At 38.5% G+C, this 72,089-nt stretch overlaps 1 pseudogene across 1 annotated transcript; it reads right to left on the bottom strand.

Annotated features, from left to right (window-relative positions):
* Positions 1-41,585: 41,585 nt before the first annotated feature.
* On the bottom strand, positions 41,586-63,022 carry LOC125395595 (mas-related G protein-coupled receptor member B2-like; annotated as a pseudogene). The gene is made up of 4 exons (XR_015736356.1): positions 62,917-63,022; positions 49,204-49,247; positions 48,149-48,250; positions 41,586-45,442 (listed from the first exon to the last, which is right to left on the bottom strand). The product of XR_015736356.1 is annotated as a mas-related G protein-coupled receptor member B2-like (transcript).
* Positions 63,023-72,089: the final 9,067 nt, after the last annotated feature.

Genomic DNA, 72,089 nt, shown 5'->3' with positions numbered 1-72,089 from the left:
GGACACATACAAACTCTATTAAACAAATAAACAAAAAATAATAATAACCGGAGTCAACAACCACTGGTCATTAATATCACTTAATATTAATGGACTCAATTCACCTGTAAAAAAGCACAGACTAAGAGATTGGATACGAAAACAGGATCCAACATTCTGCTGTTTACAAGAAACACACCTCAACCACAAAGATAGACATCTACTCAGAGTAAAGGGTTGGGAAAAGGTTTTTCAAACAAACGGAACTAAAAAACAAGCAGGTGTGGCCATTCTAATTTCCAACAAAATTGACTTCAAACTAAAATCAATCAGCAGAGATGGAGACAGACATTTTATGCTCATAACAGGAACAATTCACCAGGAGGAAGTCTCAATCCTGAATATCTATGCCCCTAATATAAAGCCTCCTACTTACGTAAAAGAAACACTTCTAGAATTCAAGGCAGTCATCAAACCACACACACTAATAGTAGGAGACTTCAACACTCCTCTCTCACCAATGGACAGGTCAATCAGACAAAAACCTAGCAGAGAGTTAAGAGAATTTTTGGAAGTATTGAATCAAATGGACTTAACAGACATCTATAGAACATTCCACCCAAATAGGAAAGAATATACCTTCTTCTCTGCAGCTCATGGAACCTTCTCGAAAATTGACCACATACTTGGTAACAAAGCAAACTTCCACAGATACAAAAAAATATTAGTAACCACCTGTGTCTTATCAGACCACCATGGATTAAAGTTAGAATTCAACAACAGTGCTACCCCCTGGAAGCCAACAAACTCATGGAAGTTGAACAGTGAACTACTGAATCACCCCTGGGTCAAGGAAGAAATAAAGAAAGAAATGAAAGTCTTCCTTGAATTTAATGAAAATAAAGACGCAACATACTCAAATCTATGGGACACTATGAAAGCAGTGCTAAGAGGAAAGTTCATAGCACTATGTGTCCAATTAAAGAAAACAGAGAAAGCACACATTGGAGACTTAACAGCACACTTGAAAGCTCTAGAAAAAAAAGAAGCTGATACACCCAGGAGGTCTAGAAGACTGGAAATAATCAAACTGAGGGCTGAAATCAACAAAATAGAAACACAGAAACCAATCCAAAGAATCAATGAATCAAAAAGCTGGTTCTTGGAGAAAATCAACAAGATTGACAAACCACTATCCAAATTAATCAAACGGCAGAGAGAGAACATGCAAATTAATAAGATCAGAAATGAAAAGGGGGACATAACCACAGACATAGACGAAATTCAGAGAATCATTAGATCTTTCTATGAAAATTTATATGCCACAAAGTTGGAAAATGTAAAAGAAATGGACAATTTTTAGATAAGTACCATATACTAAAGTTGAACCAAGACCAGCTGAACAATCTAAATAGACCTGTCAGTCGTGAAGAATTAGAAGCTGTTATCAAAAATCTCCCTACCAAAAAAAGTCCTGGACCAGATGGTTTCAATGCAGAATTCTGCCAGAACTTCCAGGAAGAGCTAATGCCTATACTCCTTAATGTATTTCACAATATAGAAACAGAAGAATCATTGCCAAACTCTTTTTATGAAGCTACAGTTACTCTGATACCAAAACCACACAAAGACACCACCAAGAAAGAGAATTACAGACCAATCTCACTCATGAACATTGACGCAAAAATACTCAATAAAATACTGGCAAACTGAATCCAAGAATACATTAGAAAAATCATCCATTATGATCAAATGGACTTCATCCCAGAGATGCAGGGTTGGTTCAACATACACAAATCCATCAATGTAATCCATCATATAAATAAACTGAAAGAAAAAAAACCATATGATCATTTCATTGGATGCTGAAAAAGCATTTGACAAAATTCAACACCCCTTTATGATAAGGGTGTTGGAGAGATTGGGTTTACGAGGATCATACCTGTATATAATAAAAGCAATATATAGCAAGCTGACAGCTAACATCAAATTAAACGGAGAGAAAGTCAAAGCCATTCCACTAAAATCAGGAACACGACAAGGCTGTCCACTCTCTCCATACCTCTTCAATATAGTGCTTGAAGTTCTAGCAATAGCAATAAGACAACATAAGGGAATCAAGGGGATTCGAATTGGAAAGGATGAAGTTAAACTTTCGTTATTTGCAGACGATATGATAGTGTACATAAGCGACCCCATAAACCCTACCAAAGAACTCCTACAGTTGATAAACACCTTCAGTAATGTGGCATGATACAAGATCAACTCCAAAAAATCGGTTGACCTCCTATACACAAAGGACAAAGAAGCAGAGAGGGAAATCAGAAAAACATCACCTTTCATGACAGCCACAAATAGCATAAAATATCTTGGGGTAACTCTAACCAAGGAAGTGAAAGACCTCTTTGACAAGAACTTTAAGTCCTTGAAGAAAGAAATTGAGGAGGATACCAGAAAATGGAAAGACCTCCCCTGCTCTTGGATTGGGAGAATCAACATAGTAAATATGGCAATTCTACCAAAAGCAATCTATAGATTCAATGCAATTCCCATCAAAATCCCACCAAACTTCTTCACAGACCTTGAGAGAACAATAATCAAGTTTATATGTAAAAACAAAAAACCCAGGATAGCCAAAACAATCTTATACAATAAAGGAACTTCTGGAGGCTTTACCATACCTGACTTCAAACTCTATTACAGAGCAACAGTGTTGAAAACAGCTTGGTATTGGCATAAGAACAGAGAAGTCGACCTATGGAATCGAATAGAAGACCCGGATATTAACCCACAAACTTATGAACACCTGATTTTTGACAAGGGATCTAAAGGTATACAATGGAAGAAGGAAAGCACCTTTAACAAATGGTGCTGGCATAACTGGATGTCAACCTGTAGAAGAATGAAAATAGATCCATATCTATCACTATGCACAAAACTCAGGTCCAAATGGATTAAAGACATCATCATTATTCTGACCACTTTGAACCTGACCGAAAGAAAGTGGGAAGTAGTCTACAAGATATAGGCACAGGAGACCACTTCCTAAGCAGAACCCCAGGAGTGAAGACAATAAGAGAAACAATGAATAAATGGGTCCTACTGAAACTGAAAAGCTTCTGTAAAGGAAAGGACACTGTCAGTAAGACAAAAAGGCTACCTTCCGACTGGGAGAAGATCTTCACAAACCCCTCATCAGACAAAGGTCTGATATCCAAAATATACAAAGAACTCAAGAAACTAGACACTAAACCCTAATTAACCCAATTAAAAAATGGGGTACTGATCTGAACAGAGAATTCACAACAAGTGAACTTCGAATGGCCAAAAGGCACTTAAGGTCATGCTCAACCTCCTTAGCGATCAGGGAAATGCAAATCAAAACAACTTTGAGATATTATCTTACACCTTTCAGAATAGCCAAACTCAAAAACACCACTGATAGCCTATGCTGGAGAGGATGTGGAATGAGGGGAACACTCATCCATTGTTGGTGGGAATGCAAACTTGTGCAACCACTGTGGAAATCAGTGTGGCGGTTTCTCAGGAAACTGGGAGTCAACCTCCCTCAGTTCCCAGCAATTCCACTCTTGGGAATATACCCTAGAGATTCCCTAACATACTGCAAAAGCATTTCTTCAACTATGTTCATAGCAGCACTATTTGTAATAGCCAGAACCTGGAAGCAGCCTAGGTGCCCCTCAATAGAAGAATGGTTAAAAAAGGTGTGGAACATATACACATTAGAGTTTTACTCAGCGGTAAAAAACAATGACATCTTGAATTTTGCATGCAAATAGAAAACGCTTTACTGAGTGAGGTGAGCCAGACCCAAATAGAGGAAAATGGTATGTATTCACTCATAAGTGGATTCTAACCATAATTAAAGGTCTTTGAGCCTGTTATTCATGATCCTAGAAAAGCTAAATAAGAAGATGAACCTGATGAAGATTATTTTGCTATCCGCCAGGATGTAGGAAATAGACAAGAGTCCCAGGTAACCTCGGGTGTATGGGGGTGGGGTGGAGGGTTGTTGGAAGGGGTGAGGGTTAGAGAGAAGGGAGTAGGGGAGGAATGGGGAAAGCTTGGTGGACCGGGATGGGGGGGAGGGAGGAAGGATGAATATGGGATCAGGGAAGAATATATTTCAACTAAGGGAGTCATTTTTTGGATTACAGGAGACTTGATTATATATGGGATCCCAGGTCTAAGGAGAGATCCCCAGATTGTTCTCTGGACAGAGGAGAGGGTGCCTGAACCGGCCTTGGCCCATAACCATACTGATGAATATTTTGCTTATCACCATAGTTCCTTCATCTGGAGATGGATGGCGATACAGACGGAGACCCACATTGGAGCACCGGACTGAGCCCCTCAAGGTCCAAATGAGGAGCAGAAGGACGAAGAAAATGAAAAAGGAAATAAGGACTGCAAGGGATGCTATCACCCACTGATACAAGCGGAAGGATCTAATGAGAGCTTACCAAGGCCAGTTGGACTGGGACTGAACGAGCACGTGATCCAACCAGATTCTCGGAATGTGGCAGGATTCTCTGAATGTGGCTAGCCCGGATCTGAAAAGCCAGTGACAATGACACTGGGACTTGTTTCCTCTGCATATACTGGATTTTGGGGATCCAGTCTGTTTGGATTCTCACCTTCCTGGACCTGGAGGGAGGGGGAGGAGCTTGAACTTCCCACAGGGCAGGAAACCCTGACTGCCCTTAGGGACAGGGATGAAGAGGGAGGAGGAGAGGGAGTGGGGGGAGTGGGGGGAATGGGAGGGTGTTGGGAGGTGGGGCAGAAATGGAAACTTTTATAATTTAATAAAATTACTTTCAAAAAAAAAAGAACCCACATGAAGAGATTTAGCTCCACAACTACTTGTTTTCCTCATGCAAGGACAGCTCTGCTCCTGTCAGCTACTAAAAATCCCTGCAGTCTCAGTTAAACTTGAAAATGGAATGGCAGGTCGGCTCTAAGGCAACCCACAAGCATTGTGTTCTAGCAGTTTTGCCCACTCTCTCAGTCCTTTCCATATGCACAAAAGCAGGAGTGAGAGGTAAGGAGAGGTTGGAATTGAAAGCCTGTACTTTTGCCTCCTCACAGAACTTGGAGTTCTGGGGTCTAGCTCAACTTCTTGTATTAATTTTCCAGGATTCAGACCATACAGAGCCTCTTTGTCCTCTCAGTTGTAGGCAACAGGAAAAAGGGTCTCATCAGAAAAATTACAAGTTTCGGCTGCTGAAGAAGACATTACATAATTCTTAAATTTTCCAGGTTTATATTTTGAAACATTTAGTTAGGAAGAATTCAGCTTCACACTCAGAGGACTACATCTAGACACAAGTTCATTATCTGTGGAGTCCTTCCAAACTTGCAGGCAATAGCTCAACGCTGTGGAGTACTCTATGGGAAATGCAGGTTGGGCCCATTTACAGTAAGTTGGTGCTGGGTCTGATGTGGGCTGTTCCTGTGTGTGCTGGAGTGAGGCAATGTACTATGCCTCAGTCTGTGTTTATTCCGAAACAGCATGCTTCTCTCAAACATTTGGAGTCCTTTAAAATTCCCTCCAGTTTCACCTTTAAGTAAATAAGCTTGCAGAATGCACTCATCTCTCTGTATTTATTCACCACCTGCTAAAGGAACCAAGAGAGGTGTCTGGATGATAGCAATGGAGACACATTATAAATGAACAGAGGGCAACTTTGTGTGATAATAAAATGAACACCAAATTAAAACATTTCTGGACATACCTATCATACCATATCACCCAAGGTTCAAGCATTTTCTTGAAATAGAAACCAAAAGAAAGGGAGAAGTGAAGGTGGTGAATGACTTGCACAACAGAGAGGTTTCCACATGACAGGGCAGTTGCACAGGAGAACTCATGGTCATTGTGACAGCGTGAACAAGACCTGTGCAAGCTCAAAGCAGACAAAATCCCAGCACGGAGGGGACTAGGTGGGCACAAAATCCCATCCCTAGCTCAGAAGCTATTGTCACTCTATTGTTGCTAGGAGAGGAAGGGTCAATTTTTTTTAATGCTGTGACCCCTTGTTGACCAACTTCTAGGGAGACCCCATCCCCAAGAGTAGTTGTTTCATAAGAACCTGATTTGATGAAGAGGAAAAAGAAGAGATCTTTAAGTCAGTTGGGTAGGGAGGTGAGAGTGGAGTTGTGGATGAGGAGTGAATATGATAAGAATACACTGGATGAAATCCTCAAGGAATTAGTTAAACTATTTTTAATAAAGAACAAGTTCATGTGAAGAGCTCTTCTTAATGTCTGAGAAAGAACTCACTTGTCTTCTAATATTTCTATCAAAGAAGAGGCTGGGGACTAGAGAGATGGTTCAACAGTTAAGAGCAATGGCTGCTCGTCCAAAGGACCTGGGTTCAGTTACCAGCTCCCACATGTTGGCTCTCAACCATCCATAACTGCAGTTCCAGGCAACTGACACTCTTCTGACCTCCATGGGCACAAGACAAGCATGTGCGACATAAACATACATCCAGGCAAAGAACATATAAAATAAAACCAAATTAGAAGAGAAGGAGGAGGGTGGATTGGAAGAGTGGACATGTGGGTAGTGAAGTTCGAGTCTAGAATGGCTGAGGAGGTCAGCACATAATCACTGGCAACAAATGTCTACCCAAAAGGAAGCAGAACAGAAAAGGGGTTGGTTTTCCATGAAGTCCTCCGTGATGTACTTCTCCAAGCAGGGCCACCACCAGGGATTGTAAGTGCTGGTTACTGTCTACTGTTAGAGCAATGTGACTCAAGCCAGACTCACCCCAGGCCACCAAAGAATCCCTTTCCCAAGGGACATAAGTCATGTAAGGAGTAGCCAAATGTGACTTGGCAGTCACATTTTGATTTTGGCTAAAGACCAAGAGGTGAAATCATTTGACAGCTTTCCCCCTTATAGCTCTCATGTCATGGTGTCCAAAATAAGTAAAACAAAGGCCAAACCTTTGGGAGGCATCACTCCCAAAGGCTCTAATCTAGGACAATGATTCTCAAACATGCCCAGCGTTGACTGACCTGCTTCATCCTGCACTGCTTTACCAAAGTCCTCCTCACCCACCATACTGCCCTGTGGTTTGCAGTCCAACAAAAAACTCTTCACTTCCATTCTCCTCGCCTATTATTCCTTCTTCCTGGCAAGGATTCATCATCTTCTAGCTTACATGGTTTGTCTACAACTTCTTGTCTCTCCAATGAAATTTTGAAATTCATCTTCTTCTAACAAACAATTTTGGATAGAAAATCTCCCAACCCTGAACTATTTCTTTCTGGGTGAACCCTTTTTGGCTCTATTTCTGTCCACAGGCTTCCAGTCCAGGGTCCCTGAGAACAGAGAAACAAATGTGACTCTCTCATCATACCGACTGTGTTGTAGCTATACCCCTTCCTTCTCTAGGGAAGTGAACACATTTAACTTCTTCTTTTGAATAGAGAGGGCATGGATACAAAATGAACTGTAGACCTTGATGACCTAAATGAAGTTTTCTCAAGAGATAAATCCACATAGCAATGCCTGTAGGAGTCCACTGCCACAAAGTCAGCTAGGGTCCTGGATTGGGGGGATGTTAAGGCTAAGGAAATACCAGATGAAAGGAACTGAGACAGAAAACACAGGATAGAATCAGGAGGTCTGTTTGGTCATGCCGAAATAACCAAACAACCCAGAGTTTATTTCAGAACTAGTTTATAAGCAAAGGCAGAAAATTGCGCAGCACAGATGGTCAGTCAGTATCTAAGCACAAGACAGTTCTGGTTCTTGAGTGAGCAGCCTGCTCTCTAACATGTGCTTCCTTCTTGGAATCAGCCTTACTTTCTATCTTGATGTTCCCGAGTTTTGACATCAGCAGTATTCTTTCTATTAGATGGAGTATACTTTTCTCATGGTCAATATGCTCTTCCTCATGGGTTAAGTCAGATGTCTCTCACAGCCCTCTAGCTTATTGGAAGAAGCAGATCAGGCAAGCTTGAACTCGAATGACTTATAAGTCAGAATTGACTCCAGATGGAAACTGAGTCATATGTAGGCTACCAGAAAAATCTAGAGTTGCTTTTCTGTCTCCAATAGCTGTTTCCTGATGTTATCTCCCAGCATTCCTGTTTTGTATTTTTCTACTTTCTGCTTGAACCCACTGTAGCATAAATTAGCAACCAGTGGGCCTTCCTCATGCCTGCTTATAGTGTGTGTTATTCATGACTTTGAAGCAAATTCCTGTACTATCCTGTTCCTGGCATATCACAGTATTCAAAGTTAATCTGCTTTCTTGTCTTCCTCAGCAACTGCTCATGAATAAGCATACTTGAATCTGAAGAAGTCCTTTTCCAGTGTTGAGTTCACCTATGTGGATGTCAAAAGTCAATTTCTGCTGTCATTTCTTCTATTTCCTAGGCCCAGCTTAATTCTGAACTATGCTTTGAAAAGACATTAGCTCAGCCTTTGGTTTTGCCATGCACCCCCATAATTATACATATACATCTTTCTTTTTCCAATATTAATGTTTCTTCCTTAGATATTGGCACTGCATGATTAGAGGGAAACTACTTACCTCGATTATTCCTAATCAGGTTGTGGAAAACTGAAAGCTCAACATGCCACTTTCCTGAAAATAGCTGGATTGCACAATCCGGGGAAAGCAGAACTGTGTCAAGAGAAATCTTTATGTTTTGAAAGACAAATTATGGCCAAGTGCGCATATGCAAGCCCAAACAGGGTATTACTACACTAGCCAAGGGACAGTATATATAGATAGCCCCAGCCACATCTCCTCAATGAGTAACATGAGCCACTCACCTGAGGTATCAGCAGGAACTGCCAGCCCAAGGTGCCAGAACTTTCTAACATTTGCTCTTTGCAGACTCTTTACCCCACCAGTATTTACTTGTGTTTTCATGCTCTGTCTCTCTCCTGAATCTACTAGATGCATCAGCATTCACAGGCGGCAGTACTGTTGGCATGGGGATGTCTTGTCTGCTTCTGTGTGAATTCAGCAAAGGGTGGAATCAGCCTTCTACAGATAGACTGCAGAGACCTATGATGGCTATCAAGCCCCCACATACCACTCCGGAAGCTTCCTATAGAGTTAGGTTTTGGCTGGCAAGATTGGAATGCAAAGTGCTTTATACTAGTGATCCATTTGCACACTCTCAGACACTGGGAGTCTAATGAAACTCACGGAAATGGAGAGTTAGAAACTCCCTGGAAATTTCTCTAGAGCCAGGTTTCTTGCTAACCCTATAATAGCTCCCTCAACTAAGATATCTCTTTTCTTACTCTCATCTCTGTCCTTTTTCCTTCTTAATTATCCCATTTCCTCAAGTTCTCCTCACCCCCACTTCTCCCCTTCTCTATCCACAAGGATGACTCCAGCTAAGACCCTAGGCAACAGAGGAGAGGGGGCCTAATCTTAACTTACCCTAAAGTCAGACTGATGAATATCTTAAATATCAACACAGAATATTCATTCAGCAACTGATGGAAAGAGAGTTAGAGACCCACATCGGAGCACTGGACTGAGCTCCCAAAGTCCAGTTTGCTATTTCCTTTGTGTCTTTGCAAAGTTTCTGTCTGACAGACCTGTCCATTTGTGAGTGTGGGGTGTTGATGATTCCCACTCTTAGTGCATGTGGTTTGACATTTGATTTAAGCTTTAGTAATGTTTCTTTTATAAATGTGGGTGCCTGTAACAGGAGGAGTGGGCTGCTTGACATCTTGGCCACCCAGCTAGCTTACATCCAAAATAATCACACAGAAACTGTATTCATTAAAAACACTGCTTGACCATTAGCTCTAACTTCTTATTGGCTAGCTCTTACATCTTAATTTAACCCATTTCTATTAATTAGTGTATAGCCACATGACTATGGCTTACCGGCAAGATTCTAACCAGTGTCCATCTCAGGCAGGAGATCCATGGCATCTGCTGCTCTGCCTTTCTTCCCGGCATTCAGTTCTGAATACTCCACCTACCTTAGTTCTGCCCTATGAGGCCAAGCAGTTTCTTTATTGATTAACCAATGAAAACAGCACCTTCTACACAATTCCCCTTTTCTGTTTAAAAAGGAAAGGAAGGCTTTAACTTTAACATAGTTAAATTACATATAACAAAACAGGTATCAAGCAAAAACTACAGTTATGATATTTATATCTATTTTATCCTTTATTATAACTAAGGAAAACTATAACTATCTATCTATTCTCCAACTCCATCAAAGACTCCAGAAGGATATAATATTACCTAAATATTCAGGAAGTACATTGTAAGCAACTTCCAAAACTCTAGAATTGACAGAGACATCTTGCTGCCTGGACAGTCAGCCAAAGTTCTTTTGTACTGTTAGGGCATCTATCTTCAGCCTACAGGCCTATAGTCTTCAGCAGACTTTTCCATGAAGCTGGAAATTTCAAGGACAGTTCAGTCACTTTTTTTCTGTGTCCCGAAGAATGTCTTGTGGACTCATGATCCCGAAGGATCAACTCATCTTTAGGCAAGTTCAGCAGTCATTTCTCTGAAGGTCATTCATGTCCAGTGAAGCAGTCCAGGCAAGAGCAGTTTTTTGCTCAAAAGACTAAATGACTCCATAAGGAGCCTCTTTGATGTCCATCTTCCTCAGGAAGTAGCTTGGTGCTGCCAGGAGCAGACATGTCTCATTGTCATGAAAAGCCCTAAGTTATTAAAACATTTTAAATGCCATATTCTGTCATCTTAGAAAGATATGAAGAATACCTTTCTGAAATATACCTATGCACATGTAGAAAATCTAACATGATTACAAACTTGACTATTATAGATGATTATCTATTAACCTATATTTTTAATTATGCATTACATTTTTAAATGAACTACACAATCACAATACCTTAATCAAGATCAGAAATACATATAACAACATTGACCTTAAATTTATATCGATAAATCAAGATTTATACCAAAATAAATCATTCATATCTATATCATATACCACTTTAAATGTAAACAAACATTTATAAACCATATTTTGGAATATGGGTGCAGTTGTTTCTCTCCAAATTGCTTCTTTCTGTATGGGGCACTGTTAATCAGGTCAGTCATGGTGTGGTGTATCCTGTGTGCTAGGTTCATCTCAGTCAGCAGTTGAGCAAAGTAGTTTTTTGAGGATGTTCACAGCAACCTTTCAAGGGGGCATGGTCTATCATATCATATTGGTCTAGAAGCAATTCACAGGTTCTCATCTTCTGTGAAAACAAAATAAGAACCTCTTTTCCAAAACACCATATCCTTAGATCCAAAGTTTGAAGTCAAGATATCTTTATAATATACATGCTGGTTTAGCTTAGCAGCCCATAAAATGAAATCTCTCTCTGTACTTAGCTCCATTACAGTCAAAACATTTAAAGAGAACCCAAAAATATACAGAATCCAGACTCTCTGTGAATTTTCCAGTTTTAGATGGCTTATTTTCTTTATTTTTTAATCTATGACTATCTGTACTTTGTCTCTTTAAAGACTTTACCCTTTTTTTAAAGCATTAACTTTATTTTTTGACTCTCTATACTCTTTATTTTTTATCTCGCAAGCCTATGTACATTTATCCAACACTGTGACACTTTTAGAGGTCTTTTATGTCTGAATCTATCCTATTGTGATTTTGTAATTCTTTACAATCCAGGAGCACTTCTTAAAATGCTCAGTGCTTTTTAAAATCTTAAGCTGCCCCATTAATAAGGTAACATTGTAACATATGTTTTCTGCTCAGTCTCAAACTTAAGCTGAACTGTTATTATGGTAAATACGGTAATTACTGCCCACACTCTGCACATTTCAGCAAGGCAGAGCTGCTTGCAGCTCCCGTACACACTGACCAACTTACAGGCACCCAGCTGGTCCAAGTTGCCATCAAGCAAGCTGCATGCAGCACAATGCTCACAAATCCCTTCCAAATACTCTATCTCCCAAACGAGTCTGAGGTCACATTGGTGGTACAACCCAGAAAGCTGGCATTTTAAAATATATTTTATATATATAGTATAGAATTTGTTTTTAAGCCCTCTCAGATTTTAAGTGGATTCAGTTTACCATATTGCTTCTATTTGGGGCATAGATGTTCAGAATTGAGGGTTCATCTTGATGTGTAGGAGGGAGGCTGTTGTAGGATGAGTGGGCTGCATCCCATGCCTGGCTAGCTTATACCCAAAATAATCACACAGAAACTATATTTATTGAAACACTGCCTGGCCAATTATCTCTAGCCTCCTTTTGACTAACTCTCACATCTTGCTTTAACTCATTTCTCGTAATTTGTGTATTACCACGAAGTTGTAGCTTACCAGAAAAGATTCTAACCAGAATCAGTCTCAGGTAGGAGCTTCATGGTGTCTGCCACTCTGCCCTTCTTCCCAGCATTTAGTTCTGTCTTCCCCGCTTATTTATGCTCTGCCCTATTAAAAGGCCAAGGCAGTTTGGCAGTTTCTTTTTTTCAACCAATGGAAGCAACATATAGACAGAATAACCTCCTACACCAGGAAGCTGCTTGTTTGTCCCAACAGCTGGGCTATCTTAGCCCCAAAATAACCACACAGAAATTGTATTAATTAAATCAATGCTTGGCCCATTAGCTTTAGCTTCTTATTGTCTAACTCTTATTTTAACCAATTTCTATTAATCTTTATATCCCCACATGGCAGTGGCTTACTGGGTAAAATTCTTAGTATCTCTCTCCAGTGGTGGATTCATGGTATCTCTCTGACTCTGCCTTCCTTCTCCCAGCATTCAGTTCCATTTCCCTGTCTACTTAAGTTCTGCCATATCAAGAGGCCAAGGCAGTTTCTTTATTCATTAACAAAGAAAAGCAACACACAGACAGAAGAACCTCCCACAATGATGGATTTTTACTGTGATGAATATGAAATGTCCTTCTCCATCTCTTTTGATTAATTTTAGTTTGAAATTTATTTTGTTATATATTATGATAGCTACACCAGTTTTCTCCATAGGTCCATTTGTTTGGAAACTTTCCCCAACCCTTTACTCTGATGTAATATCTGTCTTTGAAGTTGAAGTGTGTTTCTTGTAAGTAGCAGAAGGAAGGATCCTGTTTTCATATTCATTTTGTTAGCCTTCACCTATTTATTGGGGGAATTAAGCTCACTGGTATTACTAGATGTTATTAATCAGGGACTGTTAACCTATTATTTTTTGGTTTTGACAGTGGTGATAGTAGGTGTGTTTTTCCCTTCTGTGAGCTTTGCTATTGGGGGATTATGTACTGCTTTGCTTTTGTGGATGTAACTGAGGTCACTGAGTTGAATTCTTCCTTGTAGTACTTTCTGTGGGGCTGGATTCGTGGATAGGTCTTGTGTAAATCTGATTTTATCATAAAATACCTTGTTTTCACATCTATGGTGATTGAATGTTTCCTTGGGCAAAGTAGTCACACAGCCACTCAAACAAATCAATAATGAACAAAACAAATAATTTTATCTTAAAAAAGGAAATATTGACAAATTATCTGGACATATCAAGGAGATAGAAAATAAGAATGAAAGAAAAATAAAAATTAGTATAAAGGAATAAGTCATAAATATCAGAGAAGATATAAATGAAGTAAAGACTCAACCAAATCAATAATGAACAAAACAAAGAATTTTATCTTAAAAAAAGGAAATATTGACCTTGTGACCTAACGGTAGCTTATCAAAATCCAGATTAAAAAGAGAAACTGAACTGAAAAGTTATCATCTAGACTAATTCAGAGAAAGTAATATAAGACTCAAATATATATTTTCATTGATGAGAAAAGCTTCAGGGTTGATGCTACCGAAATGGAAATGTGTATTATAGATTCTTATGAGTATATACATGATAAAAAGTAGGTAGACTCATAGAAATAGACAGGAATCTGATCATACATACTACCCCTCAAAAAAAACATTCATGATGGGTCACGCTGCAGTGGTGGCTCCACCCTGCAGAGCTCTCCTGAATCCCATCCCAGCCTTCATCCAGGTACACCTTCCTCTCTTCCCCCCTTCCAACTGGGGCCACAAGATCTCCCCAGAGCAGCTCCCTTGCGCACTAGGCCTGGGCTGTGGGCACAACCAGGCAGGGGCAGTTCTTGTGTTTTGATAGCCTGTCTGAGGACAGGCAGGCCCTGTGTCAGCTCAGCCACATTCCTGGTCAGCAAGAGGCAATAATCTTCTAGCAGACATCCATCGGAGGAGGGGTGAGTGTGTTCCTGGCCCGAGGGCTTTGGCTAGGAGGAATTCAGACTTTCCCTGCCCCCCTCGACTTCCTGGTCACCCTGCAGTGGTGGCTTCAACCTGCGGAGCTCTCCCGAATCCCATCCCAGCCTTCATCCAGGTACACCTTCCTCTCTTCCCTCCTTCCCCCTGGGGCCACAAGATCTCCCCAGAGCAGCTCCCTTGTGGCTGGGCCTGGGCTGTGAGTGCAACCCGGCAGGAGGGAGTGCCTGTGTTTCAATATACTGCCTGAGGAAAGGTAGGCCTTCTGTCAGTGAAGTCCCTGCCCAACAAGGGAACCTGACCCGGTACCAGAAGATTCAATAGAGAGCATTTGAAAGAAGAGATGGGCAGACGACAAGGCAAGAACTCCTCCAACAATCTGAAAAACAACATGAAAACACCAGATCCCAATGACCCTACAATAGAAGGACTTGAACCTCTTAATTCAGAAGAAGTGGAAAAAAGTGCCATTATGAAAGCAATAGAGTTCCTTAAACAGGATATGAATAACTCCCTTAAAGAACTGGATGAGAAGTACAACAAAAAGATTGAAGAAATGAGTAAAGAGATGGATGAGAAGTATAACAAAAAGTTCGAAGAAATGAGTAAATCCATGAACGATACACTGGGAAACCAAGAAAAAACAATCAAACAGGTAATGGAAACAGTTCAAGAATTGAAAACTGAAATGGAGGCAATGAAGAAAACACAAAACGAGGGTCGGCTGGATATGGAAAATCTAGGTAAATGAACAAAGACTACAGAATCAAGCATAACCAATAGGATACAAGAGATGGAAGAACGAATCTCAGAGTCTGAAGATACCATAGAGAAAATAAATGCTCTGACCAAAGAAAACAGCAATTCCAACAAATTCTGATCACAAAACATTCAAGAAATCTGGGACATAATAAAAAAAATATCTAAGAATAATAGGGATTGAAGAAAAAGAAGAACTGCAAATCAAAAGCCCAGAAAATATATTAAACAAAATTATAGAAGAAAACTTTCCCAACCTAAAGAATGATATTCCTATGAAGGTTCAACAGGCATACAGAACACCGAATAGACTTGATCAAAAAAAACCATCCTCTTGCCATATAATAATCAAATCACAAAACATACAGATTAAAGAAGGAATATTAAGAGCTGCAAAGGAAAAAGGTCAAGTAACTTATAAAGGTAAACCTATCAGACTTACACCGGACTTCTCTATGGAAACCATGAAAGCCAGAAGGTCCTGGATAGAGGTACTGCAGAAACTAAGAGACCATGGATGCAAACCCAGACTATTATACCCAGCCAAGCTATCATTCACTATCAATGGAGAAAACAAAATATTATAGGATAAGAACAAATTTAAACAATTCATAGCCACAAACCCAGCCTTACGAAAAGTAATAGAAGGAAAATCGCAATCCAAGGAATCCAACATTCCCAACACTGCCTACAATAACTCAGACATCTAACGACCCTTCAAGAGCTTAACTCAAAGAAGGGACATATACAAACTCTATTAAACAAACAAACAAAAAATAATAATAACCGGAGTCAACAACCAATGGTCATCAATATCACTTAATATTAATGGACTCAATTCACCTATAAAAAGGCACAGACTAAGAGATTGGATACGAAAACAGGATCCAACATTCTGCTGTTTACAAGAAACACACCTCAACCACAAAGACAGACATCTACTAAGAGTAAAGGGTTGGGAAAGGTTTTTCAAGCAAACGGACCTATGAAACAAGCAGGTGTGGCCATTCTAATTTCCAACAAAATTAACTTCAAACTGAAATCAATCAGAAGAGATGGAGACGGACATTTTATACTCATAACAGGAACAATTCATCAGGTGTTAGTCTCAGTCCTGAATATCTACGCCACTAATATAAAGCCTCCTACTTATGTAAAAGAAACACTTCTAGAACTCAAGGCAGTCATCTAACCACACACACTAATAGTAGGAGACTTCAACACACCTCTCTCACCAATGGACAGGTCAATCAGACAGAAACCTAACAGAGAAATAAGAGAATTACTGGAGGTATTGAATCAAATGGACTTAACAGACATCTATAGAACATTCCACCCAAATAGGAAAGAATATACCTTCTTCTCTGCAGCTCATGGAACCTTCTCGAAAATTGACCACATACTTGGTATCAAAGCAAACGTCCACAATACAAAAAATATTAGTAATCACCTGTGTCTTGTCAGACCACCATGGATTAAAGTTAGAATTCAACAACAGTGCTACCCCCTGGAAGCCAACAAACTCATGGAAATTGAACAGTGAACTACTGAATCACCCCTGGGTCAAGGAAGAAATAAAGAAAGAAATGAAAGTCTTCCTTGAATTTAATGAAAATAAAGACACAACATACTCATACCTATGGGACACTATGAAAGCAGTGCTAAGAGGAAAGTTCATAGCACTAAGTGCCCAATTAATGAAAATGGAGAAAGCACACATTGGAGACTCAACAGCATGCTTGAAAGCTCTAGAAAAAAAGAAGCTGATTCACCCAGGAGGTCTAGAAGACTGGAAATAATCAAACTGAGGGCTGAAATCAACAAAAAAGAAACACAGAAAACAATCCAAAGAATCAAAGAATCAAAAAGCTGGTTCTTGTAGAAAATCAACAAGATTGACAAACCCCTATCCAAATTAATCAAATGGCAGAGAGAGAACATGCAAATTAATAAGATCAGAAATGAAAAGGGGGATATAACCACAGACACAGAGGAAATTCAGAGAATCATTAGATCTTACTACGAAAGTTTATATGCCACAAAGTTGGAAAATGTAAAAGAAATGGACATTTTTTTAGATAAGTACCATATACCAAAGTTGAACCAAGGCCAGGTGAACAATCTAAATTGACCTGTCAGTCGTGAAGAATTAGAAGCTGTTATCAAAAATCTCCCTACCAAAAAAAGCCCAGGACCAGATGGTTTCAATGCAGAATTCTGCCAGAACTTCCAGGAAGAGCTAATACCTACACTCCTTAATGAATTTCACAATATAGAAACAGAAGAATCAATGTAATCCATCATATAAATAAACTGAAAGAAAAGAAAAACTTATGATCATTTCACTGGATGGTGAAAAAGCATTTGACAAAATTCAACACTCATTTATGATAAAGGTGTTGGAGAGATTGGGTATACGAGGATCATACCTAAATATAATAAAAGCAATATACAGCAAGCCAACAGCTAATATCAAATTGAACGGAGAGAAACTCCAAGCCATTCCACTAAAATCAGGAACACAAAAAGGCTGTCAACTCTCTCCATATCTCTTCAATATAGTGCTTGAAGTTCTAGAAATAGCAATAAGACAACATAAGGGGATCAAGTGGATTTGAATTGGAAAGGATGAAGTTAAACTTTGTTATTTGCAGATAATATGATAGTGTACATAAGCGATCCCAAAAACTCTACCAAAGAACTCCTACAGTTGATAAACACCTTTAGTAATGTGGCAGGATACAAGATCAACTCCAAAAAATCGGTTGCCCACCTATACACAAAGGATAAAGAAGCAGAGAGGGAAATCAAAGAAACATGACCTTTCACGATAGCCACAAATAGCATAAAATATCTTGGGGTAACTCTAACCAAGGAAGTGAAAGACCTATTTGACAAGAACTTTAAGTCCTTGAAGAAAGAAATTGAAGAGGATACCAGAAAATGGAAAGACCTCCCCTGTTCTTGGATTGGGAGAATCAACATAGTAAAAATGGCAATTCTACCAAAAGCAATCTATAGATTCAATGCAATTCCCATCAAAATCCCATCAAACTTCTTCACAGACCTTGAGAGAACAATAATCAAGTTTATATTGGAAAAACAAAAAACCCAGGGTAGCCAAAACAATCTTGTACAATAAAGGAACTTCTGGAGGCATTACCATCCCTGACTTCAAACTCTATTATAGAGCAACAGTACTGAAAACAGCTTAGTATTGGCATAACAACAGAGAAGTCGACCTATGGAATCGAATAGAAGACCCGGGTATTAACCCACAAACTTATGAACTCCTGATTTTCAACAAGGGAGCTAAAGGTGTACATTGGAAGAAGGAAAGCATCTTTAACAAATGGTGCTGGCATAACTGGATGTCAACCTGTAGAAGAATGAAAACAGATCCATATCTATCTCCATGCACAAAACTCAGGTCCAAATGGATTAAAGATATCAACATTAATCCGACCACTTTGAACCTGATAGAAGAGAAAGTAGGAAGTAGTCTACAAGATATAGGCACAGGAGACCACTTCCTAAGCAGAACCCCAGGAGCGCAGACAATAAGAGAATCAATGAATAAATGGGACCTACTGAAACTGAGAAGCTTCTGTAAAGCAAAGGACACTGTCAGTAAGACCAAAAGGCTACCTTCTGATTGGGAGAAGATCTTCACAAACCCCTCATCAGACAAAGGTCTGATCTCCAAAATATACAAAGAACTCAAGAAACTAGACACTAAAACCCTAATTAACCCAAATAAAAAATGGGGTACTGAACTGAACAGAGAGTTCACAACAGATGAACTTCGAATGGCCAAAAGGCACTTAAGGTCATGCTCAACCTCCTTAGCGATCAGAGAAATGCAAATCAAAACTACTTTGAGATATCATCTTACACCTGTCAGAATAGCCAAACTCAAAAACACCAATGATAGCCTATGCTGGAGAAGATGTGGAATGAGGGGAACACTCATGCATTGTTGGTGGAAATGCAAACTGGTGCATCCACTGTGGAAATCAGTGTGGAGGTTTCTCTGGAATCTGGGAGTCAACCTCCCTCAGTTCCCAGCAATTCCACTCTTGGGAATATACCCAAGAGATGTCCTATCATACTACAAAAGCATTTGTTCAACTATGTTCATAGCAGCACTATTTGTAATAGCCAGAACCTGGAAACAACCTAAGTGCCCCCCATTAGAAAAATGGATAAAGAAGGTGTGGAACATATACACATTAGAATTTTACTCAGCAGTAAAAAACAAAGACATCTTGAATTTTGCATGCAAATGGATGGACATAGAAAACACTTTACTGAGTGAGTTAACCCATACCCAAAAAGAGGAAAATGGTATGTACTCACTCATAAGTGGATTCTAGCCATGGTTAAAGGTCTTTGAGGCTTTAATTCCTGATCCTAGAGAAGCTAAATAAGAAGGTGAACATGAAGAAAATCATATAGCTATCCTCTTGGATATTGGAAGTAGACAAGATTGCCAGGCAAACTTGGGTGCACGGGGGGTGGGATGGGGGGTGGAAATAAGGGGAGATAGTTAGAGAGAAAGGAGAGGCGGAGGTTTGGGGATGGCTTGGGGGAATGGGAGGCTGTAGGAAGGATGGATATGGGACTAGGGAAGTATATATCTCAACTAAGGGAGCCATTTTAGCGTTTGCAAGAGTCTTGATTCTAGAGGGGTTCCCAGGCCCAAGGAGAGGTCCCCAGATTGTTCCCTGGGCAGCATAGAAGAGCATACCTGAACTGGCCCTGGTCCATAACCACACTGATGAATATTTTGTATATCACCATAGATCCTTCATCGGGCGATGGATGGAGATAGAGGTAGAGACACACATTGGAACACTGGACTTTACTCCCTAGGTCCAAATGGGAAGCAGAAGGAGGGAGAACGTGAGCAAGAAAGGCAGGACTAGAGGAAACCTTCATCTGACGATAGATGGAGATAGAGACTGAGACCCACATTGGAGCACTGGACTGAGCCCCCAAGGTCCAAATGAGGAGCAGAAGGGGAGAGATCATGAAAAAGGAAATCAGAACCGTGTGGGATGCGTTCACCCTCGGATACAAGGGGACTGACCAAATGACAGCTCACCAAGGCCAGCTGGACTGGGTCTGAACGTGCATGTGATTAAACCGGAGTCTCTAAATGTGACTGACATGGGGGCTGACTGAGAAGCCATTGTCAATGGCACTGGGTCTTGTTTTGTCTGCATGTACTAGCTTTCTGGGATCCTAGTCTGCTTGGATGCTCACCTTCCTAGACCTGGAGGGAGAGGGGAGGAATTTGAACTTCCCACAGGGTAGGAAACCCTGACTGCTCTTAGGACTGGAGAGGAAGGAGGGAAGGGAGTGGTGGGGGAGGAGAGGGAGTGGGGAGAATGGGAGGGTATGGGGAGGAGGGGAGGAAGTGGAAATTTTTATAAACAAATAAATTAATTAATAAAAAAAAGAAAGAAAAAAAAGTTGTAGCGAGATGCACTAAAATACTTTAGCAAAGGAAAGGAGGCTATGAATTTGAAGGAGAGTGTAAAGAGGTGTATGGGAGTGGTTTGGAGGGGGAAAGGCAAGGAAGAAAGCTGTAATTATAATTATAAAAATAAAGCAAAATAAAAATAAAAATAAAAAAACATTCATGATGTCATAATTTGGTGATGAGACTGTACATGTGACTGAACAGTTTAAAGCACATGGTACTCTTGGAAAGGACATTGTTAGTTCAAACATCAATACCATACAGTTTACTGCCACCTGTAACTATGGTTCCAAAAGAGAACCATGCTTTGGTCTTTTGTGAGCACCAGGAACTCTACTCCATCCAGACATACACCCAGACTCACAGGGAAACACAAACACAAACACACACACACACACACACACACACACACACACACACAGAGAGAGAGAGAGAGAGAGAGAGAGAGAGAGAGAGAGAGAGAGAGAGAGAGAAAGTATGAAGGAGATTCATATAGAGATTCATATATGAAATCTTAAAGCAAGCAAACAAACAAACAAATAGAATGCAATGGTATGGACTCTACAATTAAAAATCTTAGTTCAAGAAAATTTCAGAACCACACAGATCTCTGGTGGGTTCCACTTAACACTGACGGAGGGACAGACATGAATTACATGAAGAGCTACGGACCAATATCTTTGAAGAAAACACTTGCAAAAATCTTCAAGAGAATAATAGTAAAGCAAATCCACTGGTTGGGGGCGTGGTAGGGCTCTGTAAACACCATGACCAGCTGACTGTCAATCCAGAGGAGGCAGGAAGAAAATTCAATTTAACATGACTCAGTAGCCTGTGTTAGTTCAAATTGTAATAGTCTGATACTGGGTAGTTTATTTTAGGCCTATTTAACATGGAACAATTTGGGGAAGTTTCTAGGTGATTATATACTCAATCCTATTTTCACAATAAAACTTAAGATGTAACTATATCATAAGTATTTTTATACAATATGTGACATCTTTAATACAGATGGGTTCTGATGATTTACTGACTGAAAAATCAAGCTCATGGTAAGAGTATAGTGGAGGATCTGGTGTGGACTCTGTTCTAAAGACAGGACAAAAGTCACCAGGGTACTAAACACATTCTCTTCTGGTCTTTAGTGTGAATAACACGTTAGTCTTTTCTCTCTTTAAAAAGAAAACCCTGCGTATTTACCATTCCTGGTTTTGCTGGTGTTTATCTGTGAGCACAAGAATCTCTGTGTCTCCTACAAATGGTAGGCTAGAGCATTCATTCACTAAAATAATTGCAGTTCAGCATAGTACAAATGTACTTCAGCATACACTAAACGGTAAATGTGGTGGATTAGTTTTTGCTTCCTTGTGATCAAATATTTTACAGAGTAACTAGAGAGGAACATTTAACTTATATTTATGTCATGAGAATTCGGAGCCTAGAAGGTTACATACATTTCAGAATGTCAGATGCATTTAGTAACACAATGATCAAAGCAGGGCCCATGCATCCGCCTCTCAAACTCTGATTTGATTCCTTTGACTATATATGGACCCAAGTGACTATGTGACTTCTCACGGGAGATATGAATAAACATTATCCAAGAAACCCATGAGAAGCAAAGTTCAGTTTGGTGAATCAATGAGTTTACTGGAGTGTCTTACGGGACTCAGAGTGACTGATTAGTAATAGCTGAGTGTGATTGAGGGTTTACTTACAGGAACATGGATGACTCAGGGATAGCTGTAACTTTAAAAGACCACTCTAGCATGTATGAAAACTTATGAAATCTGTAGTCTTGGTGCTCTCTGCAGGACATGAAGGATTTAAGATATGTTAATTTGGAACCTACCTCCTTCCTCAAGGAGGGATTGCTACAGTTAGAAGAATCTTGCTTCACCAGAACAGCTCAGAGCTGCCTATAAGCAAGAGGTTACTACCTCACCATAAATGAACTTCTGTCTTCTGAGAACAGACCAACAGAAGAAGCTATCTTATCTGATGTCCCCAGGCACCAGAGTATCTCTTGTATTATCTGTGATTAAAAAAGGATTTCTTAGTAAGAAACTGATGCCCGTGTGATGTTCTCTGACCCTTAGTTCAGTGATAGTGCACCCGATGTCCTCATGGGTTTGTTTTTTATCTCTTGCTCTCCTCTATTATCTGTGTTGTCTGTGAAGGCTGTGGCTGATCTTCGTCTCCAGCTAGAAAGATTACACAAACTGTTCCCTTTCCTCCAGACACACATGTGACTATCCACAGTTAATCTGCCCATACCTGGTTTTGTTGGAACTGGTTTTAGAAATAATGCCAGTGAAGCCAAATTTCCAAACTGTTGTAATGCTCTTATTTTTATTGATTATCTTTTCATTCACAGCTGTTTTTTTTATCACATCCTTAGTAGGTTTTTACATTCCCAGAAACAGAAGACAAGAAGTAAAATTGTAAATGAGGTTTCTTCTATACAGACTTTTTTCTTTACCAAAATCAATGGAGTTCTGAGAGAAACATGTGTAATATTTTATCAGAGAAGCACTACTATTACTGGGACTGTAGGAATGGAGAGAAGTTGAAAAAGTAGAAATTTGGCAGTAGGTATCTGTGATTGTGGAAATGAGAACATAGTGTTATTTCTGTCTTGGCTCTTACCTCTATGTCATGACCTCATCAGTGACAGACCTTCTAGTAGATTCTACAGAGGCCTTCTTAGGACACCCCTAAGGAGGGTGAATATAAAACTGGTCTTCTGCAGAGAACCATAGAGAAGTTGAGAAGCATTGGATCAGTGATAAAGTCTCTACTTTGGGTAGACAGATATTATTTGAGGGAAAAAGCCCTTATCAAATGGAGGATTTTTAAAAGTTATCTCCTCCTTAGTTTCTGATCTCATGATAGTTAGGATAACACACATTTTGTTGGCATTAAACATGACAGGGTCTATCAATCAAATGTGACTCTAGTGTCCCTTGAGTGACCTTATCAGGATTTCCTGTATGAACTTCACCCTTAAGTCTAGAACTTTCCCCAGTGCTGACCAATCTCTTCTGCAGGAAGTCTACAATGCCTTAGGTCACAGCACTTAATAGACAGAATTATCATGCCATTTTTAACAAGTTTCTTTCAATTACTCCAAATTTTGTCTTATTAAAGTAAAAGACTTCATTTGCATAGGTTCTCACAAAGAGTAGTCTTCTTGATCATCATTAGACATTGTACTATATTGCAGTTAATACATGTTAATTGAAGTAAATGATTAAAAAACACTGATGAATTTTGTAACTAAAAGATGACTGATGTATAAAAGTTGGCAATTCTTTCAGTATCAAAAATCTAAAAGATCATTTTCTAAAATTCTTGTCAAGTTACTCTAGGAACTTTTCATCTTTACACTTGGAGGCAGATTTTTCCTTAAGTGCTGTTACTTTCAAGTACTGATAAAATTTTACATAAGTCTTACCCATTCAAAGTTTTATGTCTCATAAAACATATACCCACATTTTCTTTCGTGTTCCTTTAACAAAAATCAGGAAAATTTAATACCACAACTAAAGTCATTACGAAGTTTACACAGTTCTGAGAGGGAAAGATGATACAGTAGCTATACTTACAAAACTTACTAAGTTGTCACTTAGTATTATTTTTCAATATGAATTTGTTGTAAATATTTTCTTTTATTCTTCTTTTTTCCTTATTCCTTCTTTTTTTCTTTCTTTCCTCTTTGTTTCCCTATTTTCTTTTATTAGATTTTATCAATCCAAGCTCCCCCTCCCTTCTCTCATCTCATTTCTAACACACACCCCCTCCCATCCCACTCCCATCCAATTCTCAGAGAGGTAAGGCATATTGCTTTGTGGAAGTTCCATGGCCCTCCCTACTCTATCTAGGCTATGAAAGAGAATAGCTTTACAAACCAATCACAGTTCCTCCTCCCTCCCCTACTCCTATTACCCTACTCACATTACCTTATTGAAGCTCTCATCAATTCCTCAGAAATGGTAAGCTTTTCCATAAGGATTAAACAATGTCAGGCATATCAAGCAGAGGCAAGACCAACACCCTCCTCCCTGTACTGAGGCCAAGGAAGTTATTCCTCCAAAGACAATGGGTTCCAAAAAGTAAGTTCTTGCACTAGGGATTAAATTCTGGTGCCATTGCCAGCGGCACTATAGACTGCACAAGTGACAGAACTGTGATCTACATCCATAGAACCTAGTTTGTTCCTATGCAGTTTCCACAGTTGTCAGTCCAGGGTCAGTGAGCTCCCACAAGCTTGGATCAGCTGTCTCTTTGGGTTTCCCCATTATGATCTTAACCCTAGTGCTCCTCAAATACCTTCTCTTTCTCTTCAACAGAACTTTGGGAGGTTGACCCACTGTTTAGCTGAGGGTCTCTGCAATGCTTCCATCAGCTACTGGATCAAGGTTCTGTGAGGACAATTAGGGTGGTTATTAATCTCATTACTGGGAAAGGCCAGTTCAGGTGCCCTCTCTACTATTGCTTTTAATTTTTAAATTTACAATTTTTAAATTGTATTCTTTGGTATTTTGATGTCTAGTTTCTTGAGTTCATTATATATTTTGAAGATCAGCCCCCAGTCAGATGTGGGATTCATGAAGATCTTTCCTAATTCTAGGCTGGTATTTTATATTATTTACCATTTCCTTTGCCTGAGAGAAGTTTCTCAGTTTCAGGGAGCCCCATTTTTTAATTGTTGCTCTCAGAATCTGTGATATTGGTGCAATATTTATAAGGTACTACTGCATTGAAGGCTACTTCCAACTTTCCCTTCTACCATGTTCATTGTACTTGGATTTGTGTTGAGGTCTTTGATCCTCTTGGGCTTGAGTTTTGTGTATGGTGACACATATTAAACTATTTGCATTCTTCTACATTTTGACATCCCATAATGCCAGCACCATTTGTTAAAGATGCTTTCTTTTTCATATTGTATAATTTAGGCTTCTTTGAAAAAATCAGGTGTTTATTAGTTTGTGGATTAATATCCAGGTCTTTGAATTGATTCCATGTATCTGCTTTTATTTTAATACCAAGCTGCTTTTATTACTTCTCCTTTATAGAAAAGCTTGAAGTAAGAAATGATGATGTTTCTAGAGGTTCCTTTATTGTGCAGGATTGTTTTGACTTCCCTGTGATTTTCCCATTTGAAGGTAAGTGTTGTTTTTTTTGGAGGTCTGTGAAGAATTGTGATGGGATATTAATAGGAATTTCACTGAGTCTGTACATTAGTTCTGGCATGATTGTGATTTTTTACTATGGTGATTCTACTTATGCAAGAGAATGGGAGATCTTTTCGTTTTCTGAAATCTTCACTTTATTTCTTCAGAGACTTAAAGTTCTTGTCATGTAGACCTTTCATTTGTTTGGTTAGATCTACCCCCAAAAAATTTATGTTTTTTGTTACTATTGTCAAGGGTGTTGTTTCCCTTATTTTTTTAGCCAGTATAGGAGCGCTACTGGCTTGTTTTGAGTTAATCTTGTATTTATCCACATTGACGAAGTTTTCTTTGGCTGTATTAGTTCCCTGATAGAATTTTGGGGTAACTTGTATACATTTATATAATCCACAAATAACAAAAGTTTGACTTCTTCCTTTCCAATTATTCGCCCCTTGATTTCCCTTTGTTTTATTATTTTTTTTTTACTTTTTCTTTTTTAGTAATTTTATTAAATTATAAAAAGTTTCCATTTACGCCCCTCCTCCCAACGCCCTCCCACTCCCCCCTCCCTCTCCTCCTCCCTCTTTGTCCCCAAGGGAAGTCAGGGTCTCCTGCCCTGTGGGAAGTCCAAGTTCCTCCCCCCCTCACTCCATGCACAAATGGAGTGCATGCACAAATGCATGCACCATGCACAAAACTCAAGTCCAAATGGATTAAAGACATCAACATCAATCTGTCCACTTTGAACCTTTGTTTTATTATTGCTCTAGCGAAACTCTAAAAAGTATATTGAATAGATATGGAGAGACTGTTTCTGATTAAATGAAACTGCTTTGAGTTTCTCTCCTTTTATCCTGACATTGACTGTCAGCTTACTGTGTATTGTTTTATTATATGTTTATATGTACCTGTATCTCTGAGCTCTCCAAGACCTTTACCATGAAGGAATGTTGGATTTTGTCAAAGAATTTTTCAGCATCTATTGAGATAATCATGTGTTTTTTTTCTTTCAGTTTTTTAATAGGGTGGATTATGTTGATAGATTTTTATATGTTGCACTACCTCTATATCTCTTGAATGAAGCCTATTTGATCATGGTAGATGATTTTTTGATGTGTTTTTGTATTTGAATTGCCAATATTATATTTAATATTTCTGCATCAATGTTAATGAGGCAAATTGGTTTTTAATTCTCTTTCTTTGTTGATTTTGGAATTGTTTGCATATCAGGATAACAGTAACCTCATAGAATTTGTCAGTGTTTCTTCTGTTTCTATTCTCTGGAACAATTTGAGGAATAAAGGAGTTTGCTTTTCTTTGAAATTATGATAGAATTCTGTGCTGAAATCATCTGTTCCTGAACTTTTATTTTGTTTGGGAGAATTTTAACAACTGCTTTTATTTCCTTAGGGGTTATATGTCTATTTAATTCACTTATCTGGTCTTGATTTAAATTTTTTTATTTCATTTAAGGCTTATTTTTTATTGTATATTTTTCTACTTAAGAAGATGCAATTTTATTTTATTTTTATTTTTTTATTAAAAATTTCTACCTACTCCCCTCCTCCCACTTCCCTCCCATTTCCCCTCTTCCCTTCCCCCTCCTTCTCTAGGTCAAAGAGCATTCAGGCTTCCCTACCCTATGGGAAGTTCAAGGTCCTCCCCACTCCCGCCAGGTCCAGGAAGGTGAGCATCTAAACAGACAAGGCTCCCACAAAGCCTGTCCATGCAGTAGAATCAAAGCCCAAGCCACTGTCCTTGGCTTCTCAGTTAGCCTCCATTGTCAACCACATTCAGAGAGTTCGGTTTGATCACATGCCCCATCGGTCCCAGTCCCGCTGGCCTTGGTGAGCTTCCATTAGATCAGTCCCACCATTTTGTCAAAGTCTAGTGCGTTGGGGTCCCTGAGTAAGGGTTGCAAAAAAACCAGGAGACGGGATATAGAGAAAAAGCAGCACTTGCAACTGCATGCTGCACATTTATTAAGTAATCCTGTTATACGCTTTGGAAACAATTGCTTCAGTCAACAGTTTTATCTAAAGGAGGAACTATAGATCATCAGTTAACCAACGACTTATTTAGATTATGCACACAAAGCAGCTGAACGTAGCATGGGTGGTCTGGGGGCTTGCAAAACATCCTGGCCTATTCAAAACAAGGGTCTTTCAGAGATGAGATCTAACTGACCCAATCTATTCTAAGATTTTCTTCAGCAAATAGAACAGATGGTAAAAGCAGAGACTGCGGCCTCAGGGCAAACACTTCTGCAAACAACAGGGTATGTAAAACTTGTAACTTAGAAACAAGGCCAGAGGACTTGTCACTCTGAAATGTTCCATAGCATTCCATGAAACTTCTCTTAGATTCCAAGGCAGTACTCAACCCCCTCCACCCCCGAACCCCAACCCCCGGCGTGGGTGGCATGATCCCTGCATATTATAACACAGTCTCCAAATCTCCACACCATCTTAGTGGGTGGACGTACCCCTAGTGGTCCTGACTTTCTTGCTCATGTTCTCCCTCCTTCTCCTCCTCATTTGGACCTTGGGAGCTAAGTCCAATGCTCCAATGTATGTCTCTGTCTCTATCTCCATCTATCGCCAGATGAAGGTACTATGATGATATGCAAGATATTCATCAGTGTGGCTTTGGGACAAGGCCAGTTCAGGCACCTTCTCCTCTGCTGCCCAAGGAACAATCTGGGGACCTCTCCTTGGACCTGGGAACCCCTCTAGAATCAAGTCTCTTGCAAACCTCAAAATGGCTTCCTTAGTTGAGATATATACTTCCCTGCTCCCATATCCATCCTTCCTCCCTTCCCCCATGCCATTCCCCCAAGCTTTCCCCAATCCTCCCCTACTCCCTTCTCTCTAACCATCTCCCCTTCCATCCAACCCCCTCCCCTGTGCACCCAATTTAGCCTGGCAATCTTGTCTACTTCCAGTATCCAGGAGGATAACTATATGATTTTCTTTAGAATCACCTTCTTATTTAGGTTCTCTAGGGTCACAAATTATAGGCTCAAAGTCCTTTATTATGACTAGAATTCACTTATGAGTGAGTACATAACATATTCCTCTTTTTATGTCTGGGTTACCTCACTTAGTAAAGCGTTTTCTATTTCCATCCATTTGCATGCGAAATTCAAGATGTCATTGTTTTTTGCCGTTGAGTAAAACTCCAATGTGTATATGTTTTATACCTTCTTTAACCATTCTTCTATTGAGGGGCACCTAGGTTGTTTCCAGGTTCTGGCTATTACAATTAGTGCTGCTATGAACATAGTTGAACAAATGCTTTTGTAGTATGATAGGATATCTCTTGAGTATATTCCCAAGAGTGGAATTGCTGGATCATGAGGTAGGTTTATTCCCAGTTTACTAAGAAACTGCCACACTGATTTCCAAAGTGGCTGCACAAGTTTGCATTCCCACCAACAATGGATGAGTGTTCCCCTCACCCCACATCCTCTCCAGTATAGGCTCTCATTGGTGTTTTTGATTTAAGCTATTCTGACAGGTGTAAGATGGTATCTCAAAGTTGTTTTGATTTGCATTTCCCTAATCGCTAAGGAGGTTGAGCATGACCTTAAGTGTCTTTTGGCCATTCGAACTTCTTCTGTTGAAAATTCTCTGTTCAGTTCAGTACCCCATTTTTTAATTGGGTTAATTAGAGTTTTAGTGTCTAGTTTCTTGAGTTCTTTGTATATTTTGGAGCTCAGACCTTTGTCTGATGAGGGGTTGGTGAAGATCTTCTCCCAATCAGTAGGTTGCCTTTTTGTCTTAATGACAGTTTCCTTTGCTTTACAGAAGCTTCTAAGTTTCAGGAGGTCCCATTTATTCATTGTTTCTCTTATCGTCTGTGCTACTGGGGTTCTACCTAGGAAGTGGTCTCCTGTGCCCATGCCTTGTAGACTACTTCCCAATTTCTCTTCTATCCAGTTCAATGTGGTCAGATTAATATTGAGGTCTTTAATCCATTTGGACTTGAGGTTTGTGCATGGTGATAGATATGGATCTATTTTCATTCTTCTACAGGGTGGCATCCAGTTATGCCAGCACCATTTGTTAAAGATGCTTTCTTTCTTCCATTGTATAGGTTTAGCTCCTTTGTCGAAAATCAGATGTTCATAGGTTTGTGGATTAAGATCTGGGTCTTTGATTCGATTCCATTGGTCAACATCTCTGTTTTTGTGTCAATACCAAACAGTTTTTATTACTGTAGCTCTGTAATAGAGTTTGAGGTCAGGGATGGTAATGCCTCTGAGAGTACTTTTATTGTATAGGATTGTGTTGGCTATCCTGGGTATTTTGTTTTGCCATATAAAGTTTTAATTGTTCTCTCAAGTTCTGTGAAGAATTTTATTTGGATTTTGATGGGGATTGCATTGAATCTATAGATTGCTTTTTGTAAAATTGCCATTTTTACTATGTTGATCCTCCCAATCCAAGAGCATGGGAGATCTTTACATTTTCTGGTATCCTCTTCAATTTCTTTCTTCAAAGACTTAAAGTTCTTGTCAAATAGGTCTTTCACTTTCTTTGTTAGAGTTACCCCAAGATATTTTGTGTTATTTGTGGCTATCATGAAAGGTGATGCTTCTCTGATTTCCCTCTCTGCTTCTTTATCCTTTGTGAATAGGAGGGCAACTGATTTTTTGGAGTTGATCTTGTATCTTGCCACAGTACAAAAGGGGTGGATCTGATAGGGGAGTTCAGCCAATCACATCCTCTTCGTGGTTCATTTTGCCCTAAGACAAAAGTTTACCTATAAACCAGGCTGGTGAAAGCTTCCACCCTCTCTCTCCCTCTCAACTGGGCCTGGATCCAGCATTCCAGATGGGTGGGATTCTGTGTAAGTTTTTCCTTTTGTTTTATTAAAACTGTATCTTTTGTAAGATAGTCTGGGGACTTTTCATTACTGATGCCCTGCAGCATCATCTGGCGCCCAATGTGTGGCTCCAATAACTGGAGCCCGTACATTTTATACTGATGCTAAGAAATCAGGGAAAGCAGGTTACAAATCAGAAGAACTGAGTAAAGTGGAACAGAGTCCTTATGATTCTGTCCAGAAGGCCAAATTATATGCCATTCTTATGCTGCTTAGGGATTTTAAAAAACCTCTTAATGTAATTACTGACTCACAATATGCAAAAAGAGTTATCTTGCATATTGAAACTGCTAAATTTATACCTGATGATACAGAACTGACCTCATTGTTTATCCAGGTACAAGACATGATCAAGAGCAGACTTTGCCCTATGTATAAAACACACATCCAATCCCATATGGTTCTGCCAGGTCCTCTAGCACAAGGTAATGCAGATATTGATCAATTATTGATTGGTAGTATGCTACAGACATCAGAATTTCATAAAAAACATCATGTCAATACCAAAGGCTTAAAAAAAGAGTTTTCTATTACATGACAACAAGTTAAGGAGATTGTAAAAAAAATACCCTACTTGCTCTTTTTATAACCAAACACCACTGCCAGCAGGGACTAATCCAAAGGGTACTAAAAAGAATAAAATCTGGCATATGGATGTGTTCCACTTTACAGAATTTGGCAAATTAAAATATGTACATCACACCATTGACATGTATTCAGGTTTCCAATGGGCAACTGCTTTAAGCTCTAAAAAAGCTCACTCAGTAATCACTCATTTATTAGAAGTTATGGCCATCATGGGTACACCTACACAAATAAAGATGGATAATGGTCTGACTTATGTTTCTAGGAAAATAAAATGATTTTTTGCTTATTATCATATTAAACATGTTACAGGTATACTATACAATCCTTAAGGTCAAACAGTTATAGAAGATCAAATCAAATTATAAAAGATATGTTAAACAAACCTGTCAACTTGGCCTGGATCCAACATTCCAGACGGGTGGGATTCTGTGTAAGTTTTTCCTTCTGTTTTATTACAGCTGTATCTTTTGTAAGATCGTTTGGGGGCTTTTCATTACTGATCGCCCTGCAGCATCATTGATCAGCTGTAGGAGTTCTTTGGTAGAGTTTTTGGGGTCGCTTATGTACACTATAATATTATCTGCAAATGATGAAAGTTTAACTTCTGCCTTTCTAATTCAAGTCCCCTTAATCCCATTATGTTGTCTTATTGCTATTGCTAGAACTTCAAGCACTATATTGAAGAGGTATGGAGAGAGTGGACAGCCTTGTCGTGTTTCTGATTTTAGTGGAATGGCTTGGAGTTTCTCTCAATTTAATTTGATGTTAGCTGTCGGCTTGCTGTAAATAGCTTTTATTATATTTGGATATGATCCTTGTATCCCTAATCTCTCCAACGCTTTTATCATAAAGGGGTGTTGAATTTTGTAAAATGCTTTTTCAGCATCTAATGAAATGATCATTTGGTTTTTTCCTCAGTTTATTTATATGATGGATTACAATGATAGATTTACATATGTTGAACCAACTCTGCATCTCAGGGATGAAGCCTACTTGATCATAATGGATATTTTTTTAATGTGTTCTTGGATTAAGTTTGCTAGTATTTTATTGAGTATTTTTGTGTCGATGTTAATGAATGAGATTGGCCTGTAATTCTCTTTCTTGGTTGTGTTTTATGTGGTTTTGGTATCAGGGAAACTGTAGCTTCATAAAAAGAATTTGGCAATGACTCTTCTGTTTCTATATTGTGAAATAAATTAAGGAGTATAGGTATCAGCTCTTCTTGGAAGTTCTGGTAGAATTCTGCATTGAAACCATCTGGTCCTGGGCTTCTTTTGGTAGGGAGGTTTTTCATAACAGTTTCTAATTCTTCGCGACTAACAGGTCTATTTAGATTGTTCACCTGGTCTTGGTTTAACTTTGGTACATGGTACTTATCTAAAAAAATGCCCATTTCTTTTACATTTTCCAATTATATGGCATACAGGCTTTTGTAGTAAGATATATTGATTCTCTGAACTTCCTCTGTGCCTGTAGTTATGTCCCCCTTTTCATTTCTGATTTTATTAATTTGCATGTTCTCTCTCTGCCATTTGATTAGTTTGGATAGGGGTTTGTCAATCTTCTTGATTTTCTCCAGTAACCAGCTTTGTTTTTCATTGATTTTTTGGATTGTTTTCTGTGTTTCTATTTTGTTGATTTATCCCTCAATTTGATTATTTCCAGTCTTCTACTCGTCCTGTGTGAGTCTGCTTCTTTCTTTTTCTAGAGATTTCAGGTGTGCTGTTAAGTCTCTAATGTGTGCTTTCTCCACTTTCTGTAATTGGTCATTTAGTGCTATGAACTTTCTTCTTAGCACTGCTTTCAATGTGTCCCATAGGTTTGAGTATGTTGTGTCTTTATTTTCATTAAATTCAAGGAAGACTTTCATTTCTTTCTTTATTTCTTTCTTGCCCCAGGGGTGATTCAGTAGTTGACTGTTCAGCTTCCATGAGTTTGTAGACTTTTTTGGGGTAGCATTGTGTTAAATTCTAACTTTATTCCAATGTGATATGACAAGACACTTGTGGTTACTAATATTTTTTTGTATCTGTGAAAGTTTGTTTTGTTACCGAGTATGTGGTCAATTTTTGAGAAGGTTCTATGAGCTGCAGAGAAGAAGGTATATTCTTTCCTATTTGGGTGGAATGTTCTATAGATGTCTGTTAAGTCCATTTGATTCATTACCTCTATTAATTGTCTTATTTCTCTGTTAGGTTTCTGTCTGATTGACCTGTCCATTGATGAGAGAGGTGTGTTGAAATCTCCTACTATTAGTATGTGTGATTTGATGAGTGCCTTGAGTTCTAGAAGTGTTTCTTTTACATAAGTGGCTGCTTTCATATTAGGGGCATAGATATTCAGGATTGAGACTTCCTCCTGATGAATTGTTCCTGTTATGAGTATTAAATGAGTCCATGTTAGTATGTCCATGTTAGTTTGAAGTCAATTTTGTTGGAAATTAGAATGGCCACACCTGCTTGTTTCTTAGGTCTGTTTGCTTAATAAACCTTTTACCAACCCTTTACTTTGAGTAGATGTCTGTCTTTGTGGTTGAGGTGTGTTTCTTGTAAACAGCAGAATGTTGGATCTTGTTTTCGTATCCAATCTCTTAGACTGTGCCTTTTTATAAGTAAATTGAGTAAATTGATATTAAGTGATATTAATGTCCAGTGGTTGTTGACTCTGGTTATTTTTTTATTTTTTTTATTTTTTGGGTAATAGAGTTTGTGTGTTTCCCTTCTTTGATTTGTGCTTGTGAAGGGTCGCTAGATGTCTGAGTTATTGTAGACAGTGTTGGCAATGTTGGATTCTTTGGGTTGTGATTTTCCTTCTCTTACTTTCTGTAAGGCTGGATTTGTGGCTACGTATTGTTTAAATTTGTTTTCATCCTGGAATATTTTGTTTTATCCATTGATAGTGAACAATAGCTTGGCTGGGTATAGTAGTGTGGGCTTGCATCCATGGTCTCTTAGTTTTTGTAGTACCTCTATCCAGGACCTTCTGGCTTTCATGGTTTCCCTAGGTAAGTTCGGTGTAAGTCGGTGTAAGTAAGTGTAAAAACTTATAAAGGTTTACCTTTATAAGTTACTTGACCTTATTCCTTTGTATCTCATAATATTCTTTCTTTAATCTGTATGTTTTGTGTTTTGATTATTATATGGTGAGGGGTTGGGTTTTTTTTTTTGATCCAGTCTATTTGTTGTTCTGTATGCTTCTTGAACCTTCATAGGGATATTGTTCTTTAGGTTGGGAAAGTTTTCTTCTATAATTTTGTTGAATATATTTTCTGGGCCTTTGATCCGCAATTCTTCTCCTTCTTCTACTCCTATTATTCTTAGGTTTGGTCTTTTTATTCTGTCCCAGATTTCTTGAGTGTTTTGTGATGAGAATTTGGTGGATTCGCTGTTTTCTTTGATCAGAGCATTTATTTTCTCTATGGTGTCTTCAGAATCTAAAATTCATTCTTCTATCTTTTGTATTCTATTTGTTATGCTTGTTTCTGTAGTTTCTGTTCATTTACCTAAATTTTCCATATCCAGCCGGCCCTCGGTTTGTGTTTTCTCCATTGCCTCCATTTCAGTTTTCAGTTCTTGAACTGTTTCCATTACCTGTTTGATCGTTTTTTCCTGATTTCCCAGGGTATCATTTACAGATTTACTCATTTCTTCAAACTTTTTGTTATACTTCTCATCCATTTCTTTAAGAGATTTATTCATATCCTGTTTAAGGGACTCTATCACTTTTATAATGGTACTTTTTTCACTTCTTCTGGATTAGGGTGTTCAAGTCCTTCTGTTGTAGGATCACTGGGATCTGGTGTTTTCATGTTGTTTTTCAAATTGATGGAGGAATTCTTTCTCTAGCTCCTGCCCATCTCTTCCTTCATATGTTCTCCAATGGATCTTCTGGTACAGGATTATTTTCCCTTGTTGGTCAGGGACCTTGCTGGCAAAAGGATAACCTTGATGCAGGCAGGCTATTGAAACAAAGGACCTTCTCCCTGCCCACTTGCATTCACCAGACCATCCCACAGCCCTAACAGGCTGAGCTAGGGGATTTTATGGCTCTGAGGAAGGGAGGAAGAATGGAAGGGGTTCCTAGGTTAAAGCTGGGGTGGGATAGGAGGAGAGAGGGCATAGCAGGGTGGAGCAACCCCTGCAGATTGATCAGGGAGTTAATCGGGTTGGGGAATACCTGTGCTCCGTTTCTGGGCTTCTTCCGCAGGTCAGGAGCACACTCATATTCATCTGAAATATATCTCTGTACATCTATGGAACCTGACTAACATGACTCTAAGCCTGACTATTATAAATGACTACTTATTAATGTATAATTTTAATTATAAATTACATTTTTAAATGAGCAGAAATGTATATAACAAAATTGACCTTAAATTTGCATCAATAAACCGAGATCCATATCAATTTGAAGTATTATTCTCTGTAGCATATCTGCCTTTAAATGTAAACAAACATTTATAAACAATCACTCAAGGAATTTAGGCATTGTTCTCCAAACTACTTCCTGTTGATTTGGGTCACTGTTAATCAGGTCTTTCGTGGAGTATCCTGTGTGGTAGGTCCATCTCAGTCATCTGTCCTGAAGCTGTCATGGATGTTGAACTACCTGGGCCCTTGCTTCAGGAACATCTTGTTCCTGAAGAACAGTATTAGAAACAAACAGTATTAGCCTGTGGGGAAACCGCAGCTTTCTCTCCTCCATGGAAACAAAATCAGAACCTCTTTTCCAAATCAACATATCCTTAGACCCAAATTTTGAAGTCAAGATATCTTTAAAATATACATGTTGGTTTAGCTTAGCAGCCTGTTCAATGAAAAGTCTCTCTGTACTTAGCTCATTCACAGTCAAAAATTCAAAGAAAACACAATAATACATATAGTCCAGAATCTCTGTTTATTTTTTATTTTTATGTGGCTTATTTTTATTCTATTACTTTTTAATATTTATTTTATTATCATTACCCTTTTAATCTATGAGTGTTTGTACTCTGTCTCCTTAAAGATTCTTTTATTTTCAAATTTTTAAATAAATGTCTGTATGATTTTCCTCCTCTCTCCCAACCCAGTGTACAGTTTTGAAACAGCTGTGATGTGTTCAGAGGTTTATTTCTGTCTGAATATATCTTTATTGTGTTTCTGTAAACATTTTCTGACCAGAAGCGCTTTTAAAATAATAAGTAGCTTAGTTGCAGTGGCCCTGGATGCTGACTTCACCTCTCTCAGTCTTTTAATATGGCAGAGGTATGTTTACCACCAGCTCTGTGGAATGCTTGTTACTTCAATTCTGGTAAGCAGACATTGGGTAACAGGCAGCATGCTCCCCACAAACCCCAAACAAGTACTCAGCCTCCTGAAAGAGCCAGAACTGTTCTTGCAATTAGTATAAACCAGGTAGCCTTCTTAAAGGAGACATGCAATCTTGCTGATACTGCTGAGTCAGGAATCCTTCTCTTAAAAGAATGGCATTTCTGCTTGCTTCTAGCAAACAGAGCCTACCTGAGAAAATGCTGTTACCAAAGAGCCATGCTTAGCTCTGTTCTTTTGTGTTTGGAATTGCTACCTAAGCTCTCTCAGCTTTTATGTGGATATTATTGGCTGACATTGATTCTCCATTTTGTAGGCAGAGGTTGCTCATTCATTTCCCGGATACCCTGATCTGAAATAATCACACAAAACTGTATTAATTAAAACACTGCATAACCTATTAGCATAAGCTTCTTATTAACTAACTGTCACACCTTAAATTAACCCTTCTATATTATTATATATACTGTTACAAGGTTTGAAGAATACCTAACTATCTGAAATATGTCACTGTACATCTAGAAAATCTAACATGACTACGATCTTGACTATTATAGATGATTATCTATTAGCCTATATTTTTAATTGTACTCTACAATTTTAAATGAGTTAGGCAAACAAACCTTAATCAAGAGCAGACATATATGTATATATATATATATATATATATATATATATATATATATCTTAAATTTGTATCAATAGAGCAAGACCCATACCAATGCAAATCTCTATAGCATATCCCCTTTGAATGTAAAGAATAATTTATAAACAATATTTGGGAATATGGGTGTAGTTATCCAAGCTGCTTCCTGCTGTTTATTGGGCAAAGTAATTTTTTGGAATGTTCAGAGACTTTTCAGAGGTGTCTTGGTCTATCAAACCACATTAGCCTGGAATGAATACACAGGCTCTCATCCTATGTGAAAACCAAAGAAGAACCATTTTTTCCAAAGCAACATATCTTTAGATCGATATTTTGAAATCAAGATAGCTTTAAAGTATATATGTTGGATTATCTTAGCAATCCATAAAATTAAATGTCTCTCTGTACTTAGCTCCTTCACAGTCAAAAGTTTCAAAGAAGATACAATCATATACATAATCCAGACTCTCTGTGGCTATTCCATCTTTACATGGTTTATTTATTTTTACTCATTTTAGTCTATGACTGTCTGTACTCTGCCTGTTTAAAGACTTTGTTTTATTTTTTAACAATTTATTTCTCTTTATAACTCTCTATACTCTGTTTCTTCTCTCTCCCAAGTACATTTATCCAAGAGGGTCTTTTATGTCTGATTCTGTTCTATTGTGTATCTGTAATTCTTTACAGTCAAGGAGCACTTATTAAAATGCTAAATGCTTCCTAAAAACTTAAACTGTGTCATTACTAGGGTACATACAGCCCTACCTGGTTGTTCTGTACAATCCAACATGACTGAAGTCTGTTCATTGCCTGAGACTGCTGACAGGAGCCTTTCTCACCATTTAAACTCTGATAAGCAGTAACCAAGTAACTTGCAGCAAACTGTCCACAAACCTCATTTAAATGCTCAGCTTCCTAAAAGAGCCAGAGATCACAATGGCAGCATGGCCCAGAAAGCTGGCATTTTAAAACTGCATTTTTTCTCCTACTGCTGAATCAGAAAAACCCCTCTTAAAGGAGCCATGCCGCTGGTTGTTTCTAGCAAACAGAGACCACCCAAGAAAATGCTACTACCAAACCATGCTTAAGTCTTTTCCTTTGTGTCTAGGATTCCTTTCTAAGCTTTCTCAGGTTTTACACAGATTTAGTCCACCACATTGGTGTGCCAATTTGTAGCAGGAGGCTGCTTTTTGGCTCCCAGCTGCTCAGCCCCTAAATAATCACACAGAAAGTATATTAATTAAATCACTGCTTGGCCCATTAGCCTTAGTTTCTTATTTGCTAACTCTTACATATTAATTTAACCCATCTATATTATTCTGTGCATAACCATGAGGTCATGTCCTACCAGCAAAATTTTAGTACGTCCATTCTGGCAGCAGCTCTATGGCTTCTCTCTACCTCTGCCTTTTTTATCCCTGCATTCAGTTTAGTTTTCCCTACCCAGCTCTGTTCCCCTATACTTTGCTATAGGCCCAAATCTGTTCCTTTATTAACCAAAGATATTCACAACATATAGAGGGGAATCCCACATCATCCATGACTCTGCCATAGGCATATCTGCTTGGAATTCCCACTCTGCTCTGTTCTGTACTGCCATAGGCCCAAAGCAGCTTCGTTATTAACCAATGGTAATAAACATATTCACAGCATACAGACTTGAATCCCACATCATAAGGGAAATCTGTTCATGATGTACTTCAAACCATTGATCAGATTTTTGTATATGACCATTATCTTGGTCATAGTTGTGTTACTCAAGGATGGGGGTAAGTGATGGAGACACTACTTGGCCACCAAGACAACTGACAAACATATGTGTAGCTCAGTCTCATAACCACAGCAATATACACATTTTTTGTAAGAGACCATATACCTACAATATGATTGGCAGTGATGTGGGCAGATACTCAAAGTTGTCTAATGAGTGCATAGGTCTCATATGCTGCTGCATGGAGCTCTGTCTTTAGTCATGGTCTGTGTTCAGAGCTTCTTTTGCTAGTAGTACTAGATCATTTTCTGAAAGACTTGGCATGGAGCTCTAAACAAAACCCTCTACTCTTCTCATTGCATTCTTTGCAACAGGTAAAATCTTACTCCTCCCTCAGTCTCCCACACACCATTGAAGGGTGGGTATTAAAGAAATATGTTTTCTATTAGAGAATGCTGCTCTAGAGACTCAACTGTGATCATAGATTTGGAGGTAGTCAAGCATGGGCTCTATCCAATACTGAACTTCACAAAGCAGATCTGATAGTAGCATTTGAATTAAAGCTTAGACTTAATTTTTTCTCAGTTCCCCAAACTTATCCATGTGCATATTATGGTGGTCAGAGTTAGGAGTAGTATTACAAGCAGCCATTTCCTTTTTATCTTCATTAATGTACCCTGTAATTTAATCATACTACAATGATAAACTTTGTTGTTTACCCATTTCCTTAGCTGTTGTTAATAGCTGTGCATCTTCATGTGACTATGAAGGAATAGTCACTAAGAATCATACTGAGCCAAAATACTGCTCTCTTCTCATTTTATTAACTCCATATACACATTGGAAACTCTAGGTTGATAAATAAACAAATATTTTAAAATTTTAAACTTTTATTTTCTATATGCTTGAGTATTTTTATTAATGCAATGATGTAGATACACTGAATAAGGTTTGGAAGTCAGAATAATACCCTCATGAGTTAATTCTCCAGAGATACTTTGTGAAAATCAGAATTAAATCTCTAATCATCAGTTTGGAAGCAAGAGTTTCTGCCGTGAGTCAGCCCATAAATAAATATTAAAAAGAATATCATGACAGGGCAAAAAAATATTATAAATAAAAACATTCAATTGAGCCAAAGAAGATTAAAGAATATCAGAATGCAAAAGATCAAAATATTGAATAAAGGAGAGATTATAGTTCATTGTTCATGAAAACCTGTGCTCAATACACACAAGTACAAACATAAATGAGTGAAATATCTCAAACACATAAGAGCTATGTATTTTCAATAATAATTTACCTATATAAATATGCATTTTAATATGCATTGTCTTATATAGAAACTAAATATAGAGACTCGAGGTACATTAAATATAAAGACCAACAGGGTTATCTAGGAGACTCCTAAAACATACAGTTTATTTCTCTTTGTTTCCCTACCTGAATCAAGAGGTTAGACCACAGTGTTCAGGACATAATGCAGTTTAGACACAGAGTGCAGAGGCCCCTGAGTTGGAACTGACTTGAATGCCTCTTCCATGAGAACTAGTTTTAGAGACCAGAAGGTAATGTACAAAATTTCAATGGAAAGGAACAACCAATAGTCCTATTCAGCTATAAACTACAATAATGTCCAACATGTTATGATCACCATAAGGGTAAATAGTGGTACACATACCTAGGAGATAACCAACAGTTCTGCAATTACATTTGAAATGAGCTCTTTTCATGAAAGAACTGAAAATTTAGTTATCAACCCAGGGATACTTAAGTCATTGATCTTGGAGGAGAATTTGTAACCACCGTTTGACTAAAGCAGGAAAAGCATTCACTAAAACCTAGATTTTTGTACTCATACTCATTGATAAGCATAGTCCCCACACCTCATCAAAGAAACTCCTTTTAAGCTGGGTGGTGGTGGCACACACTTTTAATCCCAACACTGGGGAGGCAGAGACAGGCAGATCTCTGTGAGTTCAAGGCCAGCCTGGTCTTCAAGAACTAGCTTCAAGACAAGCTCCAAAGTCACACAGAAACCCTGTCTCAAAAGACCAAAAAGAAAGAAAGAAAGAAAAAGAAAAAAATCTTTTTGCAAGAGACAGAGACCAATACAGAAAACCACAAGTAATCAAAATATAATTGTGGAGGTTGTCAGGCCCAGTAAATACATATATAATGCAACTCATGTATCTAAGGCTTTGGTATCATTGAAGTACAGGTGAGGGGTGAAAGAAAGTTATTAAAAACAAGAGGACCTAGAAGTTTGTTGTGAGGTAGTGTCTCTTGGTAATATCAGAAGCTACACCCATACAGTCTCACTGATGTGATTGACTAAACATGAGCTGAACAAGATAGCAAAAATAAGCATGCCAAACTGATGGGGGTAAAACCACAAGGCCTGGGTCCTAAACAACAAACTACAAACAATTAAGGAATGTTGAAAGTGGGAGAAATAGTGTTCCCCTAGGAAGAACACACCAACCACCTATGAAAGTATCAAGTGTGAAAGCAAATAAAATATAGACCAGCACATTATTTATAGGAATATATGTGTATGATGTATATAATAGCAGTCCCTGATAAAAGAGATCATTATGATAATACAAAGCAAGTAGGAAGGTATGAGATGATTTGGAGGGAGGAAAAGGAAGGGAAATTATGATAATCTCAAAATATAAAAGAAAAATATAACATGAATATAAAGACCAAAAAATTTTGTCACCAGAGGCATATTTGAAAATAAAGCCATTTCAGCTTAATATTAAGTGACAGACAAATATTATACACAAATTTATGTTTTGCAAGTTTATTGAATAATTATTCACAATATCCAAGGCAGCGTTTTAAACAAGACAAGGAACAATGGATTATTAATCATGAATCTGTGGAAGTCACATACTGAACATGATTACTCAAATGCTAAGACCAAGGAGTCCTGGTCATTTGCTGTAGTATGGGCGGTTTAATGTACATTGTCTTATGCCTTTAAGATGAATGTGAGGAGAAAATATCACACACTCTCATTTACAAGTAGACTGCATATTAAAGAGTCAATGTATAGAGAATGACAAGATGATAACAGCTTAGTCTTTTGGTGAATAAGGTATAGAAAAGGAAAAGCATAGGTCAATAACATTGTGTACTATAGATGCAAAATGAAGCGACATTTTGTCTTAGTTAATTTTCTGTTACTGTGATGAGACACCATGAACAAGATAACTTTCAAAAGCAAACATTTAATTTGGGGACTCATCCTTCAGTCCATGACCATCATGGCAGAGAACTTGTCAGCAGGCAGTCAAGCAAGCATGGAAATGGATCAAAAGCTTACATCTGAGCTTACTTCTGAAACACAGGAATGTTGTAGAGAGAAGGAGAGAGACAAAACTGTGAAGGACTGGTTTTTAAAATCACAAAAGCCTACCCCAAGTGATATATCTCCTCCAACAAGCCCTTATCTCATGGCCTTTCCCAAACATTCCATAAATTTGGACCAAACAATCAAATACATGCACCAACTTGACTCATTCTATTCAAACCAGAACAATTCCCTCATTGGCATCTATAGGCTTTCACTGATATCATAAGAGCCTGGCAGTAGGCCAACAAGTAGGTAGGCATAGTACTGAATAAATAGCTGAGTATATTCATCTGGTCCACAAGATTAAGACAGAGAGAGGAAGGAAAATTAAGAGAGAAAGAAGGAAAAAAAAGAGAGGAAATGGAAATAAAGGTTTTTGAAACCTCAAAGTGCACCTCTGTTGTCGGAGGCTTTCTGTCCTGCCTGGTTTGTGTCCTCCCACCAGTCCCACAGCCTTTTAGCCCCAAAGAAATTACACAGAGGTCTATAATAATGATAAATTGATTGGTCCATTAGCTCAGGCTTCTTATTAACTCTCATAACTTATATTAACCCATTATTCTTATTTATGTTAGCCACATGGCTTGGTACCTTTTTCAGCAGGGCAATCACATCCTCCTTCTTCTGTGATTGGGGAGGAATGGGCTTCCTCTTTCTCAGAATTCTCCTGTTCTCATTGACCCACCTCTACTTCCTGTCTGGTTGTCCTGCCTACAATTCCTGCCTGTCTACTGGCTGATCAGCATTTATTTAAAACATAATTGACAGAATATAGACAATTGCCCCCCCCTCAGAGACACATCTCCAAAAACGAGTTCCCACCTCCTCATCATTTCTAAACAGCTTTACAAAGTGGGGACCTAAATTAAAATATACGGCCCTATGGGGGCCACTGTAATTCAAACCACCACAGTTGTAAACAGCATGAGATCTCTATGAAATAATAGTGCATTGCACACAAATCTTTTGCTAAAATTAGAGTTTAATCACAAGGAAAGAAATGAATATTTACATGAGATGATGTATATATTAGCTTGTTCAACTGTAAAAACCATTTTACAACGTGTATACCAATCTTCATGTTACAAGTCTCCAATCTATAATCTAAATTTTAGTTCAGAACAGAAATATGGACAGTACTGGCCTCTGAGGGAAATAGTTATGACTATACAGGAAATGGAATAAGCAGAGTAAAGAGACCTTCTGGGCCTTCATTGCATCTCAGTCCTCTACCCAAACTCTCTTAAGGAAATTTGTCAGTTTTCACTTCTGATCTGGTCAAACTGTGCTCTCTTAACTGTGCTTCAGTTGAAATTATCACACACTTCAGCTTTAAAATGTAAATATCATTTCATAGAAAAATGTTACTAAAATAAGCATGTTTCAAGTAATAAAGATATGGACTCTGTTAATGGCATAAATTTGAAGCAAGTTTGATTTCAAGGAAACCTAGTCTAAAAAACCTCAGTAGAAATTTGTCTTAAGGGATTAGACAGTTAGGGAGAAGGGAATCATGGCCAAGAAAAGTGGAAAATAGAAAAGACATGACCAAGGAATATTAAGCAAGGTCTTGTGAAGGGAACCAGAGTCAACATTCTCTTTCTGCCTTCAGATGTGCATGCATCTCAATGTGCAATGGCTCTCAATACAATACCTCACCAGAGTCTTCCAATTTGGAAAAAGACAAACACAGTAAAAATGAAGGTAAGGAAGGGTGTAAAGAAGTTTAAGACAGACTTCTCTTGAAATCGTGTACTTGTTAACTAAGCAAATTGTGTAAGAACAATTATAGCTACATAAAACAGCTATAGCTCCATAAATTTTTCAAAACTTATAGAAATTAATAAGAACTGACATTGTAAGGTATATCTATTTAATGCTTGAAGCACTGAAAAAGATTGTTTATAAGAAAGAATGTTTAGCAAATTATAACAATTATTTAACCAGTATAATTTCAGTGACTAAAGAAAAGCAACACCTTTCTGCATTTTTATGTGTTCTCATGAAGAAGGGATGTCCCAACTGTAGGAACAGTCCTTGCCCCGAGAGCACTTACAAGGAGCCCCTTCAAATAGATATGATGAGGCCTTGTGCAAGACAGATCCAGAAATTCTACAGTCAGTATTTGCATAAAAAGTTTTGTGGCAGTCAACTTTCACAAAAATGATTTTTTAAAAACTGATTGAAGTCAGGTGACAAATTGAACAAGGTTATGAAAATATCCCACACATAAGAAAAAATTCTCTCTCAAAACTACTTCTCTCTAGGCAGAGTATCTCTTAGTTGCTGCACCAATGTGTTTACAGGCTCTTCTGAAGAGCCTCTCTCTCTATCTTCCTCCTCCTCAGGAGTGTCCTGCAGGGCTCTCTGCAGAAACAACTTCAGAGTCTTCTGCTGGAACCTGCGGTGCCTGATGGAGCCAACAAGGAAGTAAATGATGGGGTTGGCACAGCTGTTAACACAGGATAAAAGTACTATAACAAAACCATCACAAATTTGAATAATCGGAAATCTCTCAAGCAATTTGTTGAGAAAGGAGAACCCCAAGGGGAGACCAAAGATCAGGAAGAACAACACTGTGAGTACAATGATCACACACAGCCTGGTCACAGGGATCCTCTGTGAGCCACAGAATATCTTCACAAGCAGGGTGAGGCTGGACACACAGAGAACAACAAATAAAACAATTAACCAGGAATCTGTGAAGTATCTTGATGTCTGACATCAAAAAACATCAATACTATTAAACAGAAGGCCACAAGCCTCCCCCTCCAGGAGACTCAAGAACAGGGACAGAGCCCAAAGCAAGGCACATGTGACAGCTGATGTGTGCCTTGGGCGCTGGCAGCGATACCAGATGGGCCACAAAACAGACAGGCAACGTTCAGCACTAATGGCACTGAGAATGCTCATGCCAGAATAATAAGTAAATCTTGTCACAACAAAAGAAAACAAAGGGATATAGAAGGACATGGAGTAGAAGATGTAAACAACAAGAAACAGGCAATATATAAACTGAACACTCAGGAAGAGAAAGTCAGCCACGGCCAGGTTAAGGATGTAGACAGAGAAGGCATTCCTACGCATGTGGAAGCCCAGCAGCCACATCACTATGGCATTTCCTGCTATCCCAACCAGTATAAAGACAAAGGAAAGATAAATTGTGGTTTGGAACGTGATGTGACAATATGAAGAATTAATGTAGATGTTTCCCTTTGGTGCTATGATGGTAGTCTCCCAGGTTGAGGTGTTGGAATCCTTGCTTAGGAAATCTCCACTAGTGCTCCTGGAAGAAAAGAAAAAGACATGAGCACATGCTGTGTACTCTCTGATTCCCAGGACTACCCTGCTCTGTGGTAGTGACTGAGATGGTTCATGAGGAGTAGAAACAGAATTTTAGAGATTAAGAAATTTATCAAATCCAATGTTTCTGGAGCCTTAATTTAATTATAGTTTGTATTTTGGGGGCTATCTTCAACCTGTGGCTGTACTGGCATAAGAGTAGTTGGTGGTCCTGTAGACACTCCATGTCTAGTACTATGTGAGAAAGAAGCAGAACCATGAAACCAAATTTCTTTCTGTCCTAAAACTGATCCTTCTCTGGTACAGGAACTTGGAACCAGAAGCATGACCCTCAGCTGCTCTCAGTTCTGGCAGGGAAAAGCTTTCTTATGGGAAAATATGGATATCATGAAAGAGAGTGATGAAGGAAATGGCAAATCTTACTGTGACCAATATGAAAAGAAGCTGACCTACAGGCAAAGGCAAATAAGTCTCTATTTCAGTTTGAAACTAGAAGTTATGAAAGTCTTTGAAGACATTAAACACATTTTTGTTGTTTGTTGCTATATCAGAGTTCTGCATTTCTCTGTTAAAACTTGGTGAGAAATTAAGACTTTTCACTGAACATATGAATATATTAATTATAGACCCAATAGTAGTTACATTGAGAGTAAGCTCTATTGAGAGTAAATGATTTGCATATATTTTAGAGCATGTTAGTGCCACAAAATACATAGAAAAGGAAGAAAATTTTATTGCTGAGCTCTCTGTTAGTAGAAAATTCATTTGAAAGAATGATTTATGCTACAAGATGACTAATGATGGGATTTGTGATCCCCAAACCCAGGAATGTCCAGTCAATCAATGCCAATAAATAAATTGATGACATTAAAGATTTTCAGCCCAGAATTTTGCCATTGATTTGAGGTTAACTGAACTTCTAACCCTTTTACAGAAAAAGAAAAGGAAATTTGTTGAAAAGGGAAAAGAGGGAAAGAAGTGACACCTGCTTAGATAGAGGGACTGTGACACCGAGAATACAGAGTATAACAGAAACCATCTGCCAGGCATGGTAGCTTACTTATGGTATACCAGAGAGTAGAAGATGAGCCAGGAAGAATTCCATGAGTTCACGTATAATCTAAATTACACAGTGGGGTATAGAAAAGCCTGGCTTGAAGGTAAAGAAAAAAACAGAAACAATTGATGAATGAAAGGAAGGGAAAAAAAAGGAGAGAGGAAAGGATAGACGAAAGGAAGTAGGAAGGGAGGGATAATCCAACAATAGTAGACTGGCAAATGTACGTGAAAAAGAATGAGCCTATATATATATATCTAAATGCAATGGAAACTGTCAACAGTAGAAGGCACAAAACAGATGCTGAGGCTAAAGGACACAGGCACATGTGTCATTTTACCCACAAAGTGAAACCTTTCCCCAAAATAACAGAGTTCTGTATAACATCTTAGAGCAGGAGGAGCACAGAAAAATAATTTTCCACATCCTGAGAGAATATGTAACTGTCAATCAAGCATCACAACCATCCTCATAGAAACCACTCTCATTGTTTACACCCTCTTAGGGTTACCTTAGCTATTCATCTAGATACACCTCCTTAGTCTTCTCTGCAGGTACTCACAGGCCTCTAATTAGAAACTCCCTCCCAAATAGTGTTCCTGTGGGGTTCCCCCAAAAGTTTGTAGTCCATGACCAACATGGGCACTCCAAAATGTTGACCAAAAACTTATACCAAAATATGTAAGCAAGAAACAAACTCCAGATGCCCAGGTCTCATTGTAAAAGTGCAAACAATCAGAAAAATAGAAACAGTATGTTTCTTATAAAGTCCATGAATTCTGTAGTATGTACCCAAAGAGAGTACAATTTAGATGAAGCTCTCAAGACATGGGATTCAAAGAACAATTTAAAGTATGCAATGGAGGTAAAGAAATTCAGAGGATTGGAACAAACACTTGAATAAACTTAAAGGCAACAGAAATAAAGACATGACTAAAGTGAAAACAACATTATGCCCAGCTATATACACATCAGAAGGCTGTTGTCTAGAAAAGAAATAGACTCAAAGAAGAAAACACCAAAATAAGAAGCTACACAATGAATGAATGGACTATAAATTTAGCAGAAAATCATGAAAGATGAAATAAAAACATCTGTTAACATTTTGAGAATTGTTTAACATTAGTGGCCATCAAGAAAATTGAAAATAAAGCTGCGTTGAGATTTCATCTTAAGTCAAGCAGAATGGCTATCATTAAGATTCCAAAGAACAAGAAATGGTGATGAAGAAAGAGAAAGCAGGGAAATAGGAACACTCATTTACTGTTGTTAGTGAGAATGCAAACTGAAACTACCACTATAAAAATCAACGGTTATTTCTCAGAAAGTGAGATAGAATTGTATAGTAAGTGTACTAGTTAGCTTCATGTCAACTTGATACACACTAGCACTGTCAAGGAGGAGAGTGGCTCTATTGCTAAAACGACCCCATAATATCAGGCAGGACATAAGCCTGTAGGGCGTTTTCTTAAATAGTGATTGAGGGGAAGGAAGGGCCCAAAACATTATGAGTATGAGTGGTGTCATCTCTGCACTGATAGTTCTGAATTCTATAACAAATATAGTTATGTGGTCAGAGACTAGGCAAAACAAATAACACTTTTAGGGAAAAGGTCTCAGAAAGCATCTTACCTTTTCTCCATTCTGTTTACAGGAGGTGGGAAGCTCATCTGTCACACACAGGAATGTCTGGTGAGTCAGCCGCCAACAGGAAACATGTCTATAGTGCAGAAACTGTAAAGAAAATTGTGCTTGAGTAAGGATAATCAAGAAAGGAAGAAAGATTTGTAGATTCCTGCACTTGGATCTGGTTAAATGAGTGTCTCTCCTTTGAGTCATGCTCTTTATAGGACTGTTCTCAATATTCGGTGTGGTCCTTATCTCATATCCAATGGCCAAGCCAAATCCTATAGATCCTCTTCCTTCATTGTGTTTCTTTAACCCAGAAGGACAGTAATGTGAAACTGTGCTGTAGCATTATCTGTGTATCCATCCTAACTTTATGTTTGCAAAACTAGAAAACAATGAGGCAACGAATATAAAGATAATGATCATATCTAATGAATTTGTAGAATAGTGACTTGGAATACAACAGGTAGGTGTCTTTATTTTTGAACTATAATGCTTCCATCACATGCCTGTCAAGGAAGGGACCTAAGAAATGTGTGGCCTTCAGGCTCCTGAGGCATATTCCTTACTGCTAAAAAGCACAAGACAATCAAGAAGGAGGTCAACAAAGGGCTCAGCACCAGAGCCATAAAAAGAAGTCAAGATGCTGTCTGCAAGAGTGCTGGATAAACATGATTCTGTCAAGGTAGAAATGAAGGAAATGAAAAAGGCAGCAGAAAATAGTAAACCTTCAATAATTTGGTGCAACTAGACTCAAAACCAAGAAACTGGTGATTTAATTTGAATGAATGAGGAATGCTGTAGGAAGGCTTGTAGCTTATGGATACCCGACACTGGGGTGTGGCCTCTTATACTATATAGCACACGAATGCGTCTGCCTCCCATCCTTTCTTCCTCCTTTTCCCTGGCTGCTCGTTCAGAGTGTTGGATTGTGGGATTCTATTCCGTCCACCATTCAAGCACAGAATTTTGATTTGTGAGTTTATCTCTAAATAAAGAACTATGTATTTCTCATTTCTGAGCTAGTGTGCGATTTCTTTGAAGCATCCTTTCATTACCTGGTTTGATCATCAGGGGAACAGCAATGGGAAGGGCCCAGACTCTGAGAAAGCGGGAGAGAAAGGAGTCAGGTCTGTGTATTTTCAGATGCACCTCTCAGAAGTTCCTGAATCCCATTTGTTCATCTGAGACACCTTAACTGTTTTGCAAAGGCAATTTTTAGTAGCATTAGAACACTTTTCTTTTTTCATTATACTGACATTTTTGTTTGTATGGGACAGTTTGATGAAACATTTACAGATATGCGTGCTCTGCATTTGGAGGACAGAGATTAGTGTCTTGAGTCTTTATCCCTCTCCACTCTTGAAGAAGATCTTCCATTTAACACTGGAAACAACCTACTCAGCTAGTCTAGTTAATGGTCATTCCCCAGGAACATCCAAGTGCTATGAATATAGGCAGGTCACAACTCAGCATAAATGTGTATGATGGGGATTTGAGTGCAGGTCCTCACATTTGCAGAGCAAGGGCTTTACCCACAGAACCACCTCCCATGGGTGTCTGGGAGTATTTTATGATGGGGGACATAGGATCTCACCTTTGTCACCATTTAAATGTCATGATTTTTTAAAGAGATGAGATTTTTCATTTTACCTGTTTGTTTAGTTTTTGTTTGCTTATTTGTTGGTTTGTTTTGTTGATTGGTTGGCTTCTTAATAACTAGGAAATAATGTGATATGGATTAGATAGGGAAGACATTCCTGCCTCCTCAGCAAACCAGTAGCACAGCACAGTCTGTTTCCTGTCAGGCCACCAGGCAAGAAAGCTCACAACCAAATGACTGCATCCTGGGTCCTCTATACTTTGACAAAAGGTTTCTAATGACATTGGAATATTCAGTAGTCTCAATATTGCAACCCAGTATCCCGAGTCTTATTATGTTCTAAAAAGAGAATAGAAGTCTGAGCAGGCCAGGTGGGGCTGTGATAGGACTCTGGGTTAATCACTGCTTCTATCCAGGAGCAGGAGAGGAAACTGGGGCCCTCAGTCATGAAGCAAAGCCACCCTCAGTGACTGGAAAGCTCCATTCTAGAGGTAGAAAGGAAATCATGATGGAGTCATGAAGGTAATAGCACAGCTATTGCTAAGATGTATGTGGGGATACCATACTTCCTGAGTATGAATTGTCTAAAGGAGTTACATTGTGGGGACAGGAAAGCCTTTTATATTTTATGCATTCTGAGAACCCACTTTATTTTTTAAATAATTAATTAATTTATTTATTAGAAATTTCCACCTCTTCCCCACCTTCCTTTTCCCTCCTCCTCTCCACTTCCCCCTCCCTCTCTAGTCCTAAGAGCAGTCAGGGTTCCCTGCCCCATGGGAAGTCCAAGGCCCTTCCCCTCCATCTAGGTCTATAAAGGTGAGCATCCAAACAAACCAGGCTCCCACAAAGTCAGTCCAACCAGTAGAATAAAGACTCAGTGCCGTTGTCTTTGGCTTATCAGTCATCCTTCATTGCCAGCCACATTCAGAGTGTCCAGTTTGATCACATGCTCCATCAGTCCCAGTCCAGCTGGCCTTGGTGAGCTCCCATTAGATCAGTTCCACCATCTCAGTGGGTGGACACACCCCTTGTGGTCCTGACTTCCTTGCTCATGTTCTCCCTCCTTCTGCTCTTCATTTGGACCTTGGGAGCTAAGTCCAGTGCTCCAATGTGGGTCTCTGTCTCAGTCACCCTGACACCAAAACCACACAAAGCCTTAACCAAGAATTACAGACCAATCTCACTCATGAACCTTGATACAAAAATAAAATAAAATACTGGCAAACAGAATCCAAGAACACATCCAAAAAATTGTACATTATGATCAAGTAGGCTTCATCCCAGAGAGGCAGGGCTGGTTCAATATATGAAAATTTATCAATGTAATCCATCATATAAACAAACTGAAGGAAATAACCATATGATCATTTCATTAGATGCTGAAAAAATATTTGACCAAATTCAACACCCCTTTATGATAAACGTCTTGGAGAGATTAGGGATACAAGGTTCATTCCTAAATATAATAAAACAATATACAGCATGACAACAGCTAACATTAAATTAAATGGAGAGAAACTCAAAGCCATCTCACTAAAATCCGGAACAAGACAAGGCTGTCCACTCTCTCCATACTTCTTCAATATAGTGCTTGAAGTTCTAGCAATAGCAATAAGACAGCATAAAGAGATCAAGGGGATTCAAATTGGAAAGGAAGAAGTCAAACCTTCATTATTTACAGATGATATGATATTGTACATAAGCGACCCCAAAAACTCTACCATATAACTCCTACAGCTGATCACCACCTTTATTACTGTGGCAGGATAGAAGATTAACTCCAAAAAATCAGTTGCCCTCCTATATACAAAGAACAAAGATACAGAGAGGGAAATCAGAGAAACATCACCTTTCACGATAGCCACAAATAGCATAAAATATCTTGGGGGTAACTCTAACCAAGGAAGTGAAAAACCTATTTGAAAAGAACTTTAAGGTTTTGAAGAAAGAAATTGAAGAGGATACCAGAAAATGGAAGAATCTCCCATGCTCTTGGATTGGGAGGTTCAACATAGTAAAAATGGCAATTCTACCAAAAGCATTCTATAGATTCAATGCAATTCCCATCAAAATCCCATCAAACTTCTTCACAGACCTTGAGAGAACAATAATCAAGTTTATATGGCAAAACAAAAAACCCAGGAGAACCCACTTTCATGTGAAAGTTATACTAAGCGTTCATGGAATATAGGGTCAACATAAGAATAATGTAAGTAAGGTGGGAAAAGCAGGAAGGAAGGTCAAAGAAAGGAGGAAAGGAAGGATGAAGCAGGGGAAAGCCTTATTGTAGTTGAAATTTTGAGTCAATGTCACACAGATATTTTGTTGATAAATTAGTTCTTTTATAATTCTGCAATACGCACTGCGTTCTGGTTAAGCTCCCTCTCCTCTTTCCCTGCCACCCTTGCCAACCCACTTATTCCTCACAAATATCAGTTACATATTCATGACTTTTGATTTTGTTTTGTATTCCAGAATTAAAGTAGGGTCAATATGTAACCATGAGTTTAGAACTGGTGGCTCAAAGGAGCTGCAAAACTTGAAACAATGGTTTCCCTGGTCCCAGAGTCTGCCATCTTTCTACATTTCAGCAGTAAGTTTCTGCACTCATGGCCCGCTTCGCTATCTAAAGTTGACTGTTTGGGGGACCAGTAGGCAAGACATCTTGAGTTCATGATTGTCACAACCCTGTCATTCTTAAAAGATGCAATTTCACAACCTTTCCCTATCATCAGCTTTTATGTTCTTTCAGCCCCCTCGTTGGTACCAATCTCTGGACCTTATGAGGTGATGGCATAATTGCCTTGTTTGGGGTCAAACTCTGCACCATGCTATATTCCTAGCACCTTGTACAACAATAGGTCCTGATTAACCCTGCATTCCATGAAACCAACAACTTTTCTGAATAGGATTGGGAGTACCCTTTGTCTTGGAATGTAAACATTAATACTTGATGTGGCTTGATGTTAAGTCAAATTAACTAAGAAACAGTAGTAGTTTCACACTAAGGTCTTAAGATCTGCTCAGCCATAAATTAATGACTGGATTTACAGTACAGTGCTCTAATGAGTCATTTAAGAATGCACAGTACAAGTGAAGTCAGCGCTTTACAGAGCCCATTAAGGTGATTACTGTTAACATTTTCATTTTACTGACAAGGAGAAGGAAGCACAGAGGTGTTTGTGACATGTTCCAAGAACATAAACTTTTTTCCATGACTCTGTATTAGGGTCTTACTTTTACATTAACCCTCTCTATCAATTTCCAGTGGCTGTGGCCAATTAAATTGGTGTAAGAAGTACTTCTGTATGTGTGTTGCTTTTATTGGTTAATAAAGAAGCTCTGTTCACCAGTGGTGTATTAGAATATAGCCAGGATGGGATATATATATATATATATATATATATATATATATATATATATATATAGAGAGAGAGAGAGAGAGAGAGAGAGAGAGGGAGAGAGAGGGAGAGAGAGAGAGAGAGAGTAGGAGAAATCAGGGAGATGCCATGTAGCCACCCACAGGAGCCAGATGCCTCCACTGGAGCCCACCAGAACCTTGCCAGTAAGTCACAGACATGTGACAATACACAGATTAATAGAAATGGGTGAATTTAATATATAAGAGGTAGCCAGAAATATGCTTAAGCTATTGGCCAAAGAGTATTACAATTAGTACAGATTTCTGTGTGATTATTTTAGGAGTCTGGACATCTGGGAAACAAACAAGTTTCTCCATTTACATTGGTGTACCAACAGCGGGCTGAATCAATCTACATAAAACCTGAGAAAGTTTAGAAAGGAATCCTAGACACCAAAGAACAGAATTAAACATGGCTTTTTGGTAGCAGCATTTTCTCAGGTGGGCACTGTTTGCTAGAAGCAAGCAGAGGCAAAATTCCTTTAAGAGAGGTCTTCTTGACTCAGTGGTAGCAGAATATAATGCAGTTTCAAAATAGCAGCTCCATGGGTTGTGCTGTCAGAATGAACTCTGGCTATTTCAGGAGGCTGAGCACTTGAATGAGGTTTGTGGGCAGTGTGCTGCAAGTTACTTGTTGGCAGCATGGGCCAACTGGTTACTAGAGCTGAGGTGGTGAGTTTGGCTCCCTCCCAGCAGTCTCAGAGGCAGTGAACAGACCTCCACCATGTTGGACTGGGCATAGCCAAATAGCAAAAAGCTTTAGTCCTAGCCAAGCCACTTAGCATTTTAAGAAGTGGTCCTAGTCAGAAAAGGATTACAGTTCCACAATAGGAGAGCTTCAGACATAAAAGGAAATCAGAACCATGTGGGATGCGTTCACCCTCGGATACAAGGGGACTGATCGAATGAGAGTTCACGAAGGCCAGCTGGACTGGGACTGAATGAGCATGTGATCAAACCGGAATCTTTAAATGTGACTGACATGGGGGCTGACTGAGAAGCCATTGTCAATGGCACTGGGTCTTGTTTTGTCTGCATGTACTAGTTTTCTGGAATCCTAGTCTGTTTGGATGCTCACCTTCCTAGACCTGGAGGGAGAGGGGAGGAACTTGAACTTCCCACAGGGCAGGAAACCCTGACTGCTCTTAGGACTGAAGAGGAAGGAGGGGAGGGAGTGGGGGGATTAGGAGGGGGAGTGGGAAGAATGGGAGGGTATGGGGAGGAGGGGAGGAAGTGGAAATTTTTATAAACAAATAAATTAATTAATAAAAAAAGACCTCTAAATGGGACACAGCATATTTAAAAAATGTATAAATGTATGTAGGCTTGGGAGAGAGAGGAAAAAGAGTATAGAGAGTTACAAAAGGAACTAAATGATTTTAAAGAATAAAATAAAATCTTTGAAGAGACAGAGTAAATGTGTAGGAAAAGTAATAGAGTAAAAAGATAAGCCATGTAAAGATGGAAAATACACAGAGTCTATATTGTGTATATTATTTTGTTTCTTTTGAATTTTTTGACTGTAAAAGAGCTAAGTAGAGAGAGACATTTCATTGTACAGACTATTACACAAAACCAGCATATATATTTTGAAGGTACCTCTACTTCAAAATTTGCATCTAAGGATTTATTGCTTTGGGAAAGAGGTTCTTCTTTTGTTTCTATATAGGATGCGAACCTGTGGACTACTTTCAGACTAATGTAAATTGATAGACCAAGAACCCCCAAAAGGTCACTGTAAACACCCCGAAAATTAATTTACCCAAAAAGTAGGAAGCAATGTGGAGAGAACTATGCCCAAATTCCCTAAATGATTGTTTATAAATGTTTATTTACATTTAAAGAGGGATATGGTATAGAGATGGATTCTTTGCTTTGCTTTGGTATGAATCTTGGGTAATTATTGCAAAATTAAGGTCAATTTTGTTATATATATATATGTGTGTGTGTGTGTGTGTGTTCTTGATTAAGGTATTGTGTTTGTACATCTCATTTAGCAATGCAAAGTATAATGAAGAAATATAGATTAGTTGATATTTGTGTATAATAGCTAAGCTTGTAGACATGTTAGTTAGGTTTTCAGGATATATGGAGATACATTTCTGTTAGATGTGTATTCTTCAAATCTTTCAAAGACCTTCAGAATATGGCATTTAAAATGTTTTAAGAACTTAAGACTTTTAATGACAATGAGACATATCTGTTTCTGGCAGCATCAATTTATTTCAAAAGGAAGATGGGCATCGAAGAGTCTCCTCATCAAGTTTGTTAACCATTTGGGCAAGAAACTTCTCTTGCCTGAACTGCTTGACTGGACTTGCAGGACCCACAGAAAAATGACTGCTGTGGCTGTCTAAAGAAGGTGAGAAAATCCTTTGGGTTCCTGCTTCATGAGGGAGTCTGTCAGACATCAAGCGGGACACAAAAGAAACAACTAATGAACTTTGTCAATACAAGGCATAAGAGATCTTTAAATTTCCTGCCTCATGGAAAAGTCTGCTAGATACTATGGACTGGTAGGCTTAAGATAGGTGGCCCAATGATACATAAGAACTTTCCATGACTTTCCAGGCAGTGAGATATCTCTCAATTCTAGAGTTTTGGAAGTTGTTTATACTGCATTTCCTGTTTACTTCGGTAATATTATATTCTTCTGTGGTCTTTGATTGAGATAAAGAAAAGGTAGTTGTAATTATAGTCTTCCTTATCTATGATAAAAGATAAAGTAGATATAAATATTGTAACTATAATTCTTGCTTGATACCTGGTGTGTTATATGCAATTTTGCTATGTTAAAGTTAAAAGTAATTTTGCTATGTTAATGTTAAATGCCTTCCTTTTTATTTAAACAAAAAGGGGGAATTGGTGTTGGAAGTTCTGTATATGTGTTACTCTTATTGCTTAATAAAGAAGCTGCATTTGGCCAATGGCCTAATAAAATATAGCCAGACAGAAAGATCTATCTATCATCTTTGTATCTATCTATCTATCTATCTATCTATCTATCTATCTATTGATATATATTTATAAGATATATATAAATTTAAAAGAAAAATATTATATATATATATATATATATATATATATATATATATATATATATGAGAAAGAGAGAGAGTAGGTAGAGTCAGGGAAAAGCTGGTGGGGGAGAATTGTCTGTAATCTGTCAATCATGTTTTAAATAAACACTGATTGGCCAGGCAGGAGGTGTAGGCGGGAAAACCAAACAGGAAGTGGAAATGATGCAAGAAGAGCAGGAGCATTTTGGGGAGGAGGAAGTTGATTCCTCCCACTCCTGCCCAGAACACTGAAGCAGCAGGATGTCAGCTGCCCCATTGCAAAAAGGTACTGAGACACATGGCTAACATAGATCAGAAAAATGGGTTAATCAAGATGTGAGAGTTAGCCAGTAAGAAGCCTGACCTAACGGGCCAATCAGCATTATAACTTATAAAGATCTCTTGTGTGATTTTACTTTGGGACTAAGCAGCTGGGGGAACAGGGCAGGACAAAAACCCCAACAAGCAGGCCGGGCACCCCATGTTACAGAATGGCGCCCACGTGGATAACTGCATCCACAAAAAGCCTGAGAAAGCTTGGGAAAGACTAGACTAAAGCATTTCAGTTTTCAGTCGTAGCAGGAAAAAAGCTGTGCTGTTTTAAAATGCCAGCTTTCTCGGCCGTCTGGCCAGGGAAAACTCTTGACTCTTTCAAGCAGGCAGTCCAGATTGTGGAAACACTGTTGCAGCTTGCTTCCTGGCAAGGACCTTGAAACGCCTTAAGAGCTTTTGACTGTTGGTTTCTCTATATTCCTTAGTAAATTAAAGACTCACATGGTCAGAAAGAGAGAGATACAGTAAAGAGAAATTCAAAGAAAAAAAAACCCTCTAAATGGTTTAAAGTCCTTAAAATAAAAAAGAAAGAAAGAGAGTAGTTGGGTATGGTGGAACACACCTTTAATCTCAGCACTGGGGAGGCAGAGACAGACGGATCTCTGAGAGTTCAAAGATAGCCTGGTCTACAGAGTTATTCCAGGACAAAGATACGCAGAGAACCTGTCTCAAAAAGCCAAAAGTTAAAAGTAAAAATTAAAAAAAATAGAGGTTAAAATAGAGCTGCATAAAGATGAAAAATATACAGAGAATCTCGATTCTGTATGCTATTATGCTCTCTTTAAATCGTTTGAATGCTGAGGAAGGAGCAACAGCTGCTAAAAGATATTTGCTTATAAATGCTGCAGAATTAATCCAAGATAGATATTTTGAAAGTACCTTGGCTTCAAAATTGAAGTCAAAAGGTATGTTACTTTGGAGAAGAGTTTTTGCTTTTGTTTCCACAGAAAACGAGAGACTCTGGATTTATTCAGAGTTAAGAAAAATCACCTTTGATCAAGGAAGGCCACCTGAAAAATCTCTGGTAGGAACAAATGGTCCAGATGTCTGAGTTCTTCATTCAGAACAGGTTCAAGATTGCTACCTGAGATGATCAAAACTCACAAGACTTGATCATAACTCTAAATTTTATTTAGGTCCCCATAAGATTATCAGCACCCCCAACCAGCTGGAAGTAGCCTGGAATACTACACCCACATTCCCAAAAAATGGACTATGGATATTTTTCTTTGTTTTTTTAAAAAAGAGGAGGAAGTGGTGTGGGAGAATTGTCTGTAATCTGTCAATCATGTTTTAAATAGACACTGATTGGCCAGGCAGGAGGTGTAGGCGGGAAAACCAGACAGGAAGTGGAAATGATGCAAGGAGAGTAAGAGAATTCTGGGGAGGAGGAAGTTGATTCCTCCCACTCCTGCCCAGATCATTGAAGCAGCAGTATGTGAGCTGCCCAACTGGAAAAGGTACTGAGCCACATGGCTAAAATAGATCAGAATAGTGGGTTAATCAAGATGTGAGAGTTAGTTAATAAGAAGCCTGACCTAAAAGGCCAATCAGCTTAATAACTTACAGAGATCCCTGTGTGATTTTTCTCTGGAACTAAACAGCTGGGGGGCTGGGCAGGACAGAAATCTGAACAAGCCAGCCCCCATCATGTTACACCTAATAAAATATAGCCAGACAGAAAGATCTATCAATCAACTTTGTATCTATGTATCTATATCTGTGTATCTATCTATGTATCTATCTATCTATTGATATATATTTATAAGATATATATATATATAAATTTAAAATATTATATATATATATATATATATATATATATATATGAGAAAGAGAGGAGAGAGTAGGTGGAGTCAGGGAAAAGCCATGTAGCCTCCCTTAGGAGACAGATTTCTCCACTGGAGCCCACCAGAGACTTGCTAGTAAGCCACTGCTAATTGGCAATACACAAATTAATAGAGATGGGTTAATTTAAGGTACAAGAGTTAGCCAGAAATATGCTTAAGGTATTGCCCATACAGTCTTGCAATTCATACAAATTTTTGTGTGATTGTTTCAGATGTCTGGGTGGCCAGGAAATGAATGAGCAGCCTCTATTTACACTAAATCTGCCTATAGCAATCTTAGGAAAAAATGACCAAGTCAAATCCAAAATGAACTCTTAAACATTGGTTTGTTGCAGCAAAATTCTGAATTCAGGCAGGAGAATGGAATTAAGAAGAGGAAAAATTAATAATGCCAAGTAATACAGACAGCTAGGTGCCTGATCTGTTTCTTTATTCAGAACAGACAACTGCCAATCATCCACACACTTAGAAGACTTCCATAAACTGGAATAGTCTGAGTGGAAAGAAGTTACATTCTCTAGCAGACATGAGAGTCAGGCTGAAGTATCAGCCACATGCTCTGCAGTCCTTTTTCAGGGCTGGATAATGAGTGGGTAAACCACATGGTTTCCTTTCATCTCTCAGGCCATTTTGTCTTTCATTCTCTCTAATCAACACAATTTGTATCTCTATTTATGAAAACAACTTGTTCATGTCCCTGTCCCTTTAGCTAAAATCAATGTCCTATAAATAAGCTCTAGACTTGCCTGGTGTTTGTGGTTGTAACCACAGCCTCCAGCACATGTGCATCAGAGAATCTAAGGCTTAGTGTACAAAGGTGTTGCTAAAAATCACAAAGTCCAGCATCAGCTCAATCACAGCTTGAGTCACCTGCATCCTTCTCCTAAATTAAATTAAAGTCCTCAATATAAATCTGACCACGTGAAACCTGAGAAAAGAAAGAGTGGGAGAGAACCTTCAATAAATGGACACAGAAGTCCACTTTAAATATAACCCCAGTTGTACAGAGAATAACAATAATAAGTGGGACCTCCTGAAAATGAGAACCTTCTGTAAAGTAAAGGACACAGTCAATAAAACAAAAAGACAGCCTACTGAATGGGAGAAGATCTTCACTAACCCCACATCAGACAAAGAAATGAGCTTCAAAATATACAAAGAACTCCAGCAATTAGACATCAAAATATCAAATAATCCAATTAAAAATGGGGTACAGATCTAAACAAAGAATTCTTAACAGAGGAATTTCAAATGGTGGAAAAAGACCATTAAGGAAATGTTCAAAATCCTTAGCCATTGGGTAAATTCAAATCAAAATGACTGAGATACCATCTTACACTTGTCAGAATGCCTATGAACAAAAACATGAATAATAGTTTATGTCGTAGAGGATGAGGCATAAGACTAACACTTCTCTATTGCTGGTGGGAATACAAACTTGTATGACTACTCTGGAAATCAGTATATCAGTTTCTTAGAAAATTGGGAATCAACCTACTGCAAGGCTGAGCAATACCACTCGTAGACATATACCCAAAGAATGATAAACCATCCTACAAAGACATTTGTTTTACTATGTTTATAACATCATTATTTGTAATGGCTAGATCATAAAAACAACCTTTATGCCCCATAACTGAAAAATGGATAAAGAAAATGTGATACAATTGTACAATGGAGTACTACTCAGCAGTAAAAATCTTGATATTTGCATGCAAGTGAATACAACTTGAAGAAATTGTCCTGAGTGAGGGAACCCAGACAAATAAAGATGAGTATTGTATGTACACACTCATAGATGAATACAACCTGTAAAGGAAAGGATAAGGAGTCTACAACCCACAATCTCAGAGAAAGAAGGAAAATCCTAAGAGAAACATACATAAATTTTCCTGGAAAGAGGAAATAGACAATATCTTTGGGAAAAATTGATAGTGTGGGTGTGGAGGGAGAAGGGAAGGTGGAAGGGATGGAAGAGAGGAGAAGGGGTTGGGGGAGGAGAACTAGAGGGTATGGGATAGTCGAGATGGGGGAAGGACAGAGATGGAAAACAAAGAAAGAGATATCTTGATTGAGGGAACCATTATGGGATTAGCAAGAAACCAAACACTAGAAAAAATACCAGGAATTCACAAGAATGACCTCAGTTAAGATTCTAAGTAATAGTAGAGAGAATGCCTGAAATGGCCTTGCCCTGTAGTCAGATTGATGACTATCTTAAATGTCATCATAGAACTTACATCGAGCAACCGATGGAAGCAGATGTAGAGAATCACAGTGGAGCATTGGGCTGAGCTCCCAAAGTCCAGTTGAAGAGTGTGAGGAGTGAGAACATGAGCAAAGAGGTCAAGATCAAGATGGGGATACCCACTGAAACAGCTCACTTGAGCTAATGAAAGCCTCGCAACTCTGGCCTTACAGTGAAGAAACTAGCATAAGACCAAACTAGGCCCTCTGAATGTGGTTGACAGTTATATGGCTGGACTGACTGTTGGACCACTACAGTGAGACCAGTGTTTATTCCTACTGCTTGTTCTGGCATTTTGGAACTCATTCTGTCTATAGAGATACCTTGATCAACCTAGATATAGTTGGGAGGGCTTTGGTCCTGCCACAGAGCAATGTGCTAGATCTGATTACTCCCCATGGGAATCCTTAACTTCTCTGAGGAGTGGATGGAGGTGTGGGGGATGGTGGTAGAGGGAAGGTGGAGAAAGAAATAGGAGGAAGAGAGGGACTGGGAAATGAATTTAGCATGTAAAATGAGAAAAGATGATTTTTTTAAAAAAATAACTTAAATATATTCCCCAAATCATATATTCACTTTACAGTTAATAACAGTAGCAAAATTATAGTTATGAAATAGCAATATAAAAAATTTCATGCTTAGATGGTCACTATAGCATGAGGAACTGTATTAAAGAGTAGAATCTTTAGGAAGGCTGAGAACTTCTGACCTTGAAGAATTAGATATAGAATTCTGAAATGAATTGAATTTCTAACATTCTTCAGGACTCAAAATTTTAATATGGAGGAAACAGAGAGAGAAGGAAATAAATGACAACTGTGCTAAGTAGAGGGTATTGTGACACACAGGTACATCTACAGGGTTTGGAGATAATAGTGGTCTCTAAGAGGAGGGTAATAGAAACTCTTCTATCAGCCATGTTAGCTTACCTTTGGAATACTAGTACTCTTGGATGGAAAAGGAGGAATTCCATAAGTTCTAGGACAGTCTGAGCTACATAGTGAGTCTAGAAAATCATGAATTGTGGGAAAAGGTAATCAATCAAAAGGAGAAAAATATAAGGAATATGAGACTCACTTTAGAGACCAAACATATGAATCCTTCATGAAAAGTATAGGTCTGAGACACAGACTAAAGCACAGGAGAACTACTTCCATGAACTAGAGCACTGGTTCTCCTTGACCTCCATAAGGAGCTGGACATTTAAACAGAGGGAAAATTCCAAATGAACACAACAGGAAGTGAACCCAAACACAACAAACTGTAGTGACAAGTGTCAAGGGCAGATGGTACATGCAGAATGCTGATGGTCAGAGCTGAATAGGCATGTGCTATTTTACATGAGAAATTAAACTTGTCATAACACTAACACATTTCTATGAAAATATCTAAAACCAGGAGATCATGGAAAGTTGTATTCAACATCCTGAGAGCAATCAATTGCAATCAAACTGCACACCCTCCCATGTATGAAACATTAAGGACATATCTCTTGTCTTTTGCTATATTGCAAACATGATCGAAATTGACTAATCTGGGAAAGAGTCTGGTAGGGATGGAGGAGGAAGTTTAAATGGATGAGATGGAGGTAAGAGAGGGGAGGCTCCGGAGGGCAGTCAGAAATCAAATTATCAAAACAAAAATGGTCAATTAGTTATATATCTGAATTAGCACAACTACACCTATATCCACAGTGTCACCCAACTCTTGGTTCAGATGACTATTACTATTGATACATTTACATACTCCATGTGTACTTCTTGAGTTGGAGTTGTATTTACCATATGTGTAAATTTCCATAAATGTGTATATTATTGATAAACTATACTTAATTATGTTCTTTCAGTCACTGAGTTTTAGAGCATCTGTTTCCTACAGAGATAGAAATGCACAAAAACTGTAAACTTCCCATTCCAGGAAACAGGTCACTTGAGTTACCGACAGGCCATGCTTTTATAGAGGGTACCTGTAACAGTGCGGCATAATCTTCACAATAACAGAATGTGCGAAGAGTTGAGATGAGAGAAGAATGAGGAGAAATGACAAGAAGTGGTCACTGCCCTGGTTCATAGAAGTCCTATCTCCTGAAGTCATGTTTGCCAACCTGCAATGCTAAAGAGTAACTTTTGTAACTCCTGTGCCCTAAGGAACACCCAGACTTCTTGGATTCTCCACTTCAAGGTGTAGTTAGCTGGTCACAGATTAAGAAAAAGAGATAAAATCTTTGGGAGAAGGGTTTCATGAAGCCTCTTACCTTTCCTCTGTTTTCCACACAGGAGGTGGCAAGCTGACCTGTGGCAAAGTGAAGTGTCCACTTAGTCGGCCATCTTCGTGAAAGACTTCTGTAGCCTGGAGAACGCTATGAGATTGGTGCTTGAGGAAGGCTGATAAAGAGAGCAGAGTGATCTGTGGTTTCCTGTTGTTGGATCTCACATCTGAACTGGCATGTGAACACCACATCACCCCTTTGAGTCACGCTCTTCATGAATTGTTCTTGACAGTTGACCTGGCTCCTATCTCTAATCCTCTGGTCATGTGTGTTACTATGATTTCCCACCCTGTTAGTTTCAGTTAAAACAAGCCTTACCTTTGAAGCTAGTCTAGGCATTCATCTTTCACCAGGTACCCCCGTGTGCTGGAACTGCAGGCAGAGCACCAAACAGCATCAATGTGGTTAGTAGGGATTTGAACTCATGCCCTTACAAATTCAGGAAAAATATTTTACCCTCTGAGACTTCTCTCCCAGGACTATCTAGAAACATTTTTATAATTACACAATCCCATTTCGTCTTCACAATCTAGTTTAATATGAATGACTTTTAAGAGGTGGGATTATTCACTGGGTTTGCTAGTTAGTGTGTTACTTTGTTAGTTTCTTGATAACCAGGAAGTAGGATGATACAACTGATAGGATGCTTTGGTTCTCTGCCTTTTCAGCTTTATATTGCACAGGGCTAAGCCATTGACTCCTCATATACAATTCTAAGTGGTAAGACAGCAGGTGATTCTCGTGAGTCCAGGGCACTCCACCACCATCCAAAGCTGCATTAGAGGACACCAGAGGAACAGTCACCAACTGTACTGACTGGAGGAAGAGGGAAGTGGCTGTTCTCCTGGCTGGACAGACCCACTCTCCTGGCTAGATACCCCAGCACTCTAGTGCCTAGGTCATGTGGTACTTCCTCCACCCCTCCCTCCCCCATACTAAAATAGCAGCTCATCAGCAGGAATGTCTCCTGTGGCCAGGTCACTCCGCCAACATCTCCAGCTGCATCAGAAGGCCCTGGAATCACAGCCCCACCCCACATACACTGACTGGAGTGACAGTAGCAGGTGCGCACTCTGGAGAGCCACAGCCACAATCTGCACCAATTAGAGAATGAAGCCATTTTCCCACAGCCCATCACATCAGAGGTCCCTGGAGGAACATCCCCCACCTGCATCATTTGGAGGAAGATCTCCAACAGCCTGTCAGCAGGCAAGACTACAATAGACAATCTACTCTACCACCGGCCCCTGTGGCATTGAAGGATACCCAGAGGTACACACTTTACTTATGCCAAAGGAGGAAGAATCAACAGAGGCACCTATAATTACCTATTTTGGTACTTTATTAAGATGACAGAGGCACTTTAAAAGAAAACGAGAAATTCTCTTAATGAACTGGATTAAAAGACAACCAAAAAATTGGGAGAAATTAATAAATCCTTAAAGAAAGTCAGGAAGCACAAGAAAATCACAATCAAACAGGTGAAAGAAACATTTCAATACTTCATAATTGAAAAAGAAGCAATAAAGAAAACACAACCCGAGGGAATTCTGAAAAAGAAAATTCGGGTGAAATGTCAGGAAGCATAGATGCAAGCTTAACCAACAGAATATAAGAGATATATTTATTAGTAAGAAAAGGTCAAATCCTACAAATTCTTAATACAAAACAACAGAAAATCTGGGAGATCATGAAAAGACCAAACTTAAGAATGATAGTGACAGAAAAAGCAAAACTCTATCTAGCTCAAAGGCACAGAAAATATATTCAACAAAACCATAGAGGAAAACTTTCCCAGCCTAAAGAAGTGCATGTCTATGAAGGAAAAAAATGCTGACATAACACCAAATAGAGTGAACCCTTCAAAATCCCCTCAACACATAATGATTGAAACACTAAACATATAGGGAAAAAAGAGATAAAGAATAAATCAAGAGTATTAAGAGCTGCAAAAGATGAAGATCAGGTATCATATAAAGACACACCTATCAGGATTATGTCTGACTTCTAAATGGAGACTATGAAGGCCAGTAATTCCTGGATAGATGTTTTGCAGACACTAAGAGACCACAAATGTAGATGCAACTTTCTGTTCTTCCTGGCCCTGTAGTCATTCAGTATGAAAGAAGCATAGAAGCTTATATTAATTATAAGCTGTTTGGCCTTTTAGTTCCAGTTTATTATTATCTATCTCAAACAACTTAAATTAACCATAATTAATATCTATGTTTAGCTACATTTATGTCCCATATACAAGGGCACCCAGATTTGTAAACTACCGACTTTAACATCTCTCCTGAAAGCTCTCTAAGAAGAGAAACAAAAACACCAAGAAGGAGTAAATGACAGAAAATAATCAAACTACAGACTGTAATCAATAAAATAGAAGCAAAGAGAACAATACAAAGAATCAATGAAACAAAAAGTTAGTTCCTTGAGAAAGTCAATAAGATAGGAAAACCCTTATCCAACCTAATCAAAAGACAGAGAGATTATTTCCAAATAAACAAAATCATAAGTAGAAAGGAGGATATAACAATAGACACCAAAGAAACTAGGGAATCATTAGGTCATACTTCAAAAACCTCAGAATTCTACCAGAATTTCAAAGAAGAACTAATTCCTTTACCCCTCAAATTGTTACACACAGCAGAAACAGAAGGAACACTGACAAACTCTATGAGGCTACTGTTACCTTGTTATGCAAACCATATAAAAATCAACAAAGGAAAAGAATTAAAACCAATTTGCCTTATGAACGTTGATGCAAAAATACTCAATACAACATTGGCAATGCAAATCTAAGAACACATCAAAAAATCATCCACCATGATTAAGTAGGCTTTCCAGAGATCTAGAGATGGTTCAACCCACAAAAATCTGTCAGTGTAATCCACCGTATAAACAAACTGAAAGAAAAAAAAAACATAATCCTCTCAATGGATGCTGAAAAGTCCTATGACAAAATCCAACACTTCTTCAAGAAAAATGTCTTGGAGATCTCAGAATACAGGTACATACATACACATAGTAAAGGCAAAATACAGCAAGGTGACAGCCATCATCAAGCTAAATGGTGAAAAACTCAAAGCAGTTCCACTAAAATCAGAAAGAAGACTATGCTATCCACTGTCTTCATATCTATTCAACACTGTACTCAAAGTTCTAGCTAGGACAATAATAAAACAGAAAGAGATCGAGGGGAGACAAACTAGAAAGGAAGAAGTTGAACTTTTTCTATTTGTGGATGATATAATAGTATACATAAGTGACTCCAAAAATTCTACCAAGGAGCTCCTACAGTTGATAAATATCTTCAGTAATGTAGCAGGATGCAAGATAAAAGCCAAAAAAAACCCAAAAAACAACTGCCCTCCTATATACAAACGATTAAGAAGATGAGAAAGAAATCAGAAAAAACACCATTCTTTATGACAGTCACAAATAATATAAAATATCATGTGGGAACTCTAACAAAATAAATGAAAGACCTATATGGTGAGCACATTAAGTCTCTGAAAAATAAAAGTGAAGAAGATATCATAAAATGAAATGGTCTCCCTAGCTCTTGCATAAATAGGATAAATGTAAAAATAGTAAAAATGACAATCTTACCAAAAGCCATCCACAGACTCAAAGCAATCCTCACCAATATCTCATCACAATTATTCACAGACCTCAAAAGAACAATAGTCAGTTTCATATAGAAAAACAAAACTCCCAGATAGCAAAAACAATAATGTACAATAAAGGAACCTCTAGAAGCATCACCATTACTGACTTTAAGATTTACTATAAAGCAATAGTAATAACAGCAGCTTGGTATTGGCATAAAAGCAGATATATGGAATAAATTCCAAGACCTGAAACTAAGAAGATTCTGCAAGGCAAAGGACATAGTAAATAAGATAAAATTTTAACCTACAGAATGGGAAAAAATCTTCACCAATCCCACATCAGACAGAGGACTGACATTCAAAATATATAAGGAACTCAAGAATATATAAGAAACTAGACATCAAAATACCAAATAATCCACATAAAATTGGGGTACAAATCAAAACGGAATTCTCAACAGAAGAATCTAATATGACTAAAATACACTTAAACAATTTTTTCAACATGCTTAGAAATCAGGGAAATGAAAATCAAAATGACTTGAGACACCTTACACCTGTCAGATGGTTAATACCAAAACATTGGTGACAGCTTTTGTTGTTGAGGGTTTGGAGTAAGGGAAACACTTCTCCCTTGCTGTGGGAGTTCAAACTTGTACAGTCACTATGGAAATAAGAATAGTGGTTTTCCAGAAAATTGGGAATCAGTCTACCTCAAGTTCTACCAATACCACTCTGGGAGTACACCCAAATAATGCACATTCAAACCACAAAGATACGCTCAACTAAGTTCATAGGAGCATTATTATTAATAGCCAGAACCGGGAAACTACCTAGATGCCCTTCAACCAAAGAATGAATAAAGAAAATATGATACATTTTCAAAGTGGAATATTACTCAGCGGAAAAAATGACATTGGAATTTGTAGGCAATTGAATAGAACTAGAAAATACCATTCTGAGTGAGGTAGATCAGACCCAGAAAGACAAACATGGTATGAACTCATGCATAAATGAATACTATACTTAAAGAAAGGATAACTAAGCTACAATCCACAAATCTGAGAAGTTAGGTAAAAAGGAGGACACTAAGAGATATTTGTTTGAATGCCCCTGGGAAGGAGAAATAGAAAATATCTACTGAGTAAATTGGGAGCACATAGGGATGGGATGGGTTAACTGGATTGGGAAGATAACATTAGGGAATGGGAATGGGAGGGACAGAGAGGGAAAGCAAGGAAAAAGATATCTTGATAGAGTGAGCTGTTAATGGGGTTAAGGAGAAATCTGGTGCTAACGAACGATTCAGTAATCCACAGGGATGACCCCAGCAATGATTTCAAGCAATAGTAGAGAGGGCGCCTGAACTGGCCTTTCCCAGTAATGAGATTGATGACCACCTAATTGTCATCACAGAACCTTGATCCAGTAGCTAATGGAAGTGTTGCAGAGACCCTTAGCTAAACAGTGGGCCAAGATCCCAGAGTTCTGTTGAAGAGAAAGAGGAGGTATTATAGGAACACAGGGGGTTAAGATCATTATGGGGAAACTCAAAGAGACAGCTGAACCAGGATGGTGGGAGCTCTCTGACCGTGGACTGACAGCTGTGGAAACTGCATAGGACAAGACTAGGCTCTCTGAATGTGGGTGACAGTTCTGTGGCTTGGGCACTCTTTGGGGCCTCTGGAAATGGCACCAGAATTTAATTTCTAGTGCTAGAACTGGCTTTTTGGAACCCATTCTCTATGGAGGGGTAATTTCCTCAGTCTCAGTACAGGAACAAGTGTCTTGGTCCTGCTTCAAGTAAAAATGCCAGACTTTGTTTACTTCCCATGGATAACCTTACCTTTTCTGAGGAGTGGATGGGGGTTGTGTTGGATAAGGTGAGGAGTAATAGCAGTAGGGCAGACTGGGAACCATGGTTTGTTTGCAAAATAAAAAATACATATAAATAAAAATGAATAATTAATAAAAATAAATGAAATTTTAACAGCAAATACAAATAAAAAGCAATATTAAGAGACAACTTAAATTCAAGTACTACATTTACTATGTCTAAATATTTTAAATGACTTTTGTCCCCATGTGATATTTATTAGATTTGTTTTATAAATAAAGCTGCTGTGTGATCTTTTCCTGTTTGAACTATGTGAACTTCGTAATGATTTTGGTTGTGGTGTTACATTTTCCTGATTTTTGTTAAAGTGACATGAAAAAAAATTTAAGTATATGTTATATAAGATATAAAACTTTGAATGGGTAAGACTTATGTAAAATCTTATTGGTACTTGAAAGTAACGGCACTTAAGCAGAAATCTGCCTCCAAGTGTAAAGAGGAAAAGTTCCTAGAGTAACTTGAAGAAATCCTAGGAAACGATCTTTTAGATTTTGGATTCTGAAAGAATTGACACAAATTTGTCCATACATGAGTCAACTTTCAGTTACAAAAAATTCATCAGTGTTTTTTAAATCATTTAATTCACTTATTCAATTAACATGTATTAACTGCAATGTAGTACAAGGTCTGATGATGTTCAAGAAGACTACTCTTTCTTGAGACCTTTGAAAATAAAACCTTTCACTTTAATGAGACATAATTTGGAGTAAATTAAAAGAAACTTGTTACAAATGGGATGGTCATTCTGTGTCTATTACGTGCTGTGACCTAAGGAATTGGACTTCCCTATACTCCTTTTGGGATTCTGAAGAAGAGATTGGTCAGCAGTGGGGACAGTTCTAGACCTAAGGGAGGGTGAAGCTCATACAAGGCCGTTGTGAAATCCTGATAAGGTCACTCAAGGGACACTAGAGTCACATTTGATTGATAGGCCCTGTCTTGTTTAATGCCAACAGAATGCTTGTTATCTTAACTAATTTGAGATCAGGAACCAAGGGGGAGAAAACTTAAAAAAACCCTCCATTTGATAAGGGCATTATCTCTCAAATAACATCTGTCTACCCAAATCAGAGACTTTATCACTAATCTAACATTTATGCACGTCTCTGCAGTTCTCTGCAGAAGACTAGTTCCACATTCACCCTCTATGGAAAATCATAGGTTCTCCTCCAACAATCAACCTCCTACAAGGGCCTCTGGAGAATCAACTAGAAGGTCTGTCACTGACGAGGTGATGACAGACAGTTAAGAGCCAACACAGAAATAGCTATGTTCTCCTGAATTAAGGGAAGAGATATTGTATGTCCCAGAGGGTCAAGGTCATGATGGGGGAACCCCATAGACTGCTGAACTGAGCTCATGGGAGCACATAGACCCTGGACCAACAGATAGCTTGTCTGGGACTGACCTAAATCCTCTGCATGTGTGTGACAGTATTGTAACTTGGTTTGTTTGTAATGCTCCCAGCAGTGAAATCAGAACTTATCCCTGGGACTTAACTGACTTTTGAGAACCTGTTTGCCATGCTGTATTATGTAGCCAAGTCCTAATGGAGGTGGAGGAACTTGGTCCTATCTCAACATGATGTACCACACTTTATTCAAATTTATGGGAGTCCTTCCTCTTTCTGAATGGAGAAGGAGAAGGAATGGATGGGGAGAGAGTTAGATGGGAGCAGGAAGGAGAGAAAGGGAGGATAGGAGAGAGGAGAAACTTTGGTTGATTGTAAAATAAAAGAAAAAAAGAAAAAGTTAAATAAAATTAAATTCTAAAAAAAATAAAGAAAATAAAAAAATCATGCCTCCTGATTCTCCCACGGCAGTGTAGCATTCCTTCTGTTTGCACATGTGGCAAATACTGGTCATGAGCTTGTCTACCAAGTAGGGAGATGCAATAGATGGTGCTACTGAGAATTGGCCAGAGTTTATGAATGTGTTCAGTAATGAGTGTATTTCTGCACTATCGAGGTGTTTAAAGCAAAAATGGGAAAGGAAATGCAGCTGATCTATGATTGTGAGGCAGGAAATGTCAGGGGTAATTATTAAGTGATTTTCTATAAACTAGCCAATTGTTTCCCATAGGCAAACTCCCAATTTAAACATTGAGGAGGAGAATTGATTAGGAGATTAGTGGAAATATAAAAATAAACCTATTAGCATGCTGGGTAAGATTTGTTAGTAATAAGATCAGCATTCATAAGACACAGAGTTTCAGCCTGGTAAGTGTATTGGTCATTTACATGTATGAACAAGGGGTTCATGTGTGCATCCCAGGGCCCATGAGGTAACTACTGCTCATATTTTTTATTTTACTGGTTAGGAGAATCAGATGAAGACATCTTTCATGAACTGGTGTCCATGGGGCAGTGTCACTTTGTTAACACTGAGGACACAATATGCAGGTGTCTTGAAGGGGAAAACATCAAGAAGAAAGGAGTGAGTCAAATCCAAAACATGAGTTTTTCAGCAAATTTTTGAAATCAAGAAAGAGAATAAAATTGAATGAGTGGAGGAAATGTAAATCAGCCAAATGATGTAGACAGCGGCGTGATCCCTTTCTTACTTCAGAAAATCATCCACACTGTTAAGGACTCACCCGACAGGCAGAATCTAAGTGGAGAGAGGTGGCATACTCTATTAGACCTGAAAATAGCATTGGTCTGAAGCATCAGTCACATGTTCCTCCAATCCTGTACCGTGGCTGGTGAATGAACTGAAGGAAAACCATGAGGTCTCTTATCCTCTCTCAGGACCCCTTGTCTTTTCATTCCCTGCAGTGAACACACTTTGCATTTCTATTTTTGAATGTTGTTTTGTTCATGCCCCTTTCATTAAATCAATGCATAATGACCTCTAGACTTGTCTGGTGTTTGTGGCTCTAACCACAGCCTCCAGCACATGTGCATTAGAGAGTGTGAGGGTCAGCATGCAATGATGTTGCTGAGATCACAGTGTCTAGTGCAGGTTCAATAACAGCTTCAGTCACCTAAATCCATGTTCAGAACTTACCCATTTCATAGTTATGAGAAATGCTACCTCCACTACGCTCCTGAGTAAAACCTTCACACACATGTAAAAGGTGACTGTCAACCAGGGGCTTATAGACACTCCCATTCTCCCCTCGACTTCTGTCTTCTTCTGCAACATAGTGATTCTCAATTTTTAAGCTTTTTATACTGGATGGCAGCATTTGGCTTAATGCTGAGGAATAAAGTTGGATAGAGGTTTTTGCAAATATTCCACAGTGTTGGTCACTGTGTGAGGATCACAGATTCCTCTTCCTCAGAAAGAATGCTGATCCACTTCAGAGTCAGGTGGAACTAGGGAGATGAGTCCTCCCCAGATGTGTCAAGGTCTAACAGTTTCTTTTATCCTTTAAGTCACTTTCATATATTTAGAAACATACCTACACATATAATTAATTGAAAACAAAATACCTATGTACTCCTATTTAACTCCCTCCATTTCATTCTCAAGTTAGCAATGGTAGCAGTAAGACCATTCCACAGAAGTGACACTACACAAGAAGACACAATCATACTGGCAGAATATAACAGGAAAAGTCAGTTTGTCGCTGAGATAGAGAAAGTTCTTGGAAATACAAACTGTGAGGAGGATACAGAAAGACACAAACACATAAAGTGC

The sequence above is a fragment of the Myodes glareolus genome, chromosome 24, assembly GCF_982192425.1.
Source record: "Myodes glareolus chromosome 24, mMyoGla1.1, whole genome shotgun sequence".
Classification (NCBI taxonomy): domain Eukaryota; kingdom Metazoa; phylum Chordata; class Mammalia; order Rodentia; family Cricetidae; genus Myodes; species Myodes glareolus.
The sequence above is the reverse complement of the archived record's forward strand: the minus strand, read 5'-3'. Positions and strand labels throughout refer to the sequence as shown.